The following is a 72,089-nucleotide window of genomic DNA, read 5'->3' as shown; positions in this document are numbered from 1 at the left end:
CCAGTCTGCATCATTGCTACTATCATATTTCAACTTAGTTTTCTCTAGGAACATATCAAAAAATAGGGGAGCTACATCGTGAGCTATTGATCTACAATATAGATTTGCAAATACTATCAGGACTAAGTTCATGATAAATTAAGTTCAATTAATCAAATTACTAATGAACTCCCACTTAAACCAACATCCCTCAAGTTGTCTAAGTGTTACATGATCCAAATCAACTAAACCATGTCCGATCATCACGTGAGATGGGGTAGTCATCAATGGTGAACATATCTATGTTGATCATATCTACTATATGACTCATGTTCGCCCTTTTGCTCTCTAGTGTTCCGAGGTCATGTCTGTACATGCTAGGCTCATCAAGTTTAACCCAAATATTCTGCACGTGTAAAACTGTCTTACACCCGTTGTATGTGAATGTAGAGTCTATCACACCCGATCATCACATGGTGTCTCAAAACGATGAACTTTCGCAACGGTGCATACTCAGGGAGAACACCTTTACCTTGAAATTTAGTGAAGGGATCATCTTGTAATGCTACTGTCGTTCTAAGCAAAATAAGATGCATATAAGATAAACATCACATGCAACCAAAATATGTGACATGATATGGCCATGATCATCTTGTGCTTTTTTTCTCCATCTCCAAAGCATCGTCATGATTTCCATCATCACCGGCTCGACACCTTGATCTCCATTGTTGCATCGTGGTCGTCTCGCCAACTATTGATTCTATAACTATTGCTAACTCATAGCGATAAAGTAAAGCAATTACATGGCATTTGCATTTCACACAATAAAGAGACAACCGTAAGGCTCCTGCCGGTTGCCTGATATCTTACAAAACATGATCATCTCATACAATAATGTATACCACATCATGTCTTGATCATATCACATCACATCATACCCTGCAAAAACAAGTTAGACGTCCTCTACTTTGTTGTTGCAAGTTTTACGTGGCTGCTACGAGTTTCTAGCAAGAACCGTTCTTACCTAAGGCAAAAACCACAATGGTGATTCGTCAAGTTTGCTATTTTAACCTTCTTCAAGGACCGGCTGTAGTCTAATTCGATTCAACTAAAGTAGGAGAAACAGACACCCGCAGCCACCTTTATGCAAAACTAGTTGCATGTCAGTCGGTGGAACCAGTCTCATGTGCGTGGAGATGTAAGGTTGATCCAGGCCGCTTCATCCCACAGTACCGCCGAATCAAAATAAGACGTTGGTGGTAAGCAGTATGACTATCACTGCCCACAACTCTTTGTGTTCTACTCGTGCATATCATCTACACATAGACCTGGCTCATGATGCCACTGTTGGGAATCGTTGCATGGAAAACAAATTTTTTTTCTACACACACGCAATGATCTATATATCCATGGAGATGCATAGCAACGAGAGGGGGAGAGTGTGTCTCTGTACCCTCGTAGACCGTAAGCGGAAGTGTTTCACAACGCAGTTGATGTAGTCGAACTTTCTTCGCGCTCCAACCGATCTGGTACCGAACGCACGACACCTCAGCATTTTGCACACGTTCAGCTCGGTGACGTCCTTCACCTTCTTCATCCAGCAAGACAGCGAGGTAGTAGATGAGTCCGGCAGCATGACGCTGTGGTGATGGTGATGGTGGTCTAATCTCCACAGGGCTTCGCCTAAGCACTACGAAAATATGACCGAGGGAGTAAACAGTGGACGGGGTGCCGCACATGGCTAGACAATGTTGTGTCCTTTTGTGGCGCTAATGTCTACTATGCAACTTTATTCTTGTAGACTCGTGTTGTGCCTCCAAGTGCATAGTTTTATAGGACAGTAGCAATTTTCCCTCAAGTGGATGACCTAAGGTTTATCAATCCGTGGGAGGTGTAGGATGAAGATGGTCTCTCTCAAACAACCCTGCAACCAAATACAAGAAATCTCTTGTGTCCCCAACACTTCCAATATAATGGCAAATTGTATAGGTGCACTAGTTCGGCGAAGAGATGGTGATAAAAGTGTAATATTGATGATAGAAATATATTTTTATAATCTGAATAAATAGAAACAACAAGGTAGAAAATAGTAAACAAGCACAAAAACGGTGTTGCAATGCTTGAAAATGAGGCCTAGAGTCCGTACTATCGCTAGTGGAATCTCTCAATAGTGCTAATATAATTGGATCATATGACCACCCTCAAAGTGCGATGAAGAATCAGTACAAAGTTTCTATCTAGCGGAGAACATAAGAAGAAATTATGTGTAGGGTACGAAACCACCTCGAAGCTATCCTTTCTGATCGATCTATCCAAGAGTTCGTACTAAACTAACACCAAATAATTTCAGATTCAAAATACTCAATCCAACATAAAGAACCTCAAAGAGTGCCCCAAGATTTCTACCAGAGAAACAAAAGACGAGAACATGCATCAACCCCTATGCATAGATTACCCCAATGTCATCGCGGGAATCCACGAGTTGAATGTTGAAACACATATCAAGTGAATCAATATGATACCCCATTGTCACCACGAGTATTCAAATGCAAGACATATATCAAGTGCTCTCTGTCGGTGTCAAAACCGGTGGATCTTGGGTAGGGGGTCCCAAACTGTGCGTCTAAGGTCGATGGTAATAGGAGACAGGGGACACAATGTTTACCCAGGTTCGGGACCTCTCTATGGAGGTAATACCCTACTTCCTACTTGATTGATCTTGATGAATATGAGTATTACAAGAGTTGATCTACCACGAGATCGTAATGGCTAAACCCTAGAATTCTAGCCTGTATGATTATGATTATGTATATCGATCCAGACTAAGCCCTCCGGTTTATGTAGACACCAGAGGGGACTAGGGTTGTACAAGATCAGTTACAGAGAAAGGAATATTCATATTTGGTTGCCAACCTTGCCTTCCACGCCAAGGAGAGTCCCATCCGGACACAGGAGAGAGTCTTCGGTCTTGTATCTTCATAGCCCATTAGTCCGGCCCATGTCCAACAGGCCGGACACCCGAGGACCCCTTAGTCCAGGACTCCCTTAGTAGCCCCTGAACTAGGCTTCAATGACGAGGTGTACGGTGCGCAGATTGTCTTCGCCATTGCAAGGCGGGTTCCCCTTTCCGAATACTCCAAGATAGTCTTCGGATGTCCGGATCTGCAACACAAGTACCACACACACAGCCGTAGAGAGTATACTATTTCACGAGTCCCATCTGTTGACAACTTTTTGCAAGATGACATCACGTCTGTCCGGTTCAAACCTTTTTTGTCTACCGTTCCGCGTTTCGAGATGTGGTTTCCATTGGCATGTCTTGTCAAAGCAGAGATCATGTCCCCTTATTGCGAAATTCTCATCAATACGGGCGTGGGTAATCCAACCGTGCCATTTGCACAACCCTTGGGAATAGGGAGTTTTAGGGTGAGTGGGGAGGCGTTCTATATTCACTGCCTTTATAAGGGGATAAGGACTCCCTTTCTTATCCCACGCCTTCTTTCTTCCTCTGCCCTTCCATTATTGAGCTCCATCGCCCAAGCTCTCATCTTTCCTAACTCGAGCAAGCACTCAACCATGTCCGGATCCGAGGTCAAGGCAAGTGGATGGCCTCCTCCGTCAAGGAGAAGGACGTTACTGAGCTTCGGGCGGCCGGGTATCTGGCGAAGGAAATCGCCCACCATCTTCCGACCAAGGGGCAAGTCGTCCAATGAGAGGGTGGTATTAATCCCTCATTTCATTCGCGGGCTAGGGTTTCCACTGTTGGAAATATGCCCTAGAGGCAATAATAATAGCATTATTATTATATTTCCTTCTTCATGACAATTGTCTTTATTCATGCTATAATTGTGTTATCCGGAAATCGTAATACATGTGTGAATAAAAGACACCAACATGTCCCTAGTAAGCCTCTAGTTGACTAGCTCGTTGATCAAGAGATAGTCATGGTTTCCTGACTATGGACATTGGATGTCATTGATAACGAGATCACATCATTAGGAGAATGATGTGATGGAAAAGACCCAATCCTAAACATAGCACAAGATCGTGTAGTTCGTTTGCTAGAGTTTTCCAATGTCAAGTATCCTTTCCTTAGACCATGAGATCGTGTAACTCCCAGATACCGTAGGAGTGCTTTGGGTGTGCCAAACGTCACAACGTAACTGGGTGACTATAAAGGTATACTACGGGTATCTCCGAAAGTGTCTGTTGGGTTGACACGGATCAAGACTGGGATTTGTCACTCTGTATGACGGAGAGGTATCACTGGGCCCACTCGGTAATGCATCATCATAATGAGCTCAAAGTGACCAAGTGTCTAGTCATGGGATCATGCATTACGGTACGAGTAAAGTGACTTGCCGGTAACGAGATTGAACGAGGTATTGGGATACCGACGATCGAATCTCGGGCAAGTAACATACCGATTGACAAAGGGAATTGTATACGGGGTTGCTTGAATCCTCGACATCGTGGTTCATCCGATGAGATCATCGAGGAGCATGTGGGAGACAACATGGGTATCCAGATCCCGCTGTTGGTTATTGACCGGAGAGCGATCTCGGTCATGTCTACATGTCTCCCGAACCCGTAGGGTCTACACACTTAAGGTTCGGTGACGCTATGGTTGTAGGGATATGTATATGCAGTAACCCGAATGTTGTTCGGAGTCCCGGATGAGATCCCGGACGTCACGAGGAGTTCCGGAATGGTCCGGAGGTAAAGAATTATATATAGGAAGTGCTATTTCGGCCATCGGGACAAGTTTCGGGGTCATCGGTATTGTACCGGGACCACCGAAAGGGTCCCGGGGGTCCACCGGGTGGGGCCACCTATCCCGGGGGGCCACATGGGCTGTAGGGGTGTGCGCCTTGGCCTGCATGGGCCAAGGGCACCAGCCCCAAGAGGCCCATGCGCCTAGGGTTAAGGAAGGGAAGAGTCCCAGAAGGGGAAGGCACCTCCGAGGTGCCTTGGGGAGGAGGGATTCCTCCCTTGGCCACACCCCCCCTAGGAGATTGGATCTCCTAGGGCCAGCGCCCCCCCTAGGCCCCCCTATATATAGTGGGGAGATGGAGGCTCTCATAACCCACGCCTTGGTGCCTCCCTCTCCCTCTCCAACACATCCTCCTCCTCCATAGAGCTTAGCGAAGCCCTACCGGAGTACTGCAGCTCCATCACCACCACGCCGTCGTGCTGCTGCTGGAGCCATCTTCCTCAACCTCTCCTTCTCCCTTGCTGGATCAAGAAGAAGGAGACGTTACGCTAACCGTACGTGTGTTGAACACGGAGGTGCCGTCCGTTCGGCGCTAGGATCTCCGGTGATTTGGATCACGTCGAGTACGCCTTCCTCATCCCCGTTCTTTGAACGCTTCCGCGCGTGATCTACAAAGGTATGTAGATGCAATCCGATCACTCGTTGATAGATGAACTCCTAGATGGATCTCGGTGAAACCGTAGGAAATTTTTTGTTTTCTGCAACGCTCCCCAACATCCACTTTACCCTTTCACCCGCGGGCTGATGTTCTATTACGAGCTAGACTTCCATGATCTAGCCCTAAACTCTTTCCTCAACATCTCTGCATTCATTGTCGTGTGTGAGGATTTCCTCCGCATCCAACCCCACTTCGGACTGTGGCTCAAGGTCTTCAACATGAAGCCGAAGGTGGTGGACAGCCAGCAGGCGGAGTGCAGGGGTGCCATGGTGAGCAAGCTGCCCAATGTCACCTGGCCAAAAGGTACTTCCGTGGAGACTGTCAAGGAGTGGCAGAAACTGTGGTTCTACATCACAGAGCCCCGCGGTGCTGCCTGGGCCATGGCTGCCGAATTCAACTCCGGGGCTCCAATGCGGCTCACCTCCTGGATTGAGAAGGGTCCAAATTGGTCTTCGTCAGACGAGCTGATAGCCCTGCTGATAACCCACAAGTATAGGGGATCGCAACAGTTTTCGAGGGTAGAGTATTCAACCCAAATTTATTGATTCGACACAAGGGGAGCCAAAGAATATTCTCAAGTATTAGCAGCTGAGTTGTTAATTCAACCACACCCGGAAACTTAATATCTGCAGCAAAGTGTTTAGTAGGAAAGTATATGATAGTAGTGGTAACGCTAGCAAAAGGTAATGGTAGCAAAAGTAATATTTTTGGTGTTTTATAGTGATGATAACAATAGCAACAAAGAAGTAAATAAGCGAAGAACAATATATGGAAAGCTCGTAGGCAATGGATCAGTGATGGAGAATTATGCAGGATGCGGTTCATCATGTAATAGTCATAACATAGGGTGACACAGAACTAGCTCCAATTCATCAATGTAATGTAGGCATGTATTCCGAATATAGTCATACGTGCTTATGGAAAGAACTTGCATGACATCTTTTGTCCTACCCTCCCGTGGCAGCGGGATCCTATTGGAAACTAAGGGATATTAAGGCCTCCTTTCAATAGAGTACCGGACCAAAGCATTAACACATAGTGAATACATGAACTCCTCAAACTACGGTCATCACCGGGAGTGGTTGTCACTTCGGGGTTGCCGGATCATAACACATAGTAGGTGACTATAGACTTGCAAGATAGGATCAAGAACTCTCATATATTGATGAAAACATAATAGGTTTAGATCTGGAATCATGGCACTCGGGCCCTAGTGACAGGCATTAAGCATAGCAAAGTCATAGCAACATCAATCTCATAACATAGTGGATACTAGGGATCAAACCCTAACGAAACTAACTCGATTACATGATAAATCTCATCCAACCCATCACCATCCAGCAAGCCTACGATGGAATTACTCACGCACGGCGGTGAGCATCATGAAATTGGTGATGGAGGAAGGTTGATTATGACGATGGCGATGGATTCCCCTCTCCGGAGCCCCGAACGGACTCTAGATTAGCCCTCCCGAGAGAGTTTAGGGCTTGGCGGCGGCTCCGTATCGTAAAATGTGATGAATCCTTCTCTCTGATTTTTTCTCCCCGAACACGAATATATGGAGTTGGAGTTGAGGTCGGTGGAGCGTCAAGGGGCCCACGAGGCAGGGGGGCGCCCCCCCCCCACCCTTGTGGACAGGTGAAGGCCCCCCTAACGTGGATTCTTCTTCCAGTATTTTTTATATATTCCAAAATAATTCTCCGTTGATTTTCAAGTCATTCCGAGAACTTTTATTTCTGCACAAAAATAACACCATGGCAATTCTGCTAAAAACAGCGTCAGTCCAGGTTAGTTCCATTCAAATCATGCAAGTTAGAGTCCAAAACAAGGGCAAAAGTGTTTGGGAAAGTAGATACGACGGAGACGTATCACCTGCAAACGCGCATTCAAAGCATGGTGGATAAAAACGTTAAGCTCGCCGACGTAATCCAGGTGATGCCAGTTCGCTGGATTCTCCCATGCCAAAGCCGAAGCCGCCCTTTATGGGAATTCAATCCGAAGAAGCACCAAACTCTGGAAAGGTTCTTTGGAACCACTCACGAAGATGCCTGGAAGTTGCTCTTTAAAGGCAACGAGAGGCCGCCAGCCATTGACTCGGACCGCGGGCACGACATTACCCATTCCGCCAACGAGGTAAGCCTTTTACACATCCTCTACTTGCTTGTTTCAAGGAGGATATCTAAACTTTATTATTTAAGGTATGGACGGAGAGAGCAGAGTGGATTCGGTGTTCGGCTCCGCTGCCCGAGGGACCAGTCATCCCGCGCCTGGTGAAGATGCTGGTACTGGCACCCTATAAGGCGCCGGAGAAGAAATCCAAGAAGAAGGCCAAGGGGATCTGGAGTGGCCCCCGCCGCAAGGGCGCTTCGGACGTGCCGTCCGAAGACAAGACCCACTCCTCTGCCGCCGAAGACGAGGAGGAGGACGAGGAGGCGGAGGAGGAGAGTGACTCTCCCCCTAATAGGGGGAGGAAGAAGAGGGCAGCCTCCACAAATCTGGAGGCGGAGATGCCCAAGAGGGGGAAAGGCCCTCTCGCGGATAACTCCGCGTGGGACATCGACAGCAGTCCGGAGCGATGCCCCCGGAACAAGCCCCTGGCCGCATCGTGAGTACTAAGAACCCGCACGCGTCCATTTATCCGGCCTCTCCACTTTATGGTATTAATATGGTTAATCATCTTATTGTAGTCCGGCCCACGACAGCTCCTAGCGATCCTCATCAAGAGGCTCGTTGGATTCAAAGGCGATGGCCAGCGAGTCACCGCCGGCCTCTTACTCTCCCAAGGCCAAGGGAGACGATGAGGTGCTGTCCCAAAGGACCTTCCCAGGCCAGGGAGAGGTTCAGGAGGTCGTCATGGTGGCTCCGGAGGGCGAAACCTCGGCCACCGGACACATGGGGGAACAGACCCCCATGGAGATTGATGATGGGGGCCATGCTCAGTTCGGCCCCCATCCGAGCATGGATCCGGAGACCCACACGGCTCCGGAATCCGACAAGCAGCCTCCTTCAAGAGAAGGAGGCATGCCCGTCCCGCCGGTGACCTCTGTCCAACCAGAGGCGCTGGATAATCTATTGGAAGCGCTATGGGGCACTTCCCTTGTGGAAGAACACCGTATCCTTATGGGTACGGTGATTGAGAAGGTTCAGTCCGTCAAGAGCGGACTGACCGAAACCTGCAGTGGCCTGCTGACAGGTTTTGAGGTAAGCGGCACAAAAGGGAAAATCCCTTATATAGACAGTAGCCCCTGAGACACTGTCCGGTGTTCAGAAAGAAAAGTCGGACAGAGGATCAATTAAATTTCGCCTGAAACTAACTAAATGTGTCTTATGTGAATAAACAGGCGTCGTTGTTGGCCGTGACCTCACACACTGCCGAAGTCTCCGGACTAAAGCAGAGATCGGAGCGGACCGAGGAGGAGCTCGACCAAGCGAGGAAGCAGTTGGAAGACCATCAAGGTATGTAATGACTCGCTATATATTCGGAAAGAATAAATGATGTATATTGACTGTAGTGTCATGATATGTGTAGGAGCGATTACCGAGGTCGAGGCCCTTAAAAAGGCCCTGGCCGAAGCCGAGGGGAAAGCTGTCAAGGAGTAGGCCGCTCATAAGAAGCTTAAGGCCAGGCTGAACGATGTCCAGCAAGAGCTCCAGGACGCTGTGAAGAAGTGTGAGACCTTGGAGTGCGATGTTTCGGCTCGAGAGACCGAACTCGCCAAGGCTCGCCAAAACACGGAAGCGGCCCGGATTGAAGCCCAGGGTGCCCTCTAAGAGATCCAGGAGGCCAAGAAGATCGCAGCAGGTAAGGCATTTAGTATGCAAAGCAAGTATGTGAAGAAGAAGTATTTCTTACTAACCCGGATTCGGAGTTCTCCAGGGGCATTTGCGGATCTGCCGCGCAGTGTGTCCGACGCTGCGGAGTTCTTCCGAGCCGAAGAAGGGAGCTCAATGGAGAAGGTGTTGTGGTCGCAATACCTTGCGCCATAGCATCCAGTGCCCTTCACCGATCAGCTAAGACAGTTGGTCGAGCTGCATAGGGTGGACGAACTGGCCATGAAGGATTTAATAATCCGGATGTGGCCTGCCGAAGTTATACCCAGCAGCTACTTCGGACTCGTGAAGCGGTTGGTAGGTGCCTGCCCTCGGCTGGACATCATCAAGAGGTCGGCCTGCATCAAGGGCGCGTGCATGGCCTTCGCCCGCGTCAAGGTGTGGTGGGTGAAGATGGATGCTGTCAAGGTTTTGATCGAGGGGCCACCTGAAGGCAAGGAGCACCGCACGCCGGAGCAGTATTTTGAAGACGTCCTGGAGGGGTCCCGCATTGTGGTGACGTAATGTGCGCGAGACATTATTTTTGAATGAATATATTCATGTTATCTCTGCCTTGTATGATGAAACAAATTTTGTTATATAATATAATGTTTGTTTAAAAAAATTCACCTCCTGTGCGGTCGTATTGTGTGAAATCTGAGAGTTAGCCAGTCGTCGACTTTTGCCCCCACGTGGGAAGTATGGGGGTGTTCGGGATATAATCTAAACACTCTTGATCCAATTGTTTGGTCCTTGAAGGAGGTGTTTAGCGCAGCGAACCAGGCAATCAGACTATTCGGCTTGAACACCCTCACTTAGCCATAGGAGTTTGACGATAAAAATTTAGGCGCGGCCCCTGGTATCCGAACTAGGAAGCTATAAACACCTGATCGGGCAAGTACCAATCCCTCGCGTAATGCACAAAATCTCTAACGATTTGAGACCTCCGAAGAGCTGTCCGGCTCTCGCTGCATCATGACAGTCAGTTTTTGGCTTTCTCTAGTGAGGTGCTCATCCAGGAAAACCAGGGCACAATCGCAGTAGTTCTCCCTTTACTACCCTAGCCGATATAGTGGAATGTAGGGTAGTAAGCACAGGAGCTGGGCAACCCAACTATTGACCAAAGACATGATTCGAGCCAGTGCATATAGTGCTAAATTTGGGGTGCCGAACAGTAAAAAGTGTTCGGACTTTGTTGCCGTGTTGTGGGGCGCTATGAAGCCCCTGGCAAATTGGAACGTACCAAAGTGTACGGGTGCTATCTGATAAGGTTATCAATAGGAAAAGGAAAACAGAAAAAAGAGCAAGGGTAATGAGCCAAGGCCACAGAATTTGGGCCGCAAACTGTTTCCGTTATAATTTGATTAATACGTTGAAGCACATTGATACAAATAGTGCAATAAGCAACGAGCTAAGCCAGTACCAAGAGAGAGCTGCGTGTGGGTCCTAAAAACAGGTAGAGTGATTGTTAAAGAAACCACCTAAAAATTCCCCTATACGTCTGTGCTTCGTGCCATCTTGGTATATTTATCCTTTAAAAGGACCGATGATCGGGCCACCAGGGGGAACCTGCGGGAAGAAAACCTGAAAAAGAGAAAAGGAAACAGTGAGAGTATGTGTGTCCGGGAGCGGTCGAGCCGTATTGTGGATCACAGGCTAGTTATGCCTCCGTCTATGCCCATGGTATCTTGAGTGCGTAGTTATGTACGCGCGGTATGAACGCCGCTACTTGATCGGGACTGGGACGGAGGCTGAATTGCTAGTCGAGCTCTTGACGAGCTGAGCTGTCCTGCTGCAGAGTAGTCCGGACTCTCTTGACAGTGTCTGGGGGCTCGGCCGCCAAATTGAGGTTCTGCTTGAAAAGGCCGCTATGTACTTCTGCTGCTAAGGCAGCGATGTGCTCCTCAGTACGGATGGAGTGTTCCGTGTTTCCATTAACTATTATGCCGCCGCACGGTCCTGGCATCTTGAGCTTGAGATATGCATAGTGTGGTATGGCATTGAATCGAGCAAATGCGGTTCGTCCGAGTAGTGCGTGATAGCCACTGCGAAAGGGGACGATATCGAAGATTAACTCCTCGCTTCGGAAGTTGTCCGGCGATCCAAAGACAACCTTCAGTGTGATTGAGCCCGTATAGCGGGCCTCTACACCTGGTATGACTCCTTTAAAGGTAGTCTTTGTGGGCTTGATCCGTGATGGATTAATGCCCATTTTGCACACTGTGTCCTGATAGAGCAGATTGAGGCTGCTACCGTCATCCATGAGGACTCGCATCAGGTGGAATCCATCAATGATTGGGTCGAGGACCAGTGCGGCTGAACCGCCATGATATATACTGGTCGGATGATCCCGACGGTCAAAAGTGACCGGGCATGATGACCATGGATTGAATTTTGGGGCGACTGGCTCTATCACATAGACATCCCTGAGCGCGCGCTTGTGCTCCCTCTTGGGGATGTGTGTAGCATATATCATGTTCACTATTTTGACCTGAGGGGAAACTTGGTCTGTCCCCCTGTGTTCGGTTGTTGGGGCTCCTCGTCATCGTCCTCACTTTGCGATCCCTTTTCCTTGTTCTTGGCGTTTAATTTGTTGTCCTGTTTGAAAACCTAACAATCTCTGTTGGTATGATTGGCTGGTTTGTCTGGGGTGCCATGGATCTGGCACGGACAATCGAGTATGCGGTCCAAGCTGGATGGCCCCTGATTGTTTCTTTTATATGGCTTCTTCCGCTGGCCGGACTTGGAGCCACTAAATCCAGCATTGACTGTGGTGTTATCGGTGTTATCACCATTGCTTCGGCGTTTGTGTCTGCTGCGTCGGAGCTTGCCGCTGCTATTTTTGGCCTCGAAGGTGCCCGTTTCATTTGTTGTATTTTTGCTATGGGCCAGCCAACTATCCTCACCCGCATAAAAGCGGGTCATGAGTGCCGTGAGGGCTGCCATGGACTTCGGCTTTTCCTGGCCGAGGTGGCGGGCGAGCCATTCATCACGGATGCTATGTTTAAAGGCCGCTAGGGCTTCGGCATCCGGATAGTCGACGATCTGGTTCTTTTTAGTTAGGAACCTAGTACAGAATTTCTTGGCTGACTCCCCAGACCGTTGAACTGTGTGACTTAAGTCATTGGCATCTAGTGGCCGGACATATGTACCTTGGAAGTTGTCAAGGAAGGCTTCTTCCAAGTTCTCCCAGCTGCCAATAGAATTGTCAGGCAGACTATTTAACCAGTGCCGAGCTGGCCCTTTGAGTTTTAACGGGAGGTATTTGATGGAATGGAGGTCATCTCCACGAGCCATATGAATGTGGAGAATAAAGTCCTCGATCCACACCACGGGGTCAGTTGTTCCATCGTATGATTCAATATTTATGGGTTTAAACCCTTCTGGGAATTCGTGATCCATTACTTCGTTAGTGAAGCAAAGAGGGTGTGCGGCGCCTCTATATCGGGCTGCATCGCGACGTCACTCCGATGGAGTCTGTCTGCGGCATTCGGCCCGTGCATGACTAGGTTTGTCATGTCCGGATAGATAGCCGTCGACACGTGTCGAGGCACGTCCTCGCGATCCGTAGATCGATCTGGTATATCATGCTCTGTTGTTCAGGTCCTGTCGAAGGTCATATGTGTGACCACGAGCTGTTTTATCTCTGCCTTTATAATGAGGCGGGGCGGGCTGGTGTTCGGCTTGAGTTGCCGCTTTATCCCAACCATGTGGTGGTCAGTCAGCCCCATTGCATGATGATGGTATGGGCTCCAGCGCCTCATCATCGAACTGAGGTAGCAATTTGCACTTCGGGTAACTTTTGGCTGGGCGCTTAAGGTCGTATTCCTTGGCTGTCAGGACATCAGTCCATCTATCATTTAGCAGATCTTGATCATCTTGAAGCTGCTGCTGCTTCTTTTTCAGGCTCCTTGCAGTGGCTATTAGCTGGCGCTTAAAGCGCTCCTGCTCGAGGGGTTCTTCAGGCACGATGAAATCCTCGTTGCCGAGGCTCACCTCATCCTCGGAGAGCGGAAGATAATTACTGTCCTCCGAGTCTTTGTTTATGGCCTGTTCATCGGGGCTAACTTGCCCATCTTCCCGTTCTTCTTGTTCGGAAGTTGCTTCAACGGGGTCTTCATTATCTTCGGCACCATCCGGAGTATTATCTTCTCCTGTGCCGGTATTGCTATCTTTTGCACGACGTGACTTAGAGCGGCGCCACTGACGTCGGTGCTTAGGTTGTGTCCCAGGAGGTTTATCCTCGACTGGATCTTCTCTGTCGTCGTCGTTAGGTTCTTTAGGTGTATCCACCATGTAGACATCATACGAAGAAGTGGTCATCCAGCGTCCGTGAATGGCGGGTTTTGGCCATGCTCCTCATCTGCATCGTCGTCATACCAACGATGTCTTCGGAGCCTTAATCAAGCATATCGGTTAAGTCTTTGATAGTGGCTATGAAGTGGGTGGTGGGTAGGAAGCAAAATTCCCCGTCATCAGCTTTCAGTTCGAACCGGATATAGTTCGGCTGTGAATCCCCTGCTAAGGATAGATTTTTTTAATGAGTTCAGCATGTCGCCTAAAGGCGAGTGCCGGAAGATGTCCGCGGCACTAAATCCGGCGATCGAAGACCAATCCTGCTCGACATACGCGGACGCACATGGTTCAGACCTTATGGCCAGAAACGAGTCCGAGGTTCTGGTGACACAGACATCACCGGAGGTTAGGTCCGTGTGTGGCTTTAACGCTGTGGAGTCTGCGGCTTCCGTGGCGGGGTTGAGCTTCCCGTCCTCGAATGGCGCGATCTGCTCTGGATCTAAGGCCAAAGCGGTTACATATGCAATTTCCTAGGTATGGTCCGATGACAGTTCTAAGTCATGTTTATCGAGGTGACGGGGAGCGACTGTCGTGGTCTCGAATCCGTCGAAGATCAAGTCTCCACGGATATCCATGATGTAGTTCAAGCTCCGAATCTGACCTGACGGCCAGGGGCGTAGCTGTCGATCTTCTCTAGATGGCCAAGCGAGTTGGCCCGAAGTGCGAAGCCGCCGAACACGAAGATCTGTCTAGGGAGGAAGACTTCCCCTTGGACAGCATTGTTGTGGATGATTGAAGGAGCCATCAAACCTTTTGAGGACGGCACGGTGTAACTCTCAACGAAAGCACCAATGTCGGTGTCAAAACCGGTGGATCTCGGGTAGGGGGTCCCGAACTATGCGTCTAAGGTCGATGGTAACAGGAGACATGGGACACAATGTTTACCCAGGTCCGGGCCCTCTCTATGGAGGTAATCCCCTACTTCCTGCTTGATTGATCTTGATGAATAAGAGTATTATAAGAGTCGATCTACCATGAGATCGTAATGGCTAAACCCTAGAAGTCTAGCCTGTATGACTATGATTATGTATATCGATCCAGACTAAGCCCTCCGGTTTATGTAGACACCGGAGGGGACTAGGGTTGTACAAGGTCGGTTAGAGAGAAAGGAATCTTCATATTTGGTCGCCAAGCTTGCCTTCCATGCCAATGAGAGTCCCATCCGGACACGGGGGAGAGTCTTCGGTCTTGTATCTTCACAGCCCATTAGTCCGGCCCATGTCCAATAGGCCGGACGCCCGAGCACCCCTTAGTCCAGGACTCCCTCACTCTCAAATCCATAAAAGTATTCAATCCGATAACAACGAAATCTCAAAGGGAAAAACTCAATTCATCACAACAAGAAGGAGAGGGGAAAACACCATATGATCTGACTATATTAACAAAGCCCGCGATACATCAAGATCATGACATCTCAAGAACACGAGAGAGAGAGAGAGATTAAACACATAGCTACTAGTACAAACCTTCAGCCCCGAGGGTGGACTACTACCTCCTCATCGTGGTGGCCGTCAGGATGATGAAGATGGCCACCGGAGATGATTGCCCCCTCTGGCAGGGTGCCAGAATGGGGTCTAGATTGGTTTTCGGTGGCTATAGAGGCCTGCGGCGGCGAAACTTCTGATCTAGGTTAACCCCGAGGGTTTCTGGAATTTTTGGGAATTTATAGGGTAAAGAGGGTGTGCGGGAGGCCACCGAGGTGGGCACAACCCACCTGGGCGTGCCTGGGCCCCCCTCAGGGAACCCCCCAGGTGCTGCTATGGCCCATCCTGGGTGTTCTAGTCCATAAAAAATCTCCAAAAAGTTCCGTTGTGTTTGGACTCCATTTGATATTGATTTCCTGCGATGTAAAAAACAAGCAAAAAAACAGCAACTAGCACTAGGCACTGGGTCAATAGGTTAGTATGAAAAAATGATATAAAGTTGCTATAAAATGATTGTAAAACACCCAAGAATGATAATATAACAGCATGAATACTTCATAAATTATAGATACATTGGAGACGTATCAGCATCCCCAATCTTAGTTCCTACTCATCCTCGAGTAGGTAAATGATGAAAGAAATAATTTATGAAGTGTGAATGCTAGCAAAGTGCATAAGTTTGATCAATGACAATTTCAATCACTTCTCCTAGCATCATAATAGCAATTCTTTCTTATAAAACTTCTCATGTTCTAGTAGCAACCAATTCACATGTTAAGGTTCAAACAATGAATTCTCTTCAAACTCAACAACCTATGTTCTTAGTCACCAAGAAATTGTAATTCAACTTATTCAACAGAGTTTAAGTAAGAGCTCACATACTCAACCATCATATAGTCTTCTATGATTGCTAACACTCACCACATGCACATGAGCAAAACGTTTCAACTAGACACATAGAAAGATAGGGGCTTATAATTTTGCCTCCCAACGTATTCACCTCAAGGGTGATGTCAACAATAATAACTCATGCTACCCATATTCAACTGGACATATGTTCCTAGATCTTTCCTCACCACATGATGCTTGCCAAAAGAGAAAAATAAAAAGGAATAGAGAGAAGAACTTTGACTCTTTGCATAAAAGTAAATACATAAAAGTAAAAGATAGGCCCTTCGCAGAGGGAAGCAGAGGTTGCCATGCGCTTATTTGTTTGTATGCTCAACCCCTTAGTGCAAAAGAACATCACGTTGTATTGCCCCTTGTGATGGCAACCTTTATTATGCAGTCTGTCGCTTTTATTCTTCACCATCACAAGTTTGTACAACGCTCAATTTTCTCTTACACTAAATGATCTCACACTTTTAGAAGTAATTTTTATTGCCTTATTGCACTGATGATAACTTACTTGAAGGATCTTGCTCAATCCTTAGGTAGGTATGGTGGACTCTTGAAGATAAGATTTGGGATTAAGGGTTTTTGGATGCACAAGTAGTATCTCTACTTGGTGCGGAATTTTTGGCTAAGGATGGGGGTCAAGCACCACATGTTGAAGGATCTATGACAATATAACTTCTATGTGAATATGAACAAACATATACCATTATGTTGTCTTCCTTGTCCAACGTCAACAATTTTGGCATATAATATTTTGATGGGGGCTCACAATCACAAAAGATTTCCATGATAGTGTATTTGCATGTGAAAGTTCTCTTCCTTATACTAATTATTCGTGAATTGCTTGTATGACCAATATTGTGATTATCAAGCCTCAAAAGATTCACTTTCTAAACCCAATGTGAAGCTACCACTAGGCATGATATAATTTCAACTTCATGATATTCAATTCATTCAACGATTTACTCATAGGATATAAGTGAAGCACAAGAGTAAATGACGAGCTACTCCAAAAAAGATATAAGTGAAGATCAAGCGAGTAGTTAAGTAAATAGGTAGCTATTTGAGGACTCTCTCTTATTCAAAAACTTTCAGATCTAAGCATTTTATTAAAAACAGCAAGCACAAATAAAATGACATTCCAAGAATAGCACACATCATGTGAAGAAGCAAAAACTTAGGCTCAACCGATACTAACCGATAATTGTTGAAGAAGAAAGGTGAGATGCCTACCGGGGCATCCCCAAGCTTAGATGCTTGAGACTTCTTGAAATATTATCTTGGGATGCCTTGGGAATCCCCAAGCTTGAGCTTTTGTGTCTCCTTAATTTTTCTCATATAACGGTTTTCCTAAATCTCAAAAGCTTCATCCACACAAAAGTCAACAAGGACTCGTGAGATAAGTTAGTATAAACCAATGCAAAAACCTTATCATTCTCTACTGTAGCAAATCACTAAAATTATTATTCAGCATTGCACACTAAATGCCTCTTCATATTTAATACTCCTATCCTCAAATAGAATCATTAAACAAGCAAACATATGCAAAGAATGCAAACACAACAGCAATCTGCCAATACAGTACAGTCTGTAAAGAATGCAAGAGTATCAATACTTCCCTAACTCCAAAAGTTATGAAAATTTTCCACACTGTAGAAAATTTATCAGAGCTCATTTTTCAAAAAAAAACATTTTATCACATTCTGACTTTTCTAAGGAATTTTTGCAACAACGGTAACATTTTTGTTTTCAAACAGCAACATGTATACTTGCAAAATAAGCATGGCAAAGGCTATCATTGCCACTTTTATTGAAATAAAAGATGCAAAAATTATTCTAAATAACAGCAAGAAAATACTAAAAAAATAAAATGATGCTCCAAGCAAAACACAAATCATGTGATGAATGAAAACATAGCGCCAAGTGAGGTTACCGATAATGTTGGAGACGTAAGAGGGGATGCCTTCCGGGGCATCCCCAAGCTTAGTTGCTTGGATCTTCCTTGGATATTAAATTGGGGTGCCTTGGGAATCCCCAATATTAGGGTCTTGTCACTCCTTATTCCCCTCATATCGATATCTCACCCAAAACTTGAAAACCTCAATCACACAAAACTTAACAGAACTTTGTGAGATAGGTTAGTATGATAAAGAGCAAACCATTTCACTTTGGTAATGTCAAAGACAAGATTCATAATTGTTTCCACACAATGCCTACTGTAGCATTCATTTCTACAATTTATATTGAGCAATATAAGCCATAGAAACTACAAAACAAGCAAACTATGCATTGAAAACAGAATCTGTCAAAAATAGAACAATCTGTAGTAATCTGTACTCCAGCCATATTTCTACTACTCCAAAAATTCTGAAACAATAGGAAAACCTGGGCAATTTTTCTGTCAATCTTCTTCAAAAATAATCAGCAATTTATCACGCTTCCGTAAAAAATGAGAATTGTTTTCCTGAGCGCAGAAGTTTCTGTTTTTCAGCAAGATCAAATCAACTATCACTGTAAGCCATCCCAAAGGTCTTACTTGGCACTTTATTGAAACAAAATCTATAAAACATGATTACTGCAGTAGCCTGATCATGTGAACAAACAAAAACAATAGGTAAAAGTGTTGGGTTGTCTCCCAACAAGCGATTTTCTTTAATGTCTTTTAGCTAGGCATGATGATTTCAATGATGCTCACATAAAAGATAAGAATTGGAACATAACGGGAGCATCATGAATCACATGGCAAGCACATTTAAGCCTAACCCACTTACTATGCATAGGGATTTTGTGAGCAAACAACTTATGGGAACAAGAATCAACTAACATAGGAAGGCAAAACAAGCATAACTTCAAAACTTTCAACACATAGAGAGGAAACTTGACATTATTGCAATTCCTACAAGCATAAGTTCCTCCCTCATAATAATTTTCAGTAGCATCATGAAGAAATTCAACAATATAACCATCACATAAAGCATTCTTTTCATGACACAAAAGCATAGAAAACTTATTACTCTCCACATAAGCAAATTTCTTCTCATCAATAGTAGTGGGAGCAAACTCAACAAAATAACTATCATGAGAGTGAAAATTAAAATCATGATGAAAAGTTCCATGGTTATCATTATTCCTTATAGCATACATGTCATCACCATAATCATCATAGATAGCAACATTGTTATCATAGTCAATTGAAGCCTCATCCAAAATGGTGGATTCATCACTAAATAAAGTCATGACCTCCCAAATCCACTTTCATCATTATAATCATCATAAATAGGAGGCTTGCAATCATCATAATAAATTTTCTCATCAAAACTTGGGGGACTAAAAATATCGTATTCATCAAATATAGCATCCCCAAGCTTATGGCTTTGCATATCATTAGCATCATGGATATTCAAAAGAATTCATACTAACAACATTGCAATCATGCTCATCATTCAAATATTTTGTGCCAAACATTTTATTGACTTCTTCTTCTAAAAATTGAGCACAATTTTCCGAACCATCATTTTCAAGAAAGATATTATAAAGATGATCAATAATATGATGCAACCTCAATTCCATTTTTTTGTAGTTTTCTTTTATGAACCAAACTAGTGATAAAACAAGAAACTAAAAGATTCAATTGCAAGATCTAAAGATATACCTTCATGCACTCACCTCCCCGGCAACAGCGCCAGAAAAGAGCTTGATGTCTACTACGCAACTTTATTCTTGTAGACTCGTGTTGGCCTCCAAGCGCAGAGTTTTGTAGGACAGTAGCAATTTTCCCTCAAGTGGATGACCTAAGGTTTATCCATCCGTGGGAGGTGTAAGATGAAGATGGTCTCTCTCGAACAACCCTGCAACCAAATACAAGAAATCTCTTGTGTCCCCAACACACCCAATACAATGGCAAATTGTATAGGTGCACTAGTTCGACGAAGAGATGGTGATAAAAGTGTAATGTTGATGGTAGAAATATATTTTTATAATTTGAATAAATAAAAATAGCAAAGTAGAAAATAGTAAACGGGCATAAAAACGGTATTGCAATGCTTGAAAATGATGCCTAGGGTCCGTACTTTCGCTAGTGCAATCTCTCAACAGTGCTAATACAATTGGATCATATAACCACCCCTCAAAGTGCGATGAAGAATCACTCCAAAGTTCATATCTAGCAGAGAACATAAGAAGAAATTATTTGTAGGGTACGAAACCATCTCAAAGCTATCCTTCCCGATCGATCTATCCAAGAGTTCGTACTAAAATAACACCAAATAATTTTAGATTCATAATACTCAATCCAACACAAAGAACCTCAAAGAGTGCCCGAAGATTTCTACCGGAGAAACAAAAGACGAGAATGTGCATCAACCCCTATGCATAGATTACCCCAATATCACCGCGGGAATCCGTGAGTTGAATGCCAAAACACATATCAAGTGAATCAATATGATACCCCATTTTCACCACGAGTATTCATATGCAAGACATATATCAAGTGCTCTCAAATCCATAAAAGTATTCAATCCGATAACAACAAAATCTCAAAGGGAAAAACTCAATTCATCACAACAAGATAGAGAGGGGAAAACACCATATGATCTGACTATATTAACAAAGCCCGCGATACATCAAGATCGTGACATCTCAAGAACACGAGAGAGAGAGGGAGAGATTAAACACATAGCTACTGGTACAAACCCTCAGCCCCAAGGGTGGACTACTCCCTCCTCGTCATGGTGGCCGTCGAGATGATGAAGATGGCCACTGGAGATGATCCCCCCGTCCGACAGGGTGCCGGAACGGGGTCTAGATTGGTTTTCGGTGGCTATAGAGGTCTGCGACCATGGAACTTCTGATCTAGGTTAACCCCGAGGGTTTCTGAAACCTTTGGGAATTTATAGGGTAAAGAGGGGGTGTGGGAGGCCACCGAGGTGGGCACAACCCACCATGGTGTGCCTGGGGGCGCGCCCTGGTGGGTTGTGCCCCCCTCGGGGCACCCCCTAGGTGCTACTCTGGCCCATCCTGGGTGTTTTGGTCCATCAAAAATCTTCAAAAAGTTTCACGGTGTTTGGACTCTGTGTGATATTGATTTCCCGCGATGTAAAAAGCAAGCAAAAAAATAGCAACTGCACTAGGCACTCGTCCAATATATCAATCTTTACCTCTCGACCATTTCGAGACTCCTCGTCATGTCTGTGACCTCATCCGGGACTCCGAACAACATTCGGTCACCAAAACATATAACTCATATAACACTATATCGTCAACGAATGTTAAGCGTGCGGACCCTACGGGTTCGAGAACTATGTAGACATGACCGAGACACCTCTCCGTTCAATAACCAATGGCGAACCTGGATGCCCATATTAGCTCCTACATATTCTACGAAGATCTTTATCGGTCGAACTATTATGGCAACATACGTAATTCCCTTGGTCCATCGGTATGTTACTTGCCCGAGATTGGATCGTCGGTATCTTCATACCTAGTTCAATCTTGTTATTGGCAAGCCTCTTTACTCATTCCATAATACATCACCTTGTGGCTAACTCATTTAGTCATTTGCTTGCAAGCTTATGTTTTGTATTACCGAGAGGGCCCAGAGATACCTCTTCGATACTCGGAGTGACAAATCCTAATCTCGATCTATGCCAATACAACAAACACCTTTGGAGATACCTGTAGAGCATCTTTATGATCACCCAGTTACATCGTGATGTTTGATAGCACACAAGGTAATCCTCCGATATTCGGGAGTTGCATAATCTCACAGTCGAAGGAATATGTATTTGAAATTAAGAAAGCAATAGCAATAAAACTGAACGATCATTATGCTAAGCTAATGGATGGGTCTTGTCCATCACATCATTCTCCTAATGTTGTGATCCCGTTATCGAATGACAACACATGTCTATGGTTAGGAAACCTTAACCATCTTTGATCAACGAGCTAGTCTAGTAGAGGCTTACTAGCGACACGACATTTGTTTATGTATTCACACATGTATTTAAGTTTTCGAGTAATACAGTTCTAGCATGAATAATAAACCTTATCATGAATAAGGAAATATAAAATAACAACCTTATTATTGCCTCTAGGGCATATTTCCTTCACTAAAACCTTACATAGAGAGAGTCCAAACAGGAACCAAGAAATATGATGCCAAGTATGCAAAGGTTTGAGCTCTCTATGAACGATACGATCAAGCTACTCACTTGAGACCCCCTTGATAGTACGACTATCAATCCTATAACCTAGTCCCCCAACTAACGTCGTGAATGATAAGATAGAAAACCTATCAAGGTTATACCTTTGCCTTGCGCATAATCACTTGAGCTAGATGATAACGATCTTGACCTCCTCAAGTTATACGACCTTTCTTGATTACATTGGCTTGATGAAGACTAGAAAATTGCTCCCCCATACTCCACTATGGGAGAGCCTCTCTTAGGCACATCTTCACTTTTCCATTATCACTAGAATAGACGACAAGCTTCAATCATGTGATCTCTTCATGATGTTCCTGTTGAACTTGCACAACTCAACCTTGATAATGATCACCACTTGATGTCATCCTCTATGGGTTATATGAGATCTTTCTTTTGATGCAAGCCCATGGAAAAATACCTAACACCGGAAAGAAATGTGACATAGATCATGGTTTAGTACACAAAGCGTAATGGACAATCCTTACCATACCATGAGATCACTTGATCCCACTCGATACATCTTCTATGTTTTGTGTGTCGATCAACTTGAATCCACTCTTAGCACTTATTCTTGATCAACCTTGTATCTTATCTTCTCTCTTCATTAGGATGATGTCTTGAAGGTAAACATGAATATTCACATAGTCTTGTTCTTCAAGACATGCTTGCAATAGGCTCAACTCTCACATGACCAATCTTTGGATAACTCCTTAAATAGCACCTTGGTCAAGACATGATATCCCTCTTTTAACCTTGAAACCAACATATGATCTTCAAGCAGTGCCCATGGACAAACCCTTCAAGTATAACTCAATGCAACCATTAGTCCATAGAGATTGTCATTAATTACCAAAACCAAACATGGGGGCACCATGCTCTTTCAATGGTTGAAAAGCATCTATGGTGAAACCCTGCCTTAGTAAAGCAAAGAGGCCATTAACAATAAATAGGAAGAGGAATGGGTATAGGGGGCACTTTCATGTCCCACGCGCGGTGCAAAGGAATCCAAGAGTGCTCCATTAAGTTTTACTTGATATCCCACTGTGGTCACACATGTCATTATCCATTGTACCCACTTGTGAGTGAAGCCCAACTTTTGCATTCATTGGTCCAAGAACCTCCAATCCACATGATCATATGCCTTAGACAAGTCAAGTTTGTATGCACAAAAATTGCTATTAGTTCTTCCCTTGATGAATATAATAAAACATTCGAAGGTGACGAGAGCATTGTTTGTGATTAATCTTCCAGGGACAAACACACATTGAGTTGGAGATATGCTATCATCAAGGATAGGGCGTAAGCTATTGACCAAACACATAGCGACAAATTTGTAGATCACACTGCAGAGATTTATAGGGCAGAAGTCAGTTAATTTAATTTTGAGAGCCAGACTACAAGCTCATGCAGCGTAACACTCAGATTGCACTAGAGGTCTTAACCTATCTGTAACATTTGCTATGATCAGCTGGCCGTCACCACGCCTTGCTTCTGCTACAAGTTCATGGGCCACCCAATTGCACTCCCTAGGGGCAAAGACCACTGCTATGTTCTTGGAAGATAGTTAGTGCTACTTTTAAGTCTAGGATAATGCCATAGCATGGAGACCAGATTGTCACATCAACAATCAATGCATCGGCAATTGATTTGTAATCAGTCTCCAGAATCACTCAGCCCCTGTCGGCATTTGCCAAAGCATGCAAACCAACCAGAGCATCCCGTCCGTCTGCCTCCTCTGCGCTATTTGCATGTGGACAGGAAAACAAGGCCCTTTGATCTCTGGCTACTGCTCCTGTGTTTGAAATATGCCCTAGAGGCAATAATATACAAGATTAAGTGGAAAACTCATATGCACGTGTGGAATGATAAATGGTTATAGAAAAGATTCCTAGTCTTGGCTCCAGGACTAGCTCAAGTGTTGTTGGTGATCATGTTTTCGGATCTTATGATATCGTTTAAAGTGTTAAATGATAGTCCTAAAACAAGATTGAGATTATGACGTTGGAAGAACGATCATATTGAATTGACCCAAATTTGTCTGTCATGAATTGAGTAATATCGTCTATAATGAATTGTAATAACACAGAATTTTAGCGTGTGATTTTTCTCCTTAGACCATGAGATTATCGAGTCACTTCTTACTGTATAGTGAGCTTTGGGGTTGCTCAAACATCACTTGTAACACGGTGATCATAAGACAACTTGTGGGTTTATCAGAAAGTTTGACAAGGGACTAGATAGCTTGAGAGTGGGATTTGCTCCTCCGACAATGGAGAGATATTCTTAGCGCCCTTTCAGTGTGATGGCATCCATCATCATCTGGCCAGACATACGTGACTATGTCACGGGGATGTCGGAACACGACAAAGAGGAAAAAGGAACAAAATCGGTAAGGAGGATTTCAGTATAGTGAGCATGTGTAGACTCAAGAGGATACCGGTGTATCCTAGGTATTGTAAAGTATCGCGAAGCAAAGGTAACATCACATCATAACCAAAGGTTCACTCAAATATCAATTGTGTGCCCATAGGGACTGATACGGACGTCCACGGTTCTGCTATCGGTCATTGAACGAAGGGGTTTCGTTCATGTCTATGAGTTACCGAACCTACAAGGCCACAAGTTTAAGGCAATCATGATATAATGAGTGTTAGTAGGATGGGAGTTATGAGAATATATTTGTGTAATTGTTTCATTAATATTCGGAATAGTTTCAAGAGGATCCGAAAGCGTTTTGGGGTCACTAGAAGGGTTTTGGTGAATATCGAGTAATACTGGGTATTATTGATTAATAGTATATAGGTGGAAAATGTTTCTGGGATGTTAAATTATATAAAAAATGGTCTAAAAGTATTTAGAACATTTTTATATTTAATTTAATATCAACTGGTCTTAAAAGGCCGGGAGGTGGAAGTCAACTTGGGCCACAAAGGCCCAAGTGGTTGAGACGCCCCTTCTCTAAGGAAGGAGGCCGAATTGGGGTGGAGGAGGAGTCAGACTCCTCCCCCCAGGCCAACGCTCCAAGGGGGACTCCTTTCCCCTTGGTGGCAGCCCTCCCTCTCCCCTCTAACCTATATATACTTGAGGTTTGGTGCTCTTTGAGATACACAAGTTTTGGAGCCTCCTCTAATTGTTCTAGTTCTAGTTAGTCTTAGTTGACTAATTAGAGCTAGGCTAATACTCTAATCCTCATAATTATAATCCCACTGTGGTTCTAATCTCCTCCCTCTAATTCACGGGCGACGATTAGCTCCGGACGGTGAAGCGCTGCCGGATCATGAAGGTTGCATGCTTGTAACCAAGTAGAGAAGCTGTGCTTTCGGCCTTTGGTTTGAGGTACTGTTTGTGGGTGGTTTGCGGGATCGTTCATATGGGTGGGATGATTTGACCATTCCCATCCACACCAATATCAGTAAGGATTTGCCCTTTGTACTGACCAGTCAGGAATGTACCATCCACAAACATCACATGAGGACAATGCCTGAAAGCTTTTATGCACATAGCAAAAGAGAAGAATAATCTCTTCAACACCTTGAAAACTAGTATACTCAGCAATATCATGTGTTGTACGTTGACATAATACGTGAAGGAGACGGACAACATTATCATATGAGTCGATGAACGTCTCAAACCTTTCCTCCACAGCCTTCTGCTTAGCCCTCCAAACATTCCCATAAGAAATGTCGTAATTCCATCTGACCTTCACTGCTGTATAGATGTGTTTTGCTTCCATGTCTTTCTTCTCCACTATCTCAGTATACATGAGTTGCGCAATGCGGGTTGAAGTCAGGTTCGGATGATTCACCAGAAGGATTTCCCTCACACAGTTACATGGGACGACATCGATGACAAGCCAGTGGATGTTGTACCCAGGCACATGCCCGTGCACCTTTCCAGGACAACCTATTTCAACACATTTCATGGTGTAGTTTGTTGGACTTGATATGTGTGTCCGAAAAACCCTATGCGTAGGCATAGCCCACTATACACCGCATACTTCAATTTTTTCTTGATATCATACATAGACCCTATCTGGACATGGTTCAGATGATACTGCCATGGAGTCTCGTGGCCATCATTGACCGTAAGGTCGGTCGATATGTCCTGATCCCATGCAGAAGGAGTCGGTACCTCCATTTCATCCTCAGAATTTTCAGAACCCAGATCCTCTGCCAGTCCATCCTTGTCCTCTTACTCCATCACCCTCTGCATTTCCTCCCCTTCCTCATCCCCATCAGCAAAAACAGAACCAGCTAATATTATCGACTAACTACTCTGCCCAGTTTCGTGACCACACAAATTGTTTGGCACATAATCTGGCTCTTTCTTGGGTTGGATGGCATCCACATCTAGTGGTTGTGATCCGGATAAATAAATCTCGTTAGCCACTTGACTGCCCTGGTCTGGTTCATACCCCCCGTTGAGTTGTACAGTATTCTCCTCCTTCGCCACAGGTTGCACTAGGGCGTATGGGTGGATTGTTCAGTCTCTACAACGCCTTAACAGGGTCAACCACTCCTGGCTCCTTTCTGTCGACATCAACTCCCACTTGACATTTTTACAGGATTTGGTCCACAATGCATGAATACTGACATAACATACTTCAGGATCCAGCCCAAAACTAGTAGTCAACAGTACTTCAACTGTCTAATGTCCAGTATATCCGGGTCTAGAAGTGTCATCACGCAATTTTTATACTCGCTAAGATCAACCCCCAACTCATTATATCGAACATTACCAGGGCCATAGTAAACAGTCAAATTTACTAATTCAGACATTTTCACCTGTCGGACATTTCCATCTTCTCATCAATCACAACGAAAATATAATCCCCTCTACATGAACTAACCGCTAAAATGCCACCACAGACAAATTAACACTCGAATTATGCAACATGACTTATCTACACTAACTACATAGTACAACTTCACATGTACAAAAACTAATACTTAGAGAGAATTTGTGATGACATGGTTATACCTTCAACGCGTGTTTCCGCTACTTCTTGGTCCTCTCTTCAACTCAGCGGCACTGGCCACCCGCCGGAGTACTTGCACCACTGAACACCACCACTTCCTCCCATCGCCTCCCGGAGCTTGGACTCCGGCTACCTCCCACCAAGCAACATCACCGCCGCCGCCTCATCCACCCACCCAAGCCGCACCTCCTCCTCCCCAGCCGCACCTCCACCCCACCATGGCTCCTCCTCATCGTGGCTCCTTCTCACCTAAGCTCCACCACACTACCCCATGGATATTTAGGACCGTAGGCCGCTGGGGATGGCTATGATCTACTCTTTCTATGGCTTTGATGCAGGAAAGGCTGAAAAATGGGGCGGATGTGGCGGTTTTCGTGAAGAACAGAGAGAGAGGGGAATGAACCACGGTCTAGAGGAAGAAGAAACCGACTCGATCTTATCCCTAGAGTCTTCAGATTAGCGTTGGCAAAAAAGCAGGTCTTCGGTCTCGCGTTGGCCGAAAAGCCTCTCTCCGGTCGCGGGCCAGCCGAAGTTAATATTCTTCGGGCTAATCACCTCCCACGGCTCTCTTTGGCCCGTAGCGGTCACACTTCAGCCCAATAGAACCGAAGACCCATCTTCGGCCTACGATTGACCAAAAATGTCCTCTTCGACCAACACGAGGCTGATAGGGTCATAGTTTTGATTTTTATGCGTTAGGTCATATAGTTTTTGAATTTGTCATAAAAACATGATATTTTAAAAAGAATACACAAAAAATGGATATGGCAAGTGTATGTTTCACTCTGGTTGCCCTCTGAGAGTTGGTGGAATGGGTCGGGTATATACACCTAGCACCAAAAATCCAACTGCTACACATCTTTATGCACACTTCGGTGGGACCAGGTGAAGCTGAGACCGACCTGTGTGGTTGGTTTGAACTTTAGGCTTTTCGGTGAGACCGGATAGAACCTCTCGGTGAGGCCGGAACCTCTCGGTGAGATCGAGCCATGCTGACCTAATCACTCTTAATACTTCGATGAGACTGATTGAAACCGATTGAAAATTCTGAGTCAATTTCAATTGACCAGAGAAGGTTTGCCAATGCTCTTCGGTGGGACTGAGGTGCTAGGGTTTAGGCAACGACTATGTCAAGTGTATCTCGGTGAGTCTGGTTGTCCGAGTGTATGCTATTCGATGGGACCAAGATGGACTTTAGGGTTTTGGACACAGGGAAAAGTGAGAAGTGTGGCCGAGGTTTTTGAAGCAATATCTGTAAGTATTTGAGCAGTCAGACTATCATCAAAATATCATCCTCTTTTAATAGTATTGCCTTTCCTATGGACTCAATGCGATCTTGGATCACTTAAATGAAAATGTAGAGTCTTGAGACTTGGTCAACATATATCCTTATCATTTTGAGGGTCCACATTCACATTCAATTGCTATACCTAGATTGAACTTTACTAAAATATTCTGTGAGACGACATTAGTTCAATAATGTATACATTATGATGAATTAACAAAACCAACTAGGGATTAGACTCACTTTCAAGTGATAAATTAAAAAATTGTTCTCAAATTTTGATAAAGTTCATGAATTTTAAAAAATTTAAAATGTTTTGAATAAAGAAAAATCTCCAATTCAAAAAGTTGATTTAAAAAAACACTAAAAAAGTTCATAAATTTGAAAAAAATTGTGAATTTGGAAAAACTTCATGAATTTGAAAAACCTTCATGAATTTATTTTTATTTCCCCAAAAATGGTTCACAAATGTGAAAGATGTTTTCATTTTTTTTAAAACAGAAATTTAAAAAGAAAAAGAAAATAGAAATAAAGGTAAACGAGAAATATATGAAAAATTCGAGCAAACAAAAGGGAACACTTAGTGAAAGCTTATTAAAGCTCCACATAATAGGTAGGAAGCCTCCAAAAGACCACAACCTTCCAAAACCAGGGACAGATTCAAGCATTATTGGGCCGTCCCATTACTATCCTTGAGATCGACGAAAACTCAATACATGTCTACATTTTTGCTACAATACATTTTTTGTATACGTCAAGAATATTTTTTAATACATATTGTATATTTTTTCTATTGTTTCGATGTCTATTATTTTCATACGCATTTTAAAATATTTGATATTCATCTAAATCATTTTAAATACAGGTTTAACTATTTTTATGTATATGATTAAATGTTATTTCAAACATATGTTTTGATGTCTACTTTTTTTTCGTACACATTGTATTTTTTTATACACCCGATACATTTTTGTACACATGTTTCACATTTTATATCTACACGTTTAACTTTTTCCAAATGCATGATTTACATTTCTTGAAACATATATTTTTGGATGTCTACTTTTTTCATAATCATAAACATTGTACATTTTTTGTGTACACGAGGAACATTTTTTATATAGACATTTAAGAATTTGAGAATATTTTTTTATCTCTAATTTCTTGAAACATATATCTCTAATTTTTTGTTGTTTACTTTTTCCACATACATTCTACATCTTTTATATACTTTTTCATATACATTGGAAACATTTTTGCTGTACATACTTAACATTTTTTTAATATTAACATTTTTTAAAATTTTATGTAATTTTTTTTATCATAATATACATATGTCTAAATTTGAAAGCATAAACAAAAGTTAAAAAAACATAAAAACTGACAATAATTGGTCAGTGGCCTACCGCGCGCTGGACCAGTCCATTTAGTTAGGCACCTGGTTGTGCGCGCTAGTAGGACTGGCCTATTCATGAGCTCCCTTCAGGTAGATGAAATATAGTCGCCTCCAGGCAAATGCTAAACGGCGCTCGCTGCGCCCGTTAAAGAGTAAATGCAAACCGGAGGACACCCCCGCAAGAGCTGGGCTGGGCCGGGCCGTTCTGCCTTTTTTTTCCTGCTAAAACTGCAAAAATGCCTCCCTGAAGTAGATACACCGCAATAACCACCAGCTCACAACGCCTCATGTGATAAATTCTTCCGTTTATTCCTTTTCTTCTTTCTTTTCTTTTTCTTTCTTCTTTTCTCCTTTCTTTTATTTTCATCTTTCTTTTCCCCCTTTTTCTTGAATACGTGAACTTTTTTCAAGTCGTTCATTTTTTTCGAAATAGATGACCTTTTTTCCTGAATTATGATTTTTTTAAACCGGTGAACTTTTTCAAAAGTTGATGACCCTTTTTTTCGAATCGAATGGACTTTTTTATAATCGATGAACTCTTTTCAAATTCGATGAACTTTTTTCAAATTCACTGATTTTCTTTCCAAAATTGATGAAAATTTTCCAAATTCGCTGATTTCTTTTTCAAATTGATGCACCTTTTTTTCAAATCAATGATCGTTTTTCCAAAATCAATGAACTTTTTTGGAAAATTGATGATTTTTTTTTAAAATCGATGAATTTTTCTTTGCATTTGTGATTTTTTCCAAAATCTATGAACTTTTTTTGTGTTTGTGAACTATTATTGAAAATCGATGAACTTTTTCTCAAAATCAATGGAATTTTAAAATTTTGTGAACTTTTTTTAAAATAGACAAACTTTTTTCTTATGCAAGAATTTTTTTGAATACATGAACTTTTTTCTAAGTCGTGATTGTTTTAAAATTTTCTACCAAAAAAACACGTTTTTTCCCTGAAATGTACGCGCAAGAAACAGTGTTTTAGTTGTTTTGTGCTGTAAACAGTCTCTAGCACCTAGTAGCTCTAGTGGTTAGGCAACATACATAGGACCTAAACTGTGGGAGCTCGAAACCTCACGGAAGCACATTTTTTATCGAACAAGAAGCTGGGTTTTTTTTATCGAACAAACCAGCTCGTGTAGCACGACAGCATGGATGGGCCGCCCCTCCGTAAGCGAGCGCGTGAGCGCCGGTTTTGTTTGGCGGCAATAAAAGCGCGAGTTAGGAGCTCCCGTCGGTCCCAGGATTTACCTCCGAACTTCGGCACAAATAGGTGCAGCTTCGTTGAAGGCGCACTGTTTCATCACTTTTTATGTTTTTATTTCTTTTTTATTTTCTGTTTCCTTTTTTTCCTCTCCTTTTTGGGGCACCGTGTATCACAAAAATGTTAATCGTATACTAAGAAAATTTTCATGATATAGTATGAAAAAAAGTCATGATATATTAACAAAATTTTCAACAAATAGTACAAATGTTCCCTGTGTATTTGAATTTTGTTCAACATATATTACACAGGATGTTCAGTGCGTATTCGAAAATTGGTCAACATATATTACAAAATGTTCAATGCAAATACAAATTTTATTTCAGTGTATATGTTCATATTTTCAAAATGTTCGAAAATAAAGACCGAGCAAAAAAAAGGCCCAATACAGTGTTTCTGCATTATGTTTTTTAGGTTTTATTATGTTCATGGTACTTTATTCACCAATCAAAACGTAATGCAAAAATACAGATGTTGAAGACGAAATTATAAATTGAGGAGTACTCCTTTCAAAGACCACTTTCACCTTCTCAGGTTGCGACAAGTGGCACACATCTTCTTTTTCGTAAATCCGTTTATTCAAAACATTTCACCTCCTAAACCGTGCTTCCAAATCTCAAACCGTTTTCATCGTTGGATCCCTCGTGTCGAGATCTACAAAGCTAGATCCCATGTTGATAGGTTTTGATGAACTTTTCTGAAAAAAAAAGAGATGAAAAAACCAAGAGAAAAATCCGTGCCTCATACGGAAGATTGTTTTTAAAATAAAACACGTATATTTTCGTTTCCAAGAGGCACTCACGGAAAAAAATATAAAACACGTTTTGTTTGTTTTCGAGAGGCATGGTCGTGCCTTTCACTGAAGCAAAACCGTGCCTCTTGAGGAAGGAAAAAAAAAAGAGAAAACACGCCTTTTCTATTTCTGAGAGGCACGGCCATGCCTCTCATGGAAGCAAAACCGTGCCTCTTTCAGAAGGGAAAAAAATAAAAATGTGTTTTTTTAGTTTTCGAGAGGCACGGTGGTGCCTCTTGCGGAAGCAAAACCGTACCTCTTGGCTCTTGCGAAAGCAAAACGGTGCCTCTCATGGAAAAAAAAAAAGGGAAAACACATTTTCCCGATTTTGAGCCACGGCCGTACCTCTCGCGGAAAAAAACGCATTTTTTACGCAAAAATTGAATAAATTGAATTTTTTTGTCCAAAAGCTAAGAAAGACTGGTGGAAAACCAAAACCCGAAAAAACTAAAAAACCAGTCTAAAAAGCCAAAAACGCATGCCGAAAAATATGAAAAATCCGGACGGAGCGCCCAGAGCGCGACACGTGGTGGCGCGCTCTTAGCCCACCCTCAAGTGATCGTTAAGAGGTCCCTGAAGGAGGGAAAATCCTATTTGACGCTAACTGCATCAAATTGTCGAGCATTTGCACAGGCGGTCTCCCCCGAGGGCAAGAATTGGGCCGGCCCACTTCCCCACTGCAAGGCAGCCGGTTTTGGGAACCTTCCAGAAGGTTCCCTGAACCGGTTTTTTATTTTTATACCAGTTTTATGGTTTTCTTGTTTTCGGTTTTTCTGATTCATTTCCTTTTTTCCATTTTCTGTTTCTTTTTCACCTTTCCTTTCCTTTCTTATGTTTTCTTTTTTCGTTTTTTTATTTCTTTTGAACATTGTTCGAAAAGTTTAAATTTGTTTGAGTTTCTAATTTTTTTCAAAATTTTGAAATATATTCGTGTTTTAAAAAAATGATAACATTTTTCAAATATTTTTTCGCGCATTTCAAAATTTGTTCTTGTCTTACGAAAATTCTTTGGAATGTTTTTGTTCATTTTTTCACAATTTTAAAAAATGTTCCTGCTTTGAAAAATTCTACACGAATCCCAAAATTTTGTTCATATTTTAGTTTTTCCAGGAGTTTCATAAATGTCCCTGTTTAAAAAATTGTTCACAAGTTAAAAAAATCGTGTTTGCAAATTTTGTTCAGGAATTTTGAAATATGTTAACGTTTCCAAATTTTGTTTTGGAATTTGGAAAAATGTTCATGTTTCAAAAGAATTGTTCATGTTTTTCAAAAAATGTTCTTGTATTCAAAAGTTGTTCACAATTTCAAAATATTATTTGTGTTTTAAAAATAATTATTGTTTTCTATATTAGTTCACAATTTCAATAAATGTTCACAATTTCAAAATTGGTTCCCGTTTTCAAAATATGTTCACAATTTCAAAAAAATATGCGGGTTTCAAAAAATGTTCTTGTTTTCGAAATTTGTTCACAATTTCAGAAAAACGTTCGTGTTCCAAAAAATGTTCGGGAATTTTAAAAAATGTTCTCGTTTTGAGGTAGAAACACAATTTCAGAACAAAGTTGATGTTTCAAAAAATCTTCGCGGTTTCAACATTTTGATCGCAAATTCAGAAAATGTCCCTGTGTTTTTTGTTCTCATTTCCAAAAAAAATATGAATACAAATATTGTTCACATTAAAAGAATATTCGTTTCTTAACTTTTTTGGTTTTTAATTTAGAAAATATTTAGGAAATTCCAAAAAAGGGAAATAAAAAAAATCACTTCTTCGAAAACTGTTTGTAATATAAGCAATAATCACGGCATTTCAAAACTGTTTAAAACTTTGAAGCAATGTTTTTGAAATCTCAACCTTGCTGTGTATTCTTATAGTGTTTTGCGCCTCTATGTACATCTGCCATTTTCTGGCGTAGTGGCTAATGGCTCACAGTTAGGGATCTGCTGTGTGCTAGGTCGGGGGATCGAACCATGTCGTTCTCGTTTGTGTCGCAGCTATTTTTTGTGTCGCGTGATAGGAAAACAACGAACGGGCGCGAGCTATTTTTTGTGTCGCGTGATAGGAAAACAACGAACGGGCGCGTTGGTGCGCCGGCCCAGTCGTGCATCCACCCTGTGCGTCGAGTTTCTGCATGACGCAAAATGCGTCATATAGGGACTCCCTTGAAGGAGCACTCGTAAACTAGTTGCTCTCTGTTGAAGGAGTCATGTTTGTGCATTCCAATTTTTCATTGAACTGTATGGTGGTCTTGGATGAAACTCCATGGGTTATTCGAACTTCTTGCGCGTCCATGGCCCAAGTTCTAGACGTAACTTGTCCAGGCATAGGGAGCCGCTATATAGCGCTTCAAGCGCCTGTGCGTGGAAATCGTGCTCACGTAGCCTCAAAATTAGGCCGGCCCAACGCGTGCATCGCTCGCTCGGCACTTCCTTCCTTCGCTCGTTTTGCAGATTAGTCGCGGTTGACTGGTTAATCATTGACTTTTTAAGAAAAAAATATAAAAAAACCCCGTGAATTCAAAAAAGTTCGTGTATTGTGAAAAAGGTTAATCAATTTAAAAAAAAGTACACCGAATTTGAAAAAATGTTCATCAAGTTTGGAAAAAGTTGCTCATTGATTTTTGAAATAGTTCAGAAATTAAAAAAAGATCATCAAAATTGAAGAAAAGTTCATCAATTTTGAAAAGGAGTTCACAAAAATTGAAAAAAAGTTCATCAATTTTGAAAAAAGTTCACAAATTTGAAAAAAAATCATTAATGTTGAAAAAACGATAAGTTATTTTGGGAAAAGATTCACAAAAAATTCAAGAAAGGTCATCGCTTTTGAAAAAAATCACGGAATTAGTAAAATGTTTAGCTTATTTGCGGGAAAGTCCACAAAAATTCAAAAAAGTTTATCGATTTTTAAAAATGGTCATGCATTTGCAAAAATCAGGAAAAAAGAAAATGTGAAAAGAAAAATGAAAACCAAAAAAAACTGAAATGGAAAGAAGGAAAATTAAAAGCCATGAACCGAGAAAAGGAAAAAAAAGCAACTGTTTTACAAACGGGTGGGATAGGCTACTGGTTGTGTGCTATAACCCAGAGGTTTGGTGTTAGAAGCCGGTCGTGTGCATATTCTCTAATAGTCTAGAGAAAATAGAATAAGTATGGGCCTGCCCATGTAAGAGCGCCTTCAACGCCAGTTAACAACTGCACGCTGATGGGCGCTGAAAGGCGCCTAATGGAAACGCCCTAGGCATATGCTCTGAGCATAAAGAAAACTTGAATCACTATTAAAAAGGCTATGTTTGTGAGACAAAAAATGGAAATAAAATTTACTTCATTTGAGTTGGCAAAAAAGCAAAAATTAAAAGTATGAGTAAATAAACTATTGGATCATTGGAAATAGATGCTGCGTGCCGGGGATCCGGTATCAGCGGTGCAGTGCATCACGCACAAACGTCCAAGCTCATCATTGGTCCATTATACAGTTTATTATTTAGTATTAGTATTTTGAAATTAATCATTGCACGCACGTAGCAAACGTACAAAATATGTACACAAGGCTTAGGAAAGATGGTGAAAAATCAATATCGCGCATGGCGAATTGGTACGGGTCCTTCATGTTGTTGCTATGCATGGTGTCATCAGTCATGGTCTCATGAAGAATCTTTTCTTCGTATATGTGGCAACGCGTGCACATGTCGTACCAGTTTTAGCATTGTGAGTGTATGAAATGATGATTGCACAATATATTGCTCTTCGTGCATAGGCACGTATATATGATGTACAAAGGTGGGCCACGGACCTTAACTATATAAGGAATTAGAAGGCAGGCCTAATACATAATATGCACATAACACATATACTCACCCCTCCACGCAGTCGAAGCGGCACCGCGGCTGACGCAAAGACTGGACCGGAACTCCTCAAATGACGCCGTAGGCAAGCCCTTGGTCATGATATCGGCAAATTCTTGAGAAGTAGGGACATGTAAAACACGAATATGGCCAAGGGCCACCTGTTCCCGAACAAAATGAATATCCAACTCAATATGCTTGGTCCGTCGATGATGCACCGGGTTAGCGGAGAGGTATACCGCCGAGACGTTGTCACAGTAGACCACCGTGGCACGGTCAATAGGGCAAGAGAGCTCCTGAAGCAGCTGGCAAAGCCACGAACACTCGCCGACGGCGTTGGCCACCGCACGATACTCAGCCTTAGCACTTGACGAGAGACCGTAGGCTGCCGCTTGGACGACCACGAGATGAGTGAGGGTCCAAGATAGACACAATAGCCCGAAGTGGAGCGACGAGTGTCAGGGCAGCCCGCCCAGTCTGCATCGGAGTAGGCGGTGAGGGCGGTGTCGGTGGAGGCGTGAAGCGTGACGCCAAGATCCATAGTGCCGCAGATATAGCAGAGAATCCGCTTGACGGCAACCCAGTGAACATCTCGAGGAGCATGCATATGAAGACACACCTGCTGCACGACATACTGGATCTCCGGTCGAGTCAGAGTGAGGTACTGGAGAGCACCAACGATAGACCGATAGAAAGCAACATCCGAAGCAGGAGAACCTCCATGGCAGAAAGCTTGGCCTTCGTATCTACAGGCATAGCGGCGGGCTTGCAGTTAAGCATGCCGGAGCGCTCCAGGAGCTCGTGAGCATACTTCCGCTGATGAAGAAAGTAGCCATCCGGACGGCGCACCACCTCGACATCGAGGAAGTAGTGCAAAGGACCCAAGTCCTTGATGGCGAACTCAGCGTGAAGACGAGCCGTGAGCTGACTGAGGAGACCAGCCGTACATGCCGTCAGGATGATGTCGTCGACATAGACCAGCAAGTAGGCCGTGTTAGAGCCCTGATGATAGACAAAGAGCGAGACATCCGAGCGGGTAGAGCGGAACCCAAGCTGATGGAGAAACGCCGTGATGCGCTGGTACCAAGCGCGCGGAGCCTGCTTGAGTTCATACAAGGACCGTGAAAGTAGGCACACGTGGTCGAGAAGCGCTGGGTCAACAAACCTGGTGGGCTGCTGGCAGAAGACCTGTTCCTCGAGGTGACCATGGGGGAAGGCGTTGGAGACGTCCATCTGGTGCACCGGCCAAGCACGGGAGACCGCAAGGTGGAGAACCATGTGTATCGTGCCGGGCTTGACGACCGGAGCGAAGGTGTCAGTGAAGTCGATGCCAGCACGCTGTCAAAAACCACGAACGACCCAGCACGCTTTGTAGCGATCAAGGGTACCATCAGGACGGAGCTTGTGTTTAAAGACCCACTTCCTGGTAATCACATTGGCGTGTCGGGGACGGGGAACGAGCTTCCATGTCCGGTTGCGCAACAGGGCGTCAAACTCCTCTTGCATCGTAGCCATCCAGAGCGGGTCATGAAGAGCGGCTCGAACGGAGGACGGCAACGGCTCAGAGGTGTACGCCGCATGGACATAGTCATCTGAGGCGTAGCGCGAGCTCGGGCGAAAAACGCCCATACAGGCGCGGGTGACCGGACCGGCCACAGACACCGGGGGGCAGGGGGCCACTACAAAAAAAATACACTTCCGTGATGATACGTGTTTGTCACAGTAGGTCGCGTTTTCTGTCATGCATGTACATCCATGACAAATTTATGACAGAATTAAGATAGTCATACCTGTGCTGTCGTAGAAGTGTTCCATGACATTGCCAAAATTATCATCACGGAAGTGTCCACTTCCATGACGATAAATCGCGCGTCACAAAAGTGCTTTCGTCAAGGGTGACCGACACGTGGCATCCACCGTAACGGAACACCGTTAAGCTATCGGGTCGGATTTTGGATCCGATAACCCGTTAACAGCCATGACCAATGCCGATTTTCCACGTGTAAAATTCTCATTGGCTGACTGATCCACGCGTCAGCTCCGCGTTGGCACAGGTGTCACTCATCCAACGGTCGAGATGGGCCTATAATATGTTGACACGTGGACCGGTCCAAAAGTGGCCCACAAAGTTTAAATGGGCCAGCCCAACCGAAGGCCCATAAGATTTAGCGGACCATAATGGGCCGGCCCAGCTAAAGGCCCACAATATTTAGCGGACCATAATGGACCGGCCTAGCTAAAGGCCCACACGATTTTGCAGACCATAATGGACCGGCCCAATTGAAAGTGCTAGTGATCGACTAGAGGGGGGGGTGAATAGGCGATTTTTATGAAAGTCTTCAAAACATGGAAGTTTCGAAGACAAACGATAGAAATAAACCTATTACCATGCAGCGGAAGGTAGACTACACTAGGCAAACCATAGTCAAGTATTCAATGAAGTGAAAGCACAATGACTAATAGCAGCTAGGCAGTAAAGATCAGGTAGGAAGATATTGTGAAGCCAATCAGAAGAAGCAGTCACTCAGTGAAGACAAAAGATAATGCAATCATACAATGACTTCACAAGGACCAACAATAAGTAAAGGGAAGGGAAGGATGAAACCAGTGACTCGTTGAAGACAATGATTTGCTGGACCAGTTCCAGTTGCTGTGACAACTATACGTCTGGTTAGGGAGGCTGGGATTCAACTCAGAAGACCTCGTCTTCACCTTATTCCCCTTGAGCTAAGGACACCCAGTCCTCGCCCAATCACTCTGGTAAGTCTTCAAGGTAGACTTCCAAACCTTCACAGACTTCGTTCACCGACGATCCACAATGACTCTTGGATGCTCAGAACGCGACGCCTAATCGGCTGGAGGATTCACAGTCCTCAAGTGTAATAAGTCTTCAGATTACATAGACAGGAAAGACTTAAGTGATGCCTAAGACTCTTTGGCTCTGGGTGTTTAGGGCTTTATCCTCGCAAGGAATTCTCTCTCAAAGGCTTCGAGGTGGGTTGCTCTCAAACGACAAAATCCGTACTCTAACTCTGAGCAGCCAACCTTTTATGGTTGTAGGGGGTGGGCTATTTATAGCCACTGGGCAACCCGACCTGGTTTGTCCGAAATGACCCTTGGTCACTAAGGAACTGACACGTGTTCCAACGGTCAGGTTTCAAACACACACGACAACTTTACTTGGACTACAAGCAAAGCTGACTTATCCAACCCTGGACAAGATTTGCTCTCATAGTCTTCACTCAAAGACATAGGATTTTGGTTAAGCATCACTTCAGTCATTCTGACTGGTTCTCTTGGACCCCACTTAACAGTACGGTGGTTCCTATGACTCAACAAAGAAAAACACAGAACGACGAAACTGCTAAGTCTTCGCGCTCCATAGTCTTCACGCGATGTCTTCTCTTATCATAGTCTTCAGTGTGAATGTCTTCACATACCACCTCTGACTTCAATGTCTTCATACATTTTTAGGTGTCATCTCTGGTAGGAAAACCGAATCAATGAGGGACTTCTACCTGTGTTATCCTGCAATTCTCACAAACACATTAGTCCCTCAACTAGGTTTGTTGTCAATACTCCAAAACCAACTAGGGGTGGCACTAGATGCACTTACAATCTCCCCCTTTTTGGTGATTGATGACAAACTAGTTGAAGTTTTGAACGGGGAATATAATATGTGAAATTGTAAAGGATAGGGGATTGTCTTCATAAGTTGCAAGGGCTCCCCCTGAAGATGTGCACATAACTAATTTGCTTTTGGAATGCAAATGCACATGGCAGGTTGTACTTGTGGAGATCCTCTTCAACTTATGATGACAATTCATTATGCAAGATATGACGTGACGAAGATGATGATATGCATAATGAAAAATGGACGTCTACAAAATGATCTAAGAGCGGAATTTATCGTCGCACATGCGGAATTTATCATCGCATCACAGAATAGCAAATAAGTAGCAGACGACCATCGAGTTTGAGTGTTACAACTCAAAGAACCAAATGTATCAAGATGCGAGAGTTGTAAACACTAGGCAAAATATAAAACTACCACCCATATGAACCCGCTTGAAGACTATCAAACTCATATGCTTCTCCCCCTTTTGTCAGTAAGGACCAAAAAGGTTTGAAGACATAGAGCACCTACTCGTCCCCGTGAGGAGTTGGTGAAGCAGCAGGGTCTTTGGTGTTGGTTGGTGGTGCAGACGAACTCGGTGCAGTGTTGATTCGCGCTGAAGGTGGTAAAGTAGCATCGTCTTCATCATCAATGACACGTGCATTCACTGTTGCAGCAGAGGAGGAGAACTCAGAGTCTTCAAGAGACGGAGTACGCCGCAGCACAATCCTTCTTGGAGGTGTTGAGTCAAACTTGAAGTGTTCAGAGAAGCCATCCTCTTGAAGATCATCTTCAGAACACATAAGCGTCAACCCTTTTCATGTACGCCGACAAGTTTCATGGGCAACAAAGGCATTCTTGGTGGCAAGGTTGCGAATCATGTTTACGTCCACCAAGAGGCTTTGCATTTGGCGCTTCAGCCAGTCATGATGCTTATCCTATTTCTGATGAAGGGCAACCAGAAGTTCTCGGTCGTTGAGAACACGAGATCGCTTCTTGGGCCGTTGGGCAATGGTGCTTTTAGTTGCTTCAGTGAGGGCACGATGAGGTGCACGGGTAGTACCAGCCAGAGGATAAACACGAGCGACTGCTGGATCTCCGTCAATGTGTTGTGAGAAACTTTGCTTATCAGCATTCTGAAGACTAAGGGGCTCCTTGGCAGGCTCTGGATAGATGGCTTCAACTGACATATCGACGTTAGGCATAAAGATCCGATGATTGCGAGCAGAGGGCTGATAGGTGACAGCTGAGTGTAGTTTGATCAGTCGCATAATCCATGGAGCGTAAAACTTCAAGCCAAAGATATCAGATCCTGATGCAGCAAGTTGGCGGATGAAGAAGTCTTGTGCATTGAAGTATTTGCCATGAAGAATATGGAAGACCAAAGTCTTCATTGCACCTTCCAGCTTTGCATGTGGAGAATGTCCTTTGATGGGCTAGAGAGTTCGCCTTATAATGTGATAGATAGTGCGTGGTAGATACTCAAGGTCTTCAACAAAGAACTCCTTAGGATATGCAGCATCTGGAGGCAAAGGCTTCATCATGCTAAGCATCTGACTCATGTTTGGTTCAGGCTTGTGAAAAATGCTCTCCAGATCTGCACTGTGAAGCTGACAACCAGGTTCATAAAGATCTCCTAGAGTGGGCAGACCAGTGAGCTCAATGATATCAAAGGCTTTGGCTTCGTGATGAATATTGCCTATCATCCACTCAAGGACCCAAGTCTTCGGATCTCTGTTGTAGCCACGAATATGAAGAGTGGCATAGAATTGGAGTAGCAATTCTTCGTTCCAGTGCTCCTTGTCAGTGACGAACGGCAACAATCCAGACTCTCTGAAGCAATCCAGAGCTTCTTCCAAACAAGGAAGACCAGTTATGGCTTCAGTGTCAAGACGCATATGTGGGAAAATGCGACCTTGATTGTACAGAATGCATGAGTAATAACTGCGCTGCTGATAGCTCCAGAACCGATCAGAAGATATTCTTGCCTTGGTGTAGGGGTTCTTGGCGCTATCAAAGAAGGTGTTGTGTGCCTTGAAGCCATTGATATTAAAAGATCCGGGTGCAGATGCAGTACCTGGAAACGTGGGCAACCTGGGCATTGGCTTCTGAACCTAAGGCCTGTGCTCAACGTGATAGTCAAACTGAGTACCAGCAGCAGGCGGAGGAGTCAGAAAAGGCCATTTGACAGTGATAAGTTGGCCATAGTTGAATGCTTGCTCGATAGTGTGTGGCCTTGGTGGCGGAACAGGAGTAGTGGCATCAACAGAGGCGTCAGGCTGCACATCTGTTGCAGGTGCATCATTGGCTTCATTGGCCTCTGGCATAGTGTTAGGTGCAGGCTCCACAGTGTCTTCAGCCATGACCATGTCATTGGCTTCAGTGGTGTTAGTGGTGGCAGCCTCACGATTCTCAACCTCCACTTGAGGAGCTGGAGGGCTGGGCACTGACACGTTCACTTCAGGAACAACTTCTTCAGTGATGGGGGAAGTAGGGACACGTTCTTCTGCTTGTTTTTCTTCGGCTGATGCAGCCGGATTGTCTTCAGCAACTTTAGCTTCAGACTCGGAAACGTTCACAGTAGGAGTGGCTTCGGGGAACACCTGACGTGCAACAGATTGGTGGTGCACTTCTCCTTCTGAAACGCTCAAAAGAGGGACTTGGGGCCTTGGTCCTTTGCGAAGCCTGCGTAACGCTGGCGACGCCTGTGAAGATGGAGTTGGCTGGGCCTCAAAGTCATCCTCTTCTTGCACTGATGGGGTTGCTTGCGGTTGGGGAGAGCTTGGAGTGTCTTGTCTCTGTGGGTGATCAGCCCACGATGCATCCTGAGAAGTTGGCATCAGAGGATGACCAATGCTGATGAGTTTGTTGTGCGTAAGCACAGGCGATGATACCAGTTGGTACCCGATCTGAGGAAGGACTTCATCATCTTCAACATTGTCATGGTGACCAATGTCTTCAGCAGCGGTGGGGTCAACTGCTGGGATGTCTTCAGCTTCAGGAGCCTCTGTGGAAGCAGGCTCATAAACTACTATCCGTCGTTCTTGATGCGAGGAATCAGGGCGAGCAATAGAGATGGGTTCTACAACAAGGGGCTCTGTGGGAGCAGCCCGATATTTCTTGGTTCTGCGCTTCTTCTTGGAGGGAGCGACATCAGAAGCATCAAGATTTTTCCTCTTTCTGGCTTCAGCCTCGGCAGACCTCGTCTTCTTCAGTTCTGAAGCGATTGACCGGACCTTTGGCTTCGAGCCAGTCATGCTGCTTGGAAAGACAATGCGGGGTTCTTCCTGCCTTGAAGGTGCAGATGTGTCAGTCGATGGCTTCTTCTTCTTTGCAGCCATTCTAGGGTCAATGCCAGGACGCCCAAGAGCCTTGCGCTTCTCAGCTTCATTGTAGTCTTGCACGCACTTGTCAGCCAGACTCTTCATGCGCTCACGAGACCCTTTAGCTTCTTCACGTTTCTTGAGAAAGGCTTCCTTGAGCTTGTGCAGCATAATCTTGAAGTTTTTCACATCTTGCACGCTAAGCTTGGCCATGTACTTCTTGAACTGAGCTTTCTCATAGTCGATCTTTTGCTTCAGTTCAACGATGCGCTGAGCTAGAGCTAGCTCAGAAGCAATGGCGCCAGTGAAGGCGACGCTGAGGTCAATTGGAAGTTGCAGATCATCAAAGCTGAGATTGGGGGTTTCAAACCACTCATCAATGAAGTTGTGGATGATTGCCACATCAAAGAGAGGCAAATCATTGAAGATTTTTGCTTCTTCCTTGCTCTTAAGCAGTTGCTCAAGAGCGTCAGCTGCAAGATCTTCATCGCTGGATAGATCAATGGCGTCATTGTGCAGAATAGCAGCATCAGTCAGTGCCTGATCATTATTCTTTCTCATCTCAGACTTCTTGGAGATACGTGATAGATCTTCAGACTGCACACTGTCTTCAGGAGGTGCAGTAGCCAGTGGCTTCGCCCGTAAGATTTTTGGTGCTGAGGCAGACTTTGAAGCTTTAGGCTTCTTCAGCTTCGTTGGCTTCGATGGTGCAGGTGCTTCGTCAGATTCAGCATCATCTGCAGGTTGATCCACGACTGCCCCTTGAACTATAATATGAGTGATGAGACCTTCTAGGTTGTAGAAGGGCCCAACCAGATTGGGTTCAGCTTCTCGTGTGCCATCAGCACGTGGCGCAGAGGGGCCTGGGTTGAAGTCTAATCCCAATGACTTCTTGTTTTCCTTGGCAGAGTTCTGTGCAAACTGATAGTTGCGCTTGAAGAGATTGTCTTCGCGACACCATAACAGAGAGGATGGGTCGGCATTAGCAGGCTGAGGTCCATGAAGCATGCAGGGGTAAAAGCCTTGAGCAATAGCTTCGGACTGTGATTTGGGCTAAAGACCTTTGTATATGATATCTCCCCATGGGCCCTTGATGGCACTCTTCTCAGCATATTCGTCGGTGATGAATCTGTACTTGAACCATTCCTCTGCCCAATGTCTTCGAATCCATTGGATTCGGTTCTTGCGTTCTCCATAGGTTCTTCTGGATCTGACTTGTATAGATCATAGAGATCTGGTGGCAGGTCCTTAGCAGTGTTTCCACGGCGCTGTCTGCCGCCCTTCCTTGTAGATTTCTATGTAGCCATGAACTTCAAACTGAATGGCTTCAACATGTTCAAAGGTTTCAAAGGCTTCCGCCTGCGGGTCAAACAGGAACTGGCTTTGGGAGAATTTATATGATGCTGTAAGAATTCTGCAAATGAATGCAGACTATGAGAACCAAGGGATTCTCCCACGGACATGTACCTGTGACAGCATTAAGGTGCGAGGGAAGGGGAAGAGGTCATATGCATTCTCAGAAGATTTTGAAGATAAATCAGTTTAGAAGACATTGACCTCATAGTGCGAAGACATTCACTCATAGATAGAGAGTTGGTTCCAGATTTGTACGAATCCACGGATCAGTACAAGTGAGGAATCTAACTACTTTGTGAAGTATAAGTGAACATACTAGGCATATTATGAGATGCAGTAAGAAATAGATCTAACTTGTTTGAACAGAAACTGCTTGTGGTAGAAAGTGATGAATCTATAGGATCAAAGGGGCCGTAAAAAGGAAGTTTTATTTACCACACGAAGAACCGCTAGACGGAGTGGGAGAGGAGGCCGAGCAGTTCGATCGTCCGTGCCCTAACTTGGCGACGGAGGACACCTACGACGACGGCGGAGAAGACGATGTCCGCGGCCGGCGTGAAGACGGCGTCGGTGAGGTCGCGGCAGCTAAGTGCTTCGTCGCCGGCGTCGTCGAGGGCTAGCGGTGGCGCTAGGGTTTGTGCGAGAGTGGAAGAAAGGATAATGACTGTGGTGAGGCGTGTATTTATAGGGACAGGGACGGCACAGTGTTATTACACAGGTGCCCCTGTCGATTCATATCTGAAGGGCACGTTGCTATCATGCAACATATCGGAGGTTGTTCCATGTTCCCACGCATGCCTGGATTGTCGGGTGGTCGTTCCCACTTCTCCGGGTTTCAGGTGAAAGGATTTAGCATTGAAAACAGACTTAATGTTTGTCTCTGTATCTTCTGCTGACAAGGACGCAGAGAAGATATTCGACAGTTTCAATAGAATGCATATGATTTGGAGAGATAGAGTTTGAGATAGAAAGCATAGAGAGGTTAGGGTCCGATCACATTCACTTAGTTCAAAAGATTCAACAAGAAGACATAGCTATAAGTGAATGCTGTAGAGGACAGAACACTAGTATATATATATATATATATATATATATATATATATATATATGAGAAAGACAATCAAATCAACATAGTGAAGATAATCATGAAGACAAGTTGAGATTGAAGCCAAACCAAATGTGAAGACATACCAAACGTAACGCCATGAGTGAAACACTTCAAACAGAAAAATTTGGTGGTGGCGTTACCCACCGTATAGGAAGTATTAGACCCAGACACGGCGCACAATTATCGTGGCGCTCCGAAGTCAAATTCCACATTAATGTATTCACACTTAGAATGTAAGTCTTCATTGATTGAAGATATACTTTACTTCGTGTGTTGCACATCTAAGTCATCAATTTGCATAAGTGTTAGGATGTGTGCCTGATCACAGGACATTTGAGGATTCCAAGATATTTAGCTCACACCGTAACTGGCAAAACCTCTTCTCATCCAAGGGCTTGGTGAATATATCTGCCAATTGCTCTTCAGGGCCAGTTCTTTTGGGCGATTCTACCAGAATCGCTCCCCTCCCCATCTTCTCCCAGAATCACCACTCCATATGTTTTTTACAATCCTAGCTAATTAGACCTTAACTAGATAGGATTGTAAAAAAAATGGAGTGACGATTCTGGGAGAAGCTGGGGAGGGGGTGATTCTGGGAGAATCGCCGAAAAGAACTGGCCCTCAGTGTTGACGTGTATGATATCAATATCTTCCTTCACAACATGATCTCTGAGAAAGTGATGACGAATTTCAATGTGCTTTGTCTTCGAGTGCTAAACTGGGTTGTTGGCAGTCTTGATGGCGCTTTCGTTGTCGTAGTAGAGTGGCACTTGCTTCAGATGAATGCCATAGTCTTTGAGTGTTTGCTTCATCCATAGAAGCTGAGCGCAGCAAGATCCAGCAGCAATGTATTCAGATTCAGCAGTGGAGAGAGATACACAGTTCTGCTTCTTTGAAGACCAACATACAAGTGATCGTCCCAGAAAATGACATGTGCCTGATGTAGACTTGCGATCCACCTTGTCACCAGCATAATCAGCATCCGAGAATCCAACCAGATCAAACTCTGAGCCCTTTGGATACCATAATCCTAATGTTGGGGTGTAAGCCAAATATCGAAGAATTCGCTTCACAACTAAGTGATGCGATTCCTTTGGTGCCGCTTGGAATCGAGCACACATGCAAACACTAAGCATAATATCTGGCCTAGATGCACATAGATAAAGTAAAGAACCAATCATGGAGCGGTATACCTTTTGATCGAACTCTTTACCATTGTCGTCGGGACCCAGATGATGTTTGGCTGGCATTGGCGTCGTGAAGCCTTTGTAGTCTTGCATCCCAAATTTCTTCAGGCAATCTTTGAGGTACTTCTCTTGAGATATGAAGATGCCGTTGCATTGCTGACGTATTTGAAGACCAAGGAAGAACTTCAGCTCAACCATCATGGACATCTGATATTGCTCTTGCATCATATATCCAAACTCTTCACTGTATTTCTGATTGGTGCAGCCGAAGATAATGTCATCCACATATATTTGGCACACAAACAGTTCACCATCATATGTCTTCGTGAAGAGAGTGGGGTCGAGGGAACCAGGTTTGAAGCCTTTGCTCTTCAGGAAGTCTTTGAGTGTGTCATATCAAGCCCGAGGGGCTTGTTTGAGGCCATAAAGTGCCTTGTTGAGCTTGTACACCATGTCAGGATGTTTTGGATCTTCAAAGCCAGGCGGTTGTGCAACATACACTTCTTCTTCAATCTTGCCATTGAGAAAAGCGCTCTTCACATCCATTTGATACAGAAGAATGTTATGATGATTTGCATAGGCCAGCAGTATGCGTATGGCTTCAAGTCTAGCCACAGGAGCAAATGTTTCAACGAAGTCAATCCCTTCAACTTGAGTGTACCCTTGAGCAACGAGACGAGCTTTGTTTCTGACAACTTGACCATGCTCATCTTGCTTGTTGTGATATATCCATTTGGTGCCTATTATATTGTGCTTGCGAGGATCAGGACACTTAACCAGTTCCCATACATTATTCAGCTCAAACTATTGAAGCTCTTCTTGCATAGCTTGAATCCATTCAGGTTCCATGAAGGCTTCTTCAACTTTCTTAGGTTCAGATATTGAGACGAATGCGAAGTGCCCACAGAAATTTGCTAGCTGTGTTGCCCTCGAACGAGTGAGTGGACCTGGTGCATTGATGCTATCAATTATTCTCTCAATCTGTACTTCATTTGCAACACGAGGATGTATAGGACGAAGATTTTGCTCTTGCTGATCATTGTCATCGTTAGAAGGATTGTCTTCAGGCTGAGCATTGTCTTCAGTTTGATCAGGTGCGGAGATGATAAGTTCCTCTTTAGGTTGAGATTCAGATGGTATGATTTCTCCAGTTCTGTCGGGGATATACCCCGCGGTATGACCCGGCCAGATGTATAACCCGGCCGGACTTGGCGACTCACTAATGACCCGCCCTGACTGGACGACTCACTAAGTGACCCGCCCGAGCCTGGCGACTTATGGGTGACCTGGCAAGCGGATCAAAGGAGCGACAAGACCCGGGGGCCCAAGAGGCTCAAGGCCCAGAAGGCCGGCTACGTTATGGTAGGCCGGATTAAGAGGAAAGGCGTGACGAATATCTCCTTTACGAGGAAGCAAGACCCGGACTTGTAATCCACTTGTAAGAGAAGATAGACTAATCCTAGTCCTACTAGGACTCCACATGTAACCCGCCCCTCTAAATTATATAAGGAGGGGCAGGGCTCCCCAAAGAGGGACAGGACAGAAAGTAATCTCCAGGGCTAGACACAAAGAGCCGGCTTACCGGCGACTCTCTCGTGATCATAATGAGACCTAGCCACAAATAGCACGTAGGGTTATTACCGGATGATGTTTCCCAGGTCCCGAAGCTGTCTAAATCCTCATCTTATGTGTTGCGTCTCTCGATTCCGCTCAACCCCTTCAAGCTACCACATAGATGCGTTGGCCTCGCGACTAAGTCCTTACACTAGGACATCTGTCGTGACAATTCCACGACAAGTTCCCATAAGTTTGATTGATTCACTGGGTGGAACTTCATCTAGCACGTTTGACAGGTGCTCTCTTTGTGAGCCGTTAGTCTCATCAAACCGCACATCCATTGTTTCAACCACTTTATAGTGAAAAAGGTTGAAGACTCTGTAGGAGTGCGAATCCTTTCCATATCCAAGCATAAAACCTTCATGTGCTTTTGGTGCAAATTTTGAAGTGTGATGTGGATCCTTGATCCAACACCTGGCACCAAATACTCTGAAGTAACTGACATTTGGCTTCTTGCCAGTAAGGAGCTCATAGGATGTCTTGTTGAGAAGCTTGTGAAGATAAACACGGTTGATGATATGGCATGCAGTATCAATGGCTTCGGGCCAGAACTTTCTTGGAGTCTTGTATTCATCAAGCATCATCCGGGCCATCTCAATAAGTGTTCTGTTCTTGCGTTCCACGACGCCATTCTGCTGTGGTGTGTACGGAGCTGAGAATTCATGTGTAATGCCCAAAGTATCAAGATATGTATCTAGGCCAGTGTTCTTGAATTCAGTGCCATTTTCACTTCTGATGTGCTTTATCTTGACGCCATAGTTGTTCATTGCTCGATTGGCGAAGTGTCTGAAGACATCCTGCACTTCAGTCTTGTAGAGGATTATATGCACCCAAGTATATCTTGAATAATCATCAACAATGACAAAGCCATAGAGACAAGCAGTAGTAGTAAGAGTTGAGTAATGAGTGGGACCAAAAAGGTCCATGTGGAGCAGTTCGAAGGGTTGAGTCGTTGTCATGATTGTCTTTGAGGGATGCTTGGCCCTCGTCATCTTTCCTGCTTCACAGGCACCGCATAAGTGATCCTTCTTGAACTTGATGCCCTCGATGCCTATGGCATGCTTCTTCCTTGCAAGGGTGTGGAGGTTCCTCATGCTAGCATGCCCTAGCCTCCGATGCCAGAGCCAGCATTCAGAAGCTTTTGCTAGAAGACATACGGCAAGTTGTGGTCCTGCTGAGAAATCTACCATGTACAAATCATCTTTCCGATACCCTTCAAACACTAGAGACTTGTCAGATTCCATTAGAACAAGGCAACGATATTTTCCAAACATCGCAATCATTTTTAAATCACAAAGCATTGAGACAGACATTACTTTGAAACCAAGGGATTCAACAAGCATGACTTTATCCATGTGTTGATCCTTTGAGATTGCAACTCTACCTAGACCCAATACCTTGCTTTTACCAGTGTCAGCAAATGTGATGTGACTTTTGTCAGATGGACGTAAGGTTGAGTCCATGAGAAGGCTTCGCTTGCCAGTCATGTGATTAGTACACCCACTATCAATAATCCATTCTGAAGCAGCTGGTGTCGTACCCTACAGTGCAGTTAGGGGGATAGGCTTCACGAAGAGAATTGTGAAGCATAAACATTTGACGAGCAAGTGGATTATGAAAGCTTAGGTCGAGGTTAGGACTGATAGGGCAAGTGGCAAGCGACGCAGGAACAAAATACATAATAAGACCATTTGGGCATTTGATCTTGCGCCCTACAAGATCTTTAAGGTCCCCAGCAATGGCTTCAGACGATTTTGGTTCTTGGCTGGAGACCTTTCCCTACAAAAGAGAGTTAAGCTTTCTTAGCCACCCACATCTTCAAGGGTGGCTTTGAAGCAATGAGTCTAAGTGCAGCATCTGAGAACTTTGGCTTTGGAGCCCTAGCAAAAAGTCTTGCAGGTGGACAATAGTACTCATAAGGATAAGCAGAATAGTTTTTGGTCTTATGAACATGGCGGTTTGATGAAACACGCTCATATTCATAGGCCTGAGTAAGGTTTCCCTGCAAAAAATTTGCGTTAGTGCGACTCAGGTGAGTCCTCTGTCTGTATGAAGCCTTTGGACCATATGAAGCCTGTGGTCTGGGTTTTGTCTTCTTCACTTGTGGTGTCATGACGACATTCACAGGAAGATTCTCCAAACACCTTTTCGGCACCCAGACTTTCTTCATAGGCGGCCCATTCCTGCAGTTACTACCAATATACCTGGCAAACACTTCACCATTCTGATTCTTAAACAATTTATAGTTTGCATCAAAGGATTCATCAATAACAATGGGATTAGCACAAGTGAAGCCAGATAGGGTGTATGGATCCGCTGAAGGTTCCTTTGCAGCAACCCATGTGGTTTTGGAGTACTGCTCAGGTTTCCAGTAAGAGCCATCAACATTCATTTTCTTTCGAACCCAACACCCTCTTTCCTAGGGTTTCGGTTCAGGATCTGCCTTTTGAGGACATCACATAGTGTTTGATGCCCTTTGAGACTTTTGTACATCCCTGTTTCAAGCAATGTCTTCAACCTAGCATTCTCATCAGCAATAGTAGTGGTATCCTCAGCAGAGGGGTTAGTTGCCGCATCAACAGTTGAAGATATTGCAATAGTAGCAGCAGTAGAACACCCAGCAACAGAAGTAGCGTTGTCACGCTCGATGCATTTAAGACATGGTGGTTCAAATCCTTCCTGAGCTGAACTGATCTGTTCGGCGCGAAGTGACTCGTTTTCCTTTTGAAGATCTTCATGAGCCGCTCTCAATTTCTCAAGATCTTGCTTCCTTTGAAGATAATCATAGGAAAGCTTTTCATGATTTGTTGAGAGCGTTTCATGACGACTTTCAAGTTCCTCATACTTAACGTGAAGATTTTTTATGTCTTCAATTAAGGACTGAGATCAAGTCATCTCAGCGTCTAACAGATCATCGCTTTTGTCTAACAGTTTTTGAATATGTTCCATAGCTTTCTGTTGTTCAGTTGCAATTTTAGCAAGTGTTTTGTAGCTGGGTTTGGAACCACAATCAGAGTCATCTTCACTAGATGTTTGATAGTGAGTAGTGCGTGTGTTTACCTTGGCACCGCGTGCCATGAAGCAGTAGGTAGGAGCGGAGTAGTCCTTGTCATTTGCATCGGTGTCGGTGATGAAGTCATTGTCTTCAGTGTTGAAGATGGACTTGGCAACGTATGTTGTAGCCAGACTCGCAACGCCAGAATCGGACTCCTCCTCAGACTCCACCTCCGCCTCCTCAGAAGCAGACTCCTCCTCTAAATCCATTTCCCTGCCAACAAACACACGTGCCTTGCCAGATGAGCTCTTCTTGTGTGATGAAGACTTTTAGGAAGACTTGGAAGAAGATTTTGAGTATTTCTTCTTCTTCTTGTCGTCAGAGTCATACTCCTTGCTCTTCTTCTTCTTCTTGTTCTCATTGTCCCACTGCGGACACTCAAAGATGTAGTGGCCAGGTTTCTTGCACTTGTGGCATGTTCTCTTCTTGTAGTCATGAGCAGAAGCTTCATCATTCCTTGAGCTTGATCGTGAAGACTTTCTGAAGCCTTTCTTCTTGGTGAATTTTTGGAACTTCTTCACAAGCATAGCAAGCTCCTTTCCAATGTCTTTAGGATCATCAGAACTGCTGTCAGATTCTTCTTCAGATGAGGAGACAGCTTTTGCCTTCAAGGCACGAGTTCGCCCATAGTTGGGACTATTGGAAATATGCCCTAGAGGCAATAATAAAATGGTTATTATTATATTTCGGAAATTGTAATACATGTGTGAATGCATACACCACAACACGTCCCTAGTTAACCTCTAGTTGACTAGCTCGTTGATCAAAAGATAGTCATGGTGCTCCCACCCCCACCACGGCTCTCCCACCCTCTCCGGCGATCTGCCTCTTTCTCCACTAATTTGTGGATTCTCACCGATCATCTGCTCCGGCGTCCTCTTTGGATCAAGGAAATACCCATCTCCAATGGGTTCCTCTGGTGGATCTACCCTTGGCTTGGATTTCTCCAAGGGTAGGGTTTTTGCAGATGAGGTTTTTAGATCTACTGGGCATACGGTCCACCCTTCAGGACACAGGAGATCATTCATCTTAGTGGTTTCATTCAGCCGCCATGCCTTTCATCTGTCGGAGGATTCTGTGGCCGCGGTTTTGGAGGCAGTAATTGGAGGTTCGGCAATTGATCTTCAGGTTAATCACATCAAAGATAAGGTTTACTCCTTTCATGTCTCTTGCAAGCAAGTTGGTTTTCTTATTATGGATCTCCGTTCCTATGCATGTGATCTGTTCAAGTGCCATTTTCATTTGTGGGGAAATGGGGGACCTAATTGGATTAGAGAGCTCCGGGTCTGGAGGAAGGAATGTGACGCTGAATGGATTCTAGTTAGTCCTACTAAGCGTCGATCATCTTTAGGTCTTTTGGCCATGAATAAGCCTCCAGTTAGATCAGCTATTAAGACTGCTGCATCTGCTCATAAAAAGCTTTCTTTTGCCACGTTTGAGTGATACTCTGCTTGCAAGGGATATAGATATCCGGCTACGCAAGAGTGCATTGACATCATGACAGATGCGGGGTATGATCTTCCTGCTCATGAACGTGTAGTCATACATCAATCGCCACCCACGGACTTGTTTTGGACGGTGGCTCATCCACCTATTGTTTTTGGTACAGTCACTCCCTTGCCGGCGCTGAGCCGGCCGGAATCTTCTTCACCGGTAATTGATCCAGTTTCGGAGGACCTTTCCCCTGTACATGCGGAGTTTTCGCCCGTAAGTTGCGCAGAGGCGGGATTGTCACCCATTCAAAACAATTGTCAGGTTTCTGACCCAGTGGCTTTGGAGGCCCGGAAGGTTACTACCCCACCTTTGCTGCTTAGCCCATCTGCCTCTGGGCCTTCCACGCCTCCGAGCCCAACTCCTTTGGGCCATTGTCCAGATATCCCTTCATCTCAGGAGGCTGCGAGGCAGTTTGAAGCTATGGTCGATGACATGGTGGACCGTGTGGTTACCTATACTATTTGTTCTTAGAAGGGCCACTTGTCAACGACTTGTGGAATGCAAGTAGTCTGTACGGCTTGCTCTCGTCCTGGTCACTCTAGCCATGCCTGTAATGATTTCGCGCGCTCCAATGGATTGGTTTGGAGGCCAATTTCGGTGCAACAAAAAACGAGTTTATCGAAATCTGCTGCGTCTCATGGGAACAGAGCCGGAGTTATTGGGATAGACTGTCCAGTCCCATCGCCGCCGCCTCCATTGCATCTTCCCTCTCCCCAAGCCAAAGAAAACCCCCGACAAGCTTCTGGCTCTTCCATGGCGAACTACGAGCTCGATCCACAACGCTTTGTGCCCCCTGGACACCTCATCATTAACGGTGGCGATCGTCGGCTCCCATGCACCTTCTTCACGCCCACCACGCGTCCGCTCCACCGGCATGAGGACTTCATGGTTGCCGAGGTGATGCCGGCGCCGGAGGGGCCATTCGGCCCGGTGCGGGAAGAAGTTGTTCAGTTTCTGCAAAACAGAGGTATTTTGGTCCGATCTGCTCAGCCGTGGTTTCATGGGGTAGGACTGTTTCAAGTCAGGGATCCGTCAGTTAGATATACCTTGGTTCATCATGCACCTTTTCCATTGGGCAATGATTGTTTTGTCAAATTTATGAAGCATGATGAGGGAGAAAATTTCAAAGGAACACATGGTTTTCGTAAGGGTTGGTTAATGTTCATTGGGATTCCCCTGGATTACCGCACCACTGAATACATCTCGCAGGCCGTAGGCACTTTTGGAAAGTTTATTTCTTGGGACAGTGAAGATCCTTATCTTGTCCGGACTTTGGTTGAAGCTAGTTTCCCAGATACGCCGTTGGTTCCAAGAGATGTTGTGTTTGGTGATTATGCAGAGTATGGAGGTGCTCAAGTGTCTTGGACTGCTGCTTGCTATGTTCTTGGCACAGATTTTGCAGACCAGATGCCAAATGACGAAGACCCTATGCCCTTGGATGGAAACCCTCACCATTTGCCTGGTAATCTGGTTCCTGATAATTTGATGTTTGTCTTACCACCATACCCAATGTTGGGTTGGAATGATGCACCACTCGCTCCACCTCCTCCACCGGTGAATGACGAAGTGCCTGGTTGGGGCAATGCCATGTGGGGAGATGAAGCTGAGAATGAGCAGGCCCCGCACCCTGCTGCTCCCGAACAGGATCAAGTTTCAATAGTGATTGATCAGCCCGAAGGATCTGCTTCTGTAGAGCAACAAGAACAAGAAGTTGAAATCCACCAACAACATGATTTACCACTTCCAGAACCTCAACACCCTGTCTTTGAGGAGAATCAGCTTGCCATTGTGCCCTACCATCCCCCTATGATTCAGCAGCAGCAAATCTTTATTGGCATGGCACGCATTGTGGCTGGACCTCCTCTTCCCCCGGAGATGATTTGGAAAAGGTCTTTCCAGAACCTTATGTTCGATTTCTCAGTTAAGGAAGTGCCAAGGTCTATCTTCTTCAAGCCAATGGGCACAATCATTTACTCCAAGAGGTCATGGTCCATTGCTTTTGACGAATCAAGGATGATTTCTTGTTTGGCTGCTTCTCTGCCTGTGGTTCCTGCTGTCAGAAAAACTATCATGCTGAAGCGCCCGGTGGCCAGAGCTTTATTTGAGGCGCTGCCGGCTGTTTCAGATTATGTTTCTGAAGAAGTTGGGTCTGCTAGTTCTACTGTTCCTGTATCGGTTCAATCAACACCTTTGGTTTTCTCTGTGGAACAATCCTCTGCTCGTAAGCGGAGAGAGAAGAAGAAGGCTCCTGTTGTTGATACGTCACTAAGGCGTTGCACTCGGAGCGCGGCGAAGTTGGATGGCTACAAAAACGTGGTTTTTGAGCAGCTTTCTCTTCAGCCATCTAAGAAGCGCCCCCGTGCAAAGCCCATGGAGGACAAGGCCCAGCCCACTTCTGCGGATGATTCGGAAGATGCTCTGCCTACTGCACCACCACACACCCCACTTCATGTTCTCCAAGATGTGGGCACGGAGCTAGAGATTGATCCTTCACTTCTAACGGTGGACAAGCTTATGGCTAATCCATAGGAGGACTCGTCTGCATCTTCAGCTTAGTATTTATGTTATCTTCTATGTCGAGGCCGAGGGTGCTTGTTATGCCTGTCTTTTTTTCTGTTGAACTGAGTCCGGTCTGGGATGTGGCACCTTGGGGTTCTGAACTTTACTTTATTTTGGAGGGTATGGCATTATGTGCCATGCTCTTATTGCTACTCTACGCAATGATTATTCATGAATTGTGTTACAACACGTAGTTGGAAAGTTTTATGTTGGAATGTTCGCGGTCTGAATTCAGATGCTAGGCAGCGCTCTGTCAGGGAGAAAGTGATAGAGAGTCAGTGTTCAGTGCTTTGTTGGCAAGAAACTAAGCTATCCTCTTGCTCGCGTTCAATCATGAAAAGCATTTGTCCTCATGGGTTTGATCAATTTGCTGAATCTCCCTCTAGTGGAGCCTCTGGGGGTCTTTTAACAGCGTGGCGATCTGATGTGTTCTGTGGCACCTTGCTCGCAGTCAAACCCTACGCTATCATTATGCAATTTACCTCGGTTCATAATAATGAGCAATGGTTTCTGGTTAATGTGTACGGTCCATGTCAGGGTGAGTTACGCGATGAGTTTGTTTCCTGGATTTACAACTTGGACATTGATCCGGATCAGATGTGGATGTTGATGGGGGACTTCAACTTCATCCGTTCCATTGATAATAGGAATCTCCCCGGGGGTGATATAAATGATATGTTTATTTTCAATGAAATAATTGGCCATTTGGGACTGTTAGAACTTCCTCTAAAAGGACGAAAATTTACTTGGTCTAATATGCAAGACAGGCCTCTTCTGGAACAGTTGGACTGGGTTTTTACTTCTGCAAGTTGGATTAACATTTATCCCATGACCCAACTGACCCCTTTGGCCAAGACTGCGTTTGATCATGTTCCTTGTCTGGTGACCATCAGTACAACAATTCCAAAAGCACATATCTTCAGGTTTGAAAACTTTTGGATCCATCAGGCTCGTTTCATGGAGTGTGTGCAGGAGGTTTGGACTCATCCCCCTCGTAAGACCCATATTTTGGCAATAATTGTTGACAAACTAAAAGCGTTGAGGTTTGCATTGAAGAAATGGCAGAAAGGTTTATCACATATTAAAAGGTTGATTGAGAAGTGTAACTGGGCAATTCTTTGGTTAGACAATCTTGAGGATAAGAGATCTCTGTCCATGCCTGAGTTTATTCAGGAAAATCACTAAATTGCACCATGAACATCTGCTTCACATGCAATATCTGTACTGGAGGAAGAGATGTACAATTAGGTATATCAAAGTGGGAGAGGAAAACTCTAAATTCTTTCAGGCCATGGCAACTGAGAGATATAGAAAAAACTCTATTGCGAGCTTGTTGCTGTCTGATGGATCAGTAACGTCAAACCATGAGGAAATGGCCAAAGAATTCTTGTCATCCTTCAAAAGCAGAATGGGGACAGTTAAGTCAATTTCTTTGGATGCAAACATATTGTCTCTAATACCTAGGGTCCAGGGTTTGGAGGTGCTCACAAAATCGTTTGAATTAAAAGAAATTGAGCAGGTTATTAAGGACTTGCCTATTGATAAGGCCCCTGGACCTGATGGCTTTAATGGGCTTTTTTTTAAAAGTGTTGGCATATAATTTCTGCTGATTTTATACAGCTGGTTAAGGAGTTTCATGCTGGAATAGTGCAGTTAGAAAATTTGAATGATGCATACATTACCCTGGTTCCAAAGAAGCAGACACCTGAGGGTGTGGGAGACTTTAGGACAATTTCACTAACCTCTGTTGGTCTGAAGTTCCTTACAAAGCTTGCTGCTAACAGATTCCAACAGGAGATCACCAAATGTGTGCATAAAAATCAATATGGTTTCATCAAATCGAGAACAATCCAGGATTGTCTTGCTTGGACCTTTGAGTATATCCATCAGTGCAATCAGTCTAAAAGGCCCATCCTTTTGCTTAAGTTGGACTTTGAAAAGGCTTTTGATTCTATCCAGCATGAGGCTATCATAAAGATTTTAATTGCAAAAGGTTTTGATGAACGATGGATTATTTGGATTAAGCAGTTGCTGTCTTCTGGCACTTCTTCTGTCCTTCTGAATGGAATCCCTGGTAATCACTTTAAATGCAAATGTGGAGTCAAGCAAGGGGACCCTATTTCCCCTTTGCTCTTTGTTATTGCGGCTGATCTCTTGCAGACATTGATTAATAATCTTCTTCACCAAGGTTTAATAAGCAGGCCCCTGCCTACCCATGATCCTGATTTCCCAGTGGTCCAATATGCTGATGACACACTGCTTTTCTTAAATGCTGATATAGATCAATTGGGGGCTCTGAAATCAGTTTTGCATTCCTTCACACAGGCAACTGGACTTCAGATCAATTTCCATAAATCCTCCATGTATCCCATTAATGTAAGTGATCAGGATGCTTCTGACCTTGCTGCCTATTTTGGTTGCAAATTAGGCAATATGCCTTTTACTTATCTGGGTCTGCCAGTGGGGACCACCAGGCCCAAAATTGTGGACCTTCTTCCCCTTGTGGATTGTATGGAGAGAAGATTGACAACAAGTTCTTGGTTCTTGCCTCAAGGGAGCATATTGCAATTAGTTAATTCTGTCATTTCTTCATTGCCTATCTTTTTCCTTTGCAGTTTGTCAATTCCTCAGGGTATTTTGAAACAATTGGAAAGAATCCAAAGGCAGTGTTTATGGAGGAAATATGGTCAGGAAAGGGGACATTCACTGGCGGCTTGGCCACTTGTTTGCAGGCCTAAGTCGAAGGGGGGGCTTGGAATCTTAAACCTTGGTTTGCAGAATGATGCTCTCTTACTGAAACATCTCAGTAAATTTTATAACAAGATGGATGTGCCCTGGGTACAGTTAGTTTGGGATTCTTACTACTTTGAAAGGATTCCACATGATACTGTTCTTTGTGGCTCCTTTTGGTGGAGAGATGTCTGCAAGTTGATGGATAATTTCAGGGCAGTTACTTCGGTTGATGTTCGTAGTGGAGATACGGTGCAGTTCTGGTCTGACTATTGGCAAATTGGGAATAGTTCTGTCCCTCTGCAAGATCGATTTCCCAGGCTATATTATTTTTGTCTCCACAAAAATCTCTCAGTCAAGGAAGTCTTTGAGGCTAGTACTTTCCAGGACCTTTTCTACTTGCCTCTTACTGAACAAGCTTTCCAGGAACTACAGCAGCTCTCCTCTTTAATGGGGTCTTTCCATTTGGACAATAACTCCCATGACCACTGGGGATGGAGGCATGGCAAGAAATCAGAATATACTGCAAACAGGTTTTATGATTTTGTCTATCAGCCAATGGTATCAAACCCCATTCTGGGGTGGATATGGAAAAGTTGCTGTACTATGTCGATCAAGATGTTTGCTTGGCTTGTTATAATGGACAGGGTTAACACCAAGGACATGATTCAGAGGAGGCATTGGAGGATTAATGAAGGACCAGAATGTGTTCTTTGCCTGACTGGAACACTGGAGGATAGAAATCACCTCTTTTTCCAGTGCAATTTTAGTGTTCGCGTCTGGAACTACCTGCAAATTGAATGGAAAAATTGTGATGATATGGTGGAAATTGCTCATCATGCTAGGAAGGACTTCAACAAGCCTTTCTTTGGGGAGGTGGTTTTCACGGCCTGGTGGAATATTTGGAAGATCAGGAATGATAGAGCTTTCAGGAACATTCAACCATCTTTCAGGGCATGGAGGAATGGCTTCATTCATGATCTTACTCTGCTCTCTCATTGAATCAAACAGAAATATAGAGACGCCCTTCTTAAGTGGATTGATTTTCTTCCTCCTTGAGGGGAGTTCCTTCTTTGTTTCTTTGTAATTAATAGGTATAGTGCACCCCTTCTCTGTATAGCCTTCTTTAGAGCCTTCCCTGTTTTCTTTTATTATTCTTTCAGTTCTTTCCTCATCTTGAGGAAACCCTGTATGCCTTTGCTTTATTAATAAAATGCTGTGGGGTGCAAGCCCTGCAGTCTTCATGGTCAAAAAAAAAGATAGTCATGGTTTCCTGACTATGGACATTGGATGTCATTGATAATGGGATCACATCATTAGGAGAATGATGTGATGGACAAGACCCAATCCTAAGCATAGCTCAAAGATCGTGTAGTTCGTTTGCTGTAGCTTTTCTGAATGTCAAGTATCATTTCCTTAGACCATGAGATTGTGCAACTCCCGGATACCGTAGGAGTGCCTTGGGTGTGCCAAACGTCACAACGTAACTGGGTGACTATAAAGGTACATTACAGGTATCTCCAAAAGTGTCTGTTGGGTTGGCACGAATCGAGACTAGGATTTGTCACTCCGTATGACGGAGAGGTATCTCTGGGCCCACTCGGTAATGCATCATCATAATGAGCTCAATGTGATCAAGTGGTTGATCACGGGATCATGCATTACGGTACGAGTAAAGTGACTTGCCGGTAACGAGACTGAATAAGGTATTGGGATACCGATGATCGAGTCTCGGGCAAGTAACGTACCGATTGACAAAGGGAATTGTATACGGATTGATTGAATCCTTGACATCATGGTTCATCCGACGAGATCATCGAGGAGCATGTGGGAGCTAACATGGGTATCCAGATCCTGCTGTTGGTTATTGACCGGAGAGTCGTCTCGGTCATGTCTGCATGTCTCCTGAACCCGTAGGGTCTACACACTTAATGTTTCTTGTTTATGGAGGTGACAAAGAGCTCGTCGTAAAGGGTTACGTCAATGCTAGCTTCGACACAGATCTGGATGACTCTAAGTCACAAACCGGATACGCGTATATTTTGAATGGTGGGGCAGTAAGCTGGTGCAGTTGCAAGCAAAGCGTTGTGGCGGGATCTGCATGTGAACGGAGTACATGGCAGCCTCGGAGGCAGCACAAGAAGCAGTCTGGGTGAAGGAGTTCATTACCGACCTAGGAGTCATACCCAATGCGTTGGGCCCAATGACTCTCTTCTGTGACAACACTGGAGCTATTGCCCTTGCCAAGGAGCCCAAGTTTCACAGGAAGACCAGGCATATCAAGCGTCGCTTCAACTCCATTCGTGAAAATGTTCAAAATGGAGACATAGAGATTTGTAAAGTACATACGGACCTGAATGTGGCAGATCCGTTGACTAAACCTCTCCCTAGAGCAAAACATGATCAACACCAGAACTGCATGGGTGTTCGATTCATCACAATGTAACTAGAATATTGACTCTAGTGCAAGTGGGAGACTGCTGGAAATATGCCCTAGAGGCAATAATAAAATGGTTATTATTATATTTCTTTGTTCATGATAATTGTCTATTGTTCATGCTATAATTGTGTTATCCGGAAATTGTAATACATGTGTGAATACATAGACCACAACACGTCCCTAGTTAGCCTCTAGTTGACGAGCTCGTTGATCAAAAGATAGTCATGGTTTCCTGACTATGGACATTGGATGTCATTGATAACGGGATCACATCATTAGGAGAATGATGTGATGGACAAGACCCAATCCTAAGCATAGCTCAAAGATCGTGTAGTTCGTTTGCTGTAGCTTTTCTGAATGTCAAGTATCATTTCCTTAGACCATGAGATTGTGCAACTCCCGGATACCGTAGGTGTGCCTTGGGTGTGCCAAACGTCACAACGTAACTAGGTGACTATAAAGGTACATTACAGGTATCTCCGAAAGTGTCTGTTGGGTTGGCACGAATCGAGACTGGGATTTGTCACTCCGTATGATGGAGAGGTATCTCTGGGCCCACTCGGTAATGCATCATCATAATGAGCTCAATGTGATCAAGTGGTTGATCACGGGATCATGCATTACGGTACGAGTAAAGTGACTTGCCGGTAACGAAACTGGACAAGGTATTGGGATACCGACGATCGAGTCTTGGGCAAGCAACGTACCGATTGACAAAGGGAATTGTATACGGATTGATTGAATCCTCGACATCGTGGTTCATCCGATGAGATCATCGAGGAGCATGTGGGAGCCAACATGGGTATCCAGATCCCGCTGTTGGTTATTGACCGGAGAGTCATCTCGGTCATGTCTGCATGTCTCCCGAACCCGTAGGGTCTACACACTTAAGGCGCAGCCCCTCCCCTCCCCAACACCTGTCCTCCTCCGTAAGAGCTTAGCGAAGCCCTGCCGGAGTACTGCAGCTTCACCACCACCATGCCGTCGTGCTGCTGTTGGAGCCCTCTTCCTCAACCTCTCCCTCCTCCTTGCTGGATCAAGGCGCGGGAGACGTCCTCGCTCCGTACGTGTGTTGAACGCGGAGGTGCCATCCGTTCGGCGCTAGGATCTTCGGTGATTTGGATCACGACGAGTACGACTCCATCAACCCCGTTCTCTTGAACGCTTCCACTCGCGATCTACAAGGGTATGTAGATGCACTCCTCTCTCCTTCGTTGCTAGATGACTCCATAGATTGATCTTGGTGATGCGTAGAAAATTTTAAAATTCTGCTATGTTCCCCAACAGTGGTATCAGAGCTAGGTCTATGCGTAGTTACTATGCACGAGTAGAACACAAAGCAGTTGTGGGCGTCAATATTGTCAATTTACTTGCCGTTACTAGTCTTATCTTCATTCGGCGGCATCGTGGGATGAAGCGTCCCGGACCGACCTTACACGTACGCTTACGTGAGACTGGTTCCACCGATTGACATGCACTAGTTGCATAAGGTGGCTAGCGGGTGTCTGTCTCTCCCACTTTAGTCGGATCGGATTCGAAGAACAGGGTCCTTATGAAGGGTAAATAGAAATTGGCAATTCACGTTGTGGTTTTGGCATAGGTAAGAAACGTTCTTGCTAGAATCCTATAGCAGCCACGTAAAAACTTGCAACAACAATTAGAGGACGTCTAACTTGTTTTTGCAGCAAGTGTTATGTGATGTGATATGGCCAAAGGATGTGATGAATGATATATGTGATGTATGAGATGATCATGTTCTTGTAATAGGAATCACGACTTGCATGTCGATGAGTATGACAACCGGCAGGAGCCATAGGAGTTGTCTTTATTTATTTATTTATGACCTGCATGTCAACATAAACATCATGTAATTACTTTACTTTATTGCTAAAGCGTTAGCCATAGTAGTAGAAGTAATAGATGACGAGACAACTTCAAGAAGACACGATGATGGAGATCATGGTGTCATGCCGGTGACAACGATGATCATGGAGCCCCGGAGATGGAGATCAAAAGGAGCAAATGATATTGGCCATATCATGTCACTATTTGATTGCATGTGATGTTTATCATGTTTTGCATTTTATTTGCTTAGAACGACGGTAGCTTAAATAAGATCATCCCTCGAAATAATTTCAAGAAAGTGTTCCCCCTAACTGTGCACCGTTGCGAAGGTTTGTTGTTTCGAAGCACCATGTGATGATCCGGTGTGATAGATTCTAACGTTCGAATACAACGGGTGTAAGCCAGATTTACACACGCAATACACTTAGGTTGACTTGACGAGCCTAGCATGTACAGACATGGCCTCGGAACACAGAAGACCGAAAGGTCGAGCATGAGTTGTCTAGAAGATACGATCAACATGAAGATGTTCACCGATGTTGACTAGTCCGTCTCACGTGATGATCGGACACGGCCTAGTTAACTCGGATCATGTTATACTTAGATGACTGGAGGGATGTCTATCTGAGTGGGAGTTCATTGAATAATTTGATTAGATGAACTTAATTATCATGAACTTAGTCTAAAATCTTTACAATATGTCTTGTAGATCAAATGGCCCACGTTGTCCTCAACTTCAGCGCGTTCCTAGAGAAAACCAAGCTGAAAGACGATGGCAGCAACTATAAGGACTGGGTCCGGAACCTGAGGATCATCCTCATAGCTGCCAAGAAAGATTATGTCCTAGAAGCACCGCTAGGTGACGCACCCGTCCCACAGAACCAAGACGTTATGAATGCTTGGCAGTCACGTGCTGACGATTACTCCCTCGTTTAGTGCAGCATGCTTTACAGCTTAGAACCGAGGCTCCAAAAGCGTTTTGAGAGACACGGAGCATATGAGATGTTCGAAGAGCTGAAAATGGTTTTTCAAGCTCATGCCCGGGTCGAGAGATATGAAGTCTCCGACAAGTTCTTCAGCTGTAAGATGGAGGAAAATAGTTATGTCAGTGAGCACATGCTCAAAATGTCTGGGTTGCATAACCGCTTGACTCAGCTGGGAGTTAATCTCCCGGATGACGCGGTCATCGACAGAATCCTTCAGTCGCTTCCACCGAGCTACAAGAGCTTTTTGATGAACTTCAATATGCAAGGGATGGAAAAGACCATTCCTAAGGTATATTCAATGCTGAAATCAGCAGAGGTAGAAGTCAAAAAGGAACATCAAGTGTTGATGGTGAATAAAACCACTAAGTTCAAGAAAGGCAAGGGTAAGAAGAACTTCAGGAAGGATGGCAAGGGAGTTGCCGCGCCTGGCAAGCAAGCTGCCGGGAAGAAGCCAAAGAATGGACCCAAGCCCGAAACTGAGTGTTTTTATTGCAAGGGAAGTGGTCACTAGAAGCGGAACTGCCCCAAATACTTAGCAGACAAGAAGGCCGGCAACACTAAAGGTATATGTGATATACATGTAATTGATGTGTACCTTACCAGTACTCGTAGTAGCTCCTGGGTATTTGATACCGGTGCGGTTGCTCACATTTGTAACTCAAAGCAGGAGCTACGGAATAAGCGGAGACTGGCGAAGGACGAGGTGACGATGCGCGTCGGGAATGGTTCCAAGGTCGATGTGATCGCCGTCGGCACGCTACCTCTACATTTACCTACGGAATTAGTTTTAAACCTCAATAATTGTTATTTAGTGCCAGCTTTGAGCATGAACATTGTATCAGGATCTCGTTTAATTCGAGATGGCTACTCATTTAAATCCAAGAATAATGGTTGTTCTATTTATATGAGAGATATGTTTTATGGTCATGCTCCAATGGTGAATGGTTTATTCTTAATGAATCTCGAGCGTAATTCTAAACATATTCATAGTGTGAATACTAAAAGATGTAAGGTTGATAATGATAGTCCCACATACTTGTGGCACTGCCGCCTTGGTCACATAGGTGTCAAACGCATGAAGAAGCTCCATGCAAATGGACTTTTAGAGTCTCTTGATTACGAATCATTTGACACGTGCGAACCATGCCTCATGGGTAAAATGACCAAGACTCCGTTCTCAGGAACAATGGAGTGGGCAACCAACTTATTGGAAATCATACATACTGATGTGTGCGGTCCAATGAGTGTTGAGGCTCGCGGTGGCTATCGTTATGTTCTCACCCTCACTGATGACTTGAGTAGATATGGGTATGTCTACTTAATGAAACACAAGTCTGAGACCTTTGAAAAGTTCAAGGAATTTCAGAGTGAGGTTGAGAATCAACGTGACAGGAAAATCAAGTTCTTGCGATCAGATCGTGGGGGAGAATACTTGAGTCACGAATTTGGCACACACTTAAGAAAATGTGGAATAGTTTCACAACTCACGCCGCCTGGAACACCTTAGTGTAATGGTGTGTCCGAATGTCGTAATCGCACTCTATTAGATATGGTGCGATCTATGATGTTTCTTACCGATTTACCGCTGTCATTTTGGGGCTATGCTTTAGAGACTGCCGCATTCACTTTAAATAGGGCTCCGTTAAAATCCGTTGAGACGACACTGTATGAAATTATGGTTTGGGAAGAAACCTAAGCTATCGTTTCTAAAAGTTTGGGGATGCGATGCTTATGTCAAGAAACTTCAACCTGAAAAGCTCGAACCCAAGTCAGAAAAATGCGTCTTCATAGGATACCCTAAAGAAACTGTTGGGTATACCTTCTACCTCAGATCCGAAGGCAAGATCTTTGTTGCCAAGAATGGGTCCTTTCTAGAGAAAGAGTTTCTCTCGAAAGAAATAAGTGGGAGGAAGGTAGAACTTGATGAAGTATTACCTCTTGAACCGGTAAGTGGCGCAGCTCAAGAAAATGTTCTTGAGGTGCCTGCACCGACTAGAGAGGAAGTTGATGATGATGATCATGAAGCTTTAGATCAAGTTGCTACTGAACTTCGTAGGTCCACAAGGACACGTTCCGCACCAGAGTGGTACGGCAACCCTGTCTTGGAAATCATGTTGTTAGACAACGGTGAACCTTCGAACTATGAAGAAGCGATGGCGGGCCCGAATTCCGACAAATGGCTGGAAGCCATGAAATCCGAGATAGGATCCATGTATGAAAATTGAAGTATGGACTTTGACTGACTTGCCGGTTGATCGGCGAGCCATAGAAAATAAATGGATCTTTAAGAAGAAGACAGACGCGGATGGTAATGTGACCATCTATAAAGCTCGGCTTGTCGCTAAGGGTTATCGACAAGTTCAAGGGGTTGACTACAATGAGACTTTCTCACCCGTAGCGAAGCTGAAGTCCGTCTGAATCATGTTAGCAATTGCCGCATTCTATGATTATGAGATATGGCAAATGGACGTCAAAACGGCATTCCTTAATGGTTTCCTTAAGGAAGAATTGTATATGATGCAGCCGGAAGTTTTTGTCGATCCTAAGAATGCTGACAAGGTGTGCAAGCTCCAACGCTCGATTTATGGGCTGGTGCAAGCATCTCGGAGTTGGAACATTCATTTTGATGAGATGATCAAAGCGTTTGGGTTTATGCAGACTTATGGAGAAGCCTGCATTTACAAGAAAGTGAGTGGGAGCTCTGTAGCATTTCTCATATTGTATGTGGATGACATACTGGTGATGGGAAATGATATAGAATTCTTGGAAAGCATAAATGCCTACTTGAACAAGTGTTTTTCAATGAAGGACCTTGGAGAAGCTGCTTATATATTAGGCATCAAGATCTATAGAGATAGATCGAGACGCCTCATTGGTCTTTCATAGAGTACGTACCTTGACAAGATATTGAGGAAGTTCAAAATGGATCAGTCAAAGAAGGGGTTCTTGCCTGTATTGCAAGGTACGGGATTGAGCACGGCTCAATGCCCGACCATAACAGAAGATAGAGAAAAGATGAGTGTCGTTCCCTATGCCTCGGCCATAGGGTCTATCATGTATGCTATGCTGTGTACCAGACCTGATGTAAACCTTGCCGTAAGTTTGGTAGGAAGGTACCAAAGTAATCCCGGCATGGAACACTAAACAGCGGTCAAGAATATCCTGAAGTACCTGAAAAGGACTAAGGAAATGTTTCTCGTTTATGGAGGTGACGAAGAGCTCGTCGTAAAGGGTTACGTCGATGATAGCTTCGACACAGATCTGGATGACTCTAAGTCACAAACCGGATACATGTATATTTTGAATGGTGGGGCAGTAAGCTGGTGCAGTTGCAAGCAAAGCGTTGTGGCGGGATCTACACGTGAAGCGGAGTACATGGCAGCCTCGGAGGCAGCACAAGAAGCATTTTGGGTGAAGGAGTTCATTACCGACCTAGGAGTCATACCCAATGCGTCGGGCCCGATGACTCTCTTCTGTGACAACACTGGAGCTATTGCCCTTGCCAAGGAGCCCAGGTTTCACAGGAAGACCAGGCATATCAAGCGTTGCTTCAACTCCATTCGTGAAAGTGTTCAAAATGGAGACATAGAGATTTGTAAAGTACATACGGACCTGAATGTGTCAGATCCGTTGACTAAACCTCTCCCTAGAGCAAAACATGATCAACACCAGAACTGCATGGGTGTTCGATTCATCACAATGTAACTAGAATATTGACTCTAGTGCAAGTGGGAGACTGCTGGAAATATGCCCTAGAGGCAATAATAAAATGGTTATTATTATATTTCTTTGTTCATGATAATTGTCTATTGTTCATGCTATAATTGTGTTATTCGGAAATCGTAATACATGTGTGAATACATAGACCACAACACGTCCCTAGTTAGCCTCTAGTTGACTAGCTCGTTGATCAAAAGATAGTCATGGTTTCCTGACTATGGACATTGGATGTCATTGATAACGGGATCACATCATTAGGAGAATGATGTGATGGACAAGACCCAATCCTAAGCATAGCTCAAAGATCGTGTAGTTCGTTTGCTGTAGCTTTTTCTGAATGTCAAGTATCATTTCCTTACACCATGAGATTGTGCAACTCCCAGATACCGTAGCAGTGCCTTGGGTGTGCCAAACGTCACAACGTAACTGGGTGACTATAAAGGTACATTACAGGTATCTCCGAAAGTGTCTGTTGGGTTGGCACAAATCGAGACTGGGATTTTTCACTCCGTATGATGGAGAGGTATCTCTGGGCCCACTCGGTAATGCATCATCATAATGAGCTCAATGTGATCAAGTGGTTGATCACGGGATCATGCATTACGGTACGAGTAAAGTGACTTGCCGGTAACAAGACTGAACAAGGTATTGGGATACCGACGATCGAGTCTTGGGCAAGCAACGTACCGATTGACAAAGGGAATTGTATACGGATTGATTGAATCCTCGAAATCGTGGTTCATCCGATGAGATCATCGAGGAGCATGTGGGAGCCAACATGGGTATCCAGATCCCGCTGTTGGTTATTGACTGGAGAGTCGTCTCGGTCATGTCTGCATGTCTCCCGAACCCGTAGGGTCTACACACTTAAGGCGCAGCCCCTCCCCTTCCCAACACCTGTCCTCCTCCGTAAGAGCTTAGCGAAGCCCTGCCGGAGTACTGCAGCTTCACCACCACCACGCTGTCGTGCTGCTGTTGGAGCCCTCTTCCTCAACCTCTCCCTCCTCCTTGCTGGATCAAGGCGCGGGAGACGTCCTCGCTCCGTACGTGTGTTGAACGCGGAGGTGCCGTCCATTCGGCACTAGGATCTTCGGTGATTTGGATCACGACGAGTACGACTCCATCAACCCCATTCTCTTGAACGCTTCCGCTCGCGATCTACAAGGGTATGTAGATGCACTCCTCTCTCCCTCATTGCTAGATGACTCCATAGATTGATCTTGGTGATGCATAGAAAATTTTAAAATTCTGCTACGTTCCCCATAGGGACCGTAGATGTCTCTTTTCTCAGAAAGCTGAAACTCGTGGGTGTTGAGCCTCTCAAGTATGTCAGACGGATCGAGTGTCTTGAAGTCAGGACGTTCTTGAATCATCAGGGCTAGGGTGTCAAACGGGCTGTCAAGTGATCTTAGGAGTGTCTTGACGACTTCATGCTTGGTGATCTCAGTGGCGCCGAGAGCTTGAAGCTCATTTGTGATGTCAGTGAGTCGATCAAACGTGAGCTGGACATTCTCATTGTCATTTCTTTTGAAGTGGTTGAAGAGGTTGCGAAGGACACTGATTCTCTGATCTCTTTGGGTTGAGACGCCTTCATTGACTTTGGAGAGCCAGTCCTAGACTAGCTTAGATGTTTCCAAAGCACTCACGCGGCCATACTGTCCTTTGGTCAGATGACCACAGATGATGTTCTTGGCAGTGGAGTCCAGTTGAACGAACTTCTTGACATCAGCAGCGGTGACACCTTCACCAGCTTTGGGAACGCCATTCTTGATGACATACCAGAGGTCGACATCAATGGCTTCAAGATGCATGCACATATTATTCTTCCAGTAGGGATATTCAGTTCCATCGAAGACGGGGCATGCATCGGAGACTTTAGTTATCCCTGCAGTCGACATAGCTAAAACTCCAGGTGGTTAAACTGAATCACACAGAACAAGGGAGTACCTTGCTCTGATACCAATTGAAAGTGCTAGTGATCGACTAGAGGGGGGGGTGAATAGGAGATTTTTATGAAAGTCTTCAAAACATGGAAGTTTCGAAGACAAACGATAGAAATAAACCTATTACCATGCAGCGGAAGGTAGACTACACTAGGCAAACCATAGTCAAGTATTCAATGAAGTGAAAGCACAATGACTAATAGCAGCTAGGCAGTAAAGATCAGGTAGGAAGATATTGTGAAGCCAATCAGAACAAGCAGTCACTCAGTGAAGACAAAAGATAATGCAATCATACAATGACTTCACAAGGACCAACAGTAAGTAAAGGGAAGGGAAGGATGAAACCAATGACTCGTTGAAGACAATGATTTGTTGGACCAGTTCCAGTTGCTGTGACAACTGTACGTCTGGTTAGGGAGGCTGAGATTCAACTCAAAAGACCTCGTCTTCACCTTATTCCCCTTGAGCTAAGGACACCCAGTCCTCGCCCAATCACTCTGGTAAGTCTTCAAGGTAGACTTCCAAACCTTCACAGACTTCGTTCACCGGCGATCCACAATGACTCTTGGATGCTCAGAACGCGACGCCTAACCGGCTGGAGGATTCATAGTCCTCAAGTGTAATAAGTCTTCAGATCACACAGACAGGAAGACTTAAGTGATGCCTAACACTCTTTGGCTCTGGGTGTTTAGGGCTTTATCCTTGCAAGGAATTCTCTCTCAAAGGCTTCGAGGTGGGTTGCTCTCAAACGACAAAAGCTGTACTCTAACTCTAAGCAGCCAACCTTTTATGGTTGTAGGGGTTGGGCTATTTATAGCCACTGGGTAACCCGACTTGGTTTGTCTGAAATGACCCTCGGTCACTAAGGAACTGACACGTGTTCCAACGGTCAGATTTCAAACACACACGACAACTTTACTTGGACTACAAGCAAAGCTGACTTATCCAACTCTGGACAAGATTTGCTCTCATAGTCTTCACTCAAAGACATAGGATTTTGGTTAAGCATCACTTCAGTCATTCTGACTGGTTCTCTTGGACCCCACTTAACAGTACGGTGGTTCCTATGACTCAACAAAGAAAAACACAGAACGACGAAACTGCTAAGTCTTCGCGCTCCATAGTCTTCACGCGATGTCTTCTCTTATCATAGTCTTCAATGTGAATGTCTTCACATACCACCTCTGACTTCAATGTCTTCATACATTTTTAGGGGTCATCTCTGGTAGGAAAACCGAATCAATGAGGGACTTCTACCTGTGTTATCCTGCAATTCTCATAAACATATTAGTCCCTCAACTAGGTTTGTCGTCAATACTCCAAAACCAACTAGGGGTGGCACTAGATGCACTTACACCAATTAAAGGCCCACAAGATTTTGCGGACCACAATGGGCTGGCCCAGCTAAAGGCCCACAAGATTCTGCAGACCATAATGGGCCGGCCTAGGTAAAGGCCCAACATTCTCCGTCAAATCGGCCCGTCAACGGCTTGTCCTAAACTTGTCATCAACGCGGCCCATGGTCACTTCTGGCCTGTTAACAGTCCGCTAAGTAATTGGGCCGAATTACGGCCCGGTGTATTTTCGGCCTGTTAAAGGTCTGACTTCAGTTGGGCCCATTTACAGGCCATAAAAACTTTCGGCCCATAAACGACCGTGAAGGATTTGGGTCATATCCGGCCATGTCTGACGACCTGTTAGAGGCCCACTATAGCTTTGGGCCACTTTCGTCCTGTTGTCATTTTCGGCCTGTTAACACCGGACGTAAACCAATGGCCATATGTGGCCCAACGTCATATCGGGCCCATTAACGATCCATATAAAATGACGATAATCTAGCCCGACCGAAGTTCCGGCCTGTTAAAGGCCCGTGTATTAGGTCGGCGCATTTACAGCCCGTCCGAATTTCGGCCTGTCAAAGATCCGCATCGTAAATGGGCCACCATTTCGGCCTGCTAAGTCCAGTGGGTTATTTGGCACAATCAGGGCCCAACCTTACTTTTGGTCTATTAAAGGCCCATGTTTTTTATGGGCTCGAGATATTTACACCTGTAAACGGCCTATTTTTATTGAGGGCCCAAATTATGTTTAGGCCTGTTAAAGGCCCACTATGGGCACATGCCTACTAGAAAAATATGAAAGCTTATGCTGATTTAGGCCCAGATATTTCTAGTGGGCTACATGCCAATTTCGGCCCGTAATCGTTTTTAGCCCAATTGGAATGGGCCCGAAAAATGTTGGCATGTTGGGCTACTACGAAGCTTTCGGCCGAATACATTACTAAGATAAATCTACACTATACAAAAATAGTGTCGTAATTACTGCAGCCTGAGGCAACATCATAAATGTTGTATCACAACAAAATAAATTCCAACCATACAACAAAAGGCCTGTTGGCATAAAGTTTACAGTCCTTTCAAAAAAAATCACCATCAGATGTATAGAAGCACAGATCATTTGACCCGAGTGCTAATGTTTCATGCTGTAGAATCTGATGGAGCAGCACGACCTCCACCTTTTTTCCGCCATTGCTCTTGAACAACGAAGCGAATGTCTGGTAGTCTGGTTTCAAAACCATTTATATATTGACGACATTTCTCAACCACTATTCTTGTTTCCGAAACAACGTCCATTAGGGATTGGACTTGTGTCTGGAGCATAGATATATCACTCTGTCTAGCAGGAAGATTTTGTTCAGTAGGCGATTTGGACGAGGTTACCTTGACAACCAACCGAGAATTATGCAGGAAGGTGCTTTTTGCACTATTAGTGGAGAGATACTGACGCATTGCAGCAAGAGGTGACATTGTGCCTGTAGTAGCCTCGTCACCTTCAGGTGGTTGTGGCTGTTCAATCATTTGTTCCATAGCTTCCTGCAAGTTTGAACTTGTAGATTAGTGTACCAGATAAGTTACTAATGAGACAAAAACAAACAAAGTAGGTTAAACATTTATACATAACTTATTTTGGTGAACTACTGTAAAACATTAGCATGTATTGTAGTGCCAACTACATAATAAAATCACTTTCGAAACATATGTCCATGTAGCATGCCTAATGTATTGTCTATTTCCTCACATTCTTTGACATCTAAGGATAAAGAGACGTGGTTTAAAGTAGGATGAACATAGTATGACATCATTCATATCATGGACAAACAGATATAAAACAAACAGGCTATTTTATCATTGTGTGTGCACGTGAACATAACAACTAGATTACAGATCAAGACCAAAAGAATATCCTTCATCTCTTTTAAACCATGTAAGGTGAAATGATACGTTAAGACAACTGTGAATAAAAGTGAACAGAGTAAATGACATTGGCTGCAAACCAAGTAGTTAAATGAACACATCACAGTACTGAAAGTGCAACTATCCCTAGGTGGTTTTGGTAATTCATAACAACATATAACTCATTGAGCTAATGCTATTCCAAGATGACTATTTCAGGAA

Source organism: Triticum dicoccoides, chromosome 1A (assembly GCF_002162155.2).
Source record: "Triticum dicoccoides isolate Atlit2015 ecotype Zavitan chromosome 1A, WEW_v2.0, whole genome shotgun sequence".
Lineage (NCBI taxonomy): Eukaryota > Viridiplantae > Streptophyta > Magnoliopsida > Poales > Poaceae > Triticum > Triticum dicoccoides.
This window is presented reverse-complemented; position numbering follows the sequence as displayed.